The following is a 70528-nucleotide window of genomic DNA, read 5'->3' as shown; positions in this document are numbered from 1 at the left end:
AGCATAGTTTCACGTCTTTTGTGCTAAAAATTGTTATTAAAAATGAAGACTATAAAATAGTTAACATTATTTCTCTTTTACTTGGGATTTAGTTGTATGAATATTATTCTTGAACAGAAATAATACACCCAAGACATAGAATTGTTCCTGTGATGTGCTTTTCTTTTTATCAGACTTGATTCTGGCTTGTTTACATGACTTCCAAATTATGATAGTTCTCTGGCCTGTTAAAAGTACTGCCTATTAGCTTATATAGAGTTTTGTTGGTCTAGATAAACGCTCAGTTCTCAAAGTAGTAGTCACGATTGCATCTGCACTTTTTATCTGCATGAACTAGGGCATTGTGAATCAACCAAGCTTATGTGGTGTCTGCTCAAGGGTGTTCATAATTTGCTCTCTACCACAGAACTTTTGTTTGCTTATATACTAGACAGAGTTGTGTTTTTTAATTTTTATAAGTAAGCTTCACTAAAGGGACTGAATCTGAATTTTTCTTCTTACCAACTTGATAGGTTCTAGGTCTGAAATTAGTGTGAATAATGTGGTTGAATCTTTATTAATCTTCAACAAGAATGATAAGTATAGTAAAACCTAAGCTATTCGAGTCAGTTTGGAAATTCCACAGACAGTATTTTCACTTTCTTACACTTTCTTACACTTTCATTGTAATTTTTGTTAAAACTTTTCTGGTTTGCTGCCTCTAGGAGAAGAGGCGAGATACTTGGTGTGCGGGTAACCTCTCTCGGGAGACTCTTGAAGAGGTAATATTTTCTTCTTTTTCTAGCATGTGCGAAAGTTATATATCGCTGGTCATTTGTAATTCTGCAGATTATATTTCCTTGATAATTTCATAATAGAATTGTCTCTGTCTATGGGTTATAAACTATCCAAAGATTTTGTTTTTAATAATCTATACCATTGCTGGTCAGAGAACAAGTGTAATTATCAAGCTATCTTTTCAGATTAGGGAGATCAGATTCAGAGTGAGTTAAATGTGGTTTTTGCTGCCTTGAGCTTTTTGAGATGGTGTTCAAGTATTTGTTATCAAATGTTGTTGTTTCTATTATTATTTTTCTTTTTCGTATGAATGTATGTTTTCTATGTACACATGTATCACCTAGTTGATTTGGTTAGCAATCTGACATGAATTAAGTACATTAGGTTTTATTTGATGAGAGCTCATATGTTCTGCTCTATCGAAATATGTGGAATTCTGGAAGAAGATTAAATTAATTGCTAAATCAAGTTTTCCTTTTTTAATGTATAATATTGCTGACTAATAACAATATGAAGTTTATCTTTGGTGTGTTTAACATGATTAGATCTGGCCTACTTCTCTCGAGGTCATGAATGTGTTATTCGGGAGTAAAGCCAGCAAATTTTCATAGCTTGAGCACCAAAAATTTTCTACATATATGAATAAAAATTTCAATTAATTGCTAAAAAGTTCAATTGAAGCTTTCAATACTTCTTAAACAAGTAATAGGGAAAAACAGAAGGATATTAAATAGGAATACAAAATGTCTCCTGTGTAGTATAATCTTTAAGGCCATAAAAGTAAGGTTCTTAATACATGTATTTTGAATTCAGGTGTATTCTACCATGCAATCAGAGGCTTCTGATATAAAACCCATGAAAAAGAAGCGTGATACTGGACCACTTCTTCCGTTTGAGGCACTTATGGACAGCATCCCTGAGGATGATTCCTCCACACAAGATGAAGATAGTAAAAGTAATGCATCTGAGGAGTATAAGCTTCCTGATCCTTGTGTTTTATTGCATATAACAAACAGGAGAAAAGTGCCCGTCAGAAAGAAAGACCAACACTTGGTAGGTAACATTTGCCTTTTCTTACAGTTTTGTGTTTATAGCGCTGACATTTCCTCTTGTGTATGTGTGGTTTGTAAGATTTCCTTTTTCTCTTTTACACCCATCTTTGTATCTCATTCTTGGCAGGACAATGAAGTAGCAGATGTCCAAGCAGAATATGAAGATCTGTTTATTAAATTTGAAAGTCAGGTTGTTATCTCTTCTTGTTCCCGTGTTGTATGCAAATTTTAATCTTGGTTCTTATGCTTATTTATGTATTTTTTATGCAGAGAACTGAAAGTGAGATTCAAATTGATTTCTTGACAAGAAAGCTTGCTGAGGTTGATATAGTTTCTGGTGTTAAGGACTGTATAACCAATAATGCTACTGAAGGTACAATTACTGGGGATAGGAATTTGGATTCAAATGAGTCAGAGACTATTCTTGTGATTAAAAGGCTTCAAGAAAAGGTTTTTGTCTCTTTTTTCATTTTTTTATTATTTCTCTTTTCAGTCTCTCCCTCATTTTTTTTTTAATTTCAGTGACTGTTCTTTTGATAACAATCGTTCTTTTTCTTTTCTTTTTTTTTTTTCCTTTTTGTCGGGGGTTGGGATTTTACCAATATGAAAAAACTAAATCTGTTTGAAACTTTTTGCTTGTCCTTTTTATATACATTTTCCATCTATGTCTGTCTGTCATCTTTCAGATTAACAAGTTGGAAATGGAGAAGAATTCAAGCCAGGTAAACCTGGCAAGCATTGTGGAGCTTGCAACAGAGCAGAACATTTGTGCTCGCGAGAAGTTTGATGAGGTAATTAAAGAAATGACTGGAGAAAATTTCTGAATAGTAAACAATACATTATATTGGGACTGTACATAATATTCTACATAAAAGGTAGAAAATAAATTCTTCTAATTTTGAAGGAATTAAATACAGAAGAGTAACTGTGACCAAATCGTGTGATTTATTTCACAACTTTTATCAAATCACGTGGTTTGATTTCCTATTTGTCAACACTCTCCCTCAAGCTTGATTGTAGATGTTGATGAGTCCAAGCTTGTTCATAAGAAAATTAAATACTCGTTCAAACAATCATTTTGTCAGTATATCAGGGAGTTGTTGATTAGTAGCGCATATTTGATGTTGATAACTCTTCTATCAATCCTTTCTTTTATAAAGTGGCGATCCACTTCTACATGCTTTGTTTTGTAATGATGTATGGGGTTATGTGCTATGCTGATAGTGTACTTGTTGACGCAGAACTCTTAATTCTTCCAGTACTTGTTTTATCCAAATAGCTTCACATACTCCATGGGCCATAGCTTTGTATTTAGCTTTGCTCCTTGCAACAAATGTTTGTTTCATACTCTACCATGTTACCAAATTACCTTAAAGTAGGGTACAACAACCAGATGTAGATTTTCTGCATTTATTGATCCAGCCCAGTTAGCGTTTGTAAATACTTTTACTTTTCGTTCATCATTGTTTTTCTTGAAAAATAGACTTTTTTATTGAGTTTGCTTCAGATATCTCAAGATTCTGTAAACAACATTGAGATGACCTTGACAAGGATCATGCATATATTGGCTCACTAGACTCACAGGGCAATGTTTGGTTTAGTGTGTGAGAGATAGATAACCTTCCCTACTAATTGCAGCTATCTTCCTTTGTTGGCTGGTTTTCCTTCAAATAGTTTTTTCTTGTTCCCAAGCTCAATTGGGGATTTCCTAGGTTAGCAATGGGTGAGTAAATAGGAAAGGGAAAAGTGGAGAATGAAATTGTAACAGAGCAGTAGCTCTTGGCTTTGAGAGAGCACTAGGCCTCTCGAATACCCAGATATCATTATCAGTATAACTCTATTACTTTTTTGTTCTATGTTCCTGCTATTCTAGCCAATTTGATAGGAAATTCCTCTCAAGTGGTATTAGAGTACGATCTTGTGGACTCTGTCATGGCATTGGTGTTGCCATTCTTCAATGGAGAGGACCTGTATGGTTGGGTTCTTCGCATAGAAGAGTATTTCTAGGTTCATTGGACCCCAAAAAGAAAGAAGGTATCAGCTGCTCAAGGATGTTTAGTGGGTGTTGCTGGGTGGTTTCAAGCGGCAGAGGAACGAGATCCAATTAGAAATTGATTGGAGTTTCGAATCACGATGTTCAATTGTTGTAGTTCAATCGAAGATTATCCATACGATAAGTTGATGATGCTTCGATACGAAAGATCAGTGACATATTTCATACTCAGTTCGAGACCGACGAATCAATTTCCTGAGATTTCAGCAACTTTTCTTCAAGATTTATTCTTTGGTGATTTGCATGCTGAGATTGTAATTGAGGTGCGCGAATATAGACTGAAAACACTCTTGGATGTCATTGCCAAGGTGCTGATGGTGGAAGAGCAAATGAAGATGGCAAGAAAACTCATTAATGGTGGAGTTAACCAATCTTGATTCTCGACTGAGGCTGTGTAGACCGTAGAAGAATCATTACGACGTTCAAGTTTGAATGTGAAGTCACTACCCTTGAGGAGCTTGCCATCAACTGTGAAGGGGAGGCGTTGGAGAAGAAATAAACGTTAGCGTTGCTGTTGGAGAAGAAAGAACCGTGAACGACGACAGGCACGGTTGAGAACTACCTGCTGCTATCGTCAACGATGCACCTGGCAACTCTTCCAACCGCGCTCACTGGCGCTACGACTGATCTGCTGACGAAGGTGGCCGCTCCTACCAGTACTTTGAACGACGAGAGTTGTAGAGGAAAACTGGTTCGACGATAACCAGTTGAGAAGTAACCTATAAGCTGGAACTACCGGAAACAGCTCACATACATCCTTTTTTTCATGTTCTCAGCTAAAGAAAGCCGTGTGGGCTGACGTACTGGTGCCACCATTACCTCCGCAACCGTCTATGGAATTGGAGCTAGTAGTTCAGCCTGAGAAGCTTCTTGGGGTACGATCAGCCGGCAAAAGCAACATCTCAGCCTGGGAAGTTGAAGTCCTAATCAAGTGGCAAGGGTTACAATATTTTGAACCCACTTGGGAGTCTTTTGAGACCATAAAGCATCAGTTTTTAGATTTCAACCTTGAGGACAAGGTTTAAAATTGGGAGAAGAGTATTGATAGACCTCACATAGGGTTAACTTATGTGAGACGCAATATAAAGAATAACTAAGCTAAGTTTTTTTTACTTAGCTGAGTTTGTATTAGTGGATTGTTATGTTCTGTTTTGAGCAGTAGTTAGTGAGTAGTATAAATAAGTGGATGACGGTTGTAATAAGGGGTTTTAGACTCATGGGAGATTAGCTATCTCAAATTAGCTGTGATTCTTTGTATTCTTGAGAAATTAAAGAGCGTTTTCTGGTGTTGGTGTGAGCGTTATTGGCTGACATTTTGAGTCTTACCAGTGTGGAAGGTGGATTAATTTGCCCAAAAATCTAATATCTTTCCTTGTCAACTGGAATACGTTCTTCAGTTTTGTTTAGCCTTTTGTGGGGATCCATGGGTGTGTCAACCTAATATATATATATATACACAGTAGGTGGCTGGCACACCAATCCACAAGAAGATGAAAAGATAGAAACCCTAGGAATTCCACTAAATATATGAAAACGGAAAAACAATAGTGAAGAATAGAAATCTGTTCAGCTAAAGACAAAAAATAACTTCATAGTTTTCTACATATTGTTAATGATCAAATCGTTGATATGTGTTTGAGATTTTATTGTGTGAAGATAGTCTGACTATAATTTTTGATCAGAAGACCAACAAACAATATTCCCTATATACTTCACTATCTTATACAATGGTTAAGCTTTCTTCCATACTTGTGCGTAGTCTGAATACATTATCTATTTCAGCTCTATGAAAAGCTTTCGAATGCACGGGAGGAGGTTCGGGTCGCTCATGAACAACTTACTACTAATGAATCTGTAAGAAACAAGATTATTTATCTGTCTACTTTTATTTCCTTAGCTGTAATCATTATTTTTGGTTTCGATGTACATTTCTCTGCAGATTTTGTGTGTTCAGATGGGATTTAATTGTTAATTTGTAAGCCTCTTCAACTAACATATGAAAGCTTCTTCCAGGAGGAATATTCTGCTTTTATGGAAAAGCTTTTAACTGAAGTCCAAGATATAATTTCAGAAGTTCAGGACTCAAAAATGGTTACTGATGGTATCTCTTCATTTGTGGATGATGTCTCTGAGACTTTTGCTGCTGTGATTAATATGTTCCTTGTGAGTATTCTTGGAACATATGATAAGGCTTTTCCTTATAGCTATTTTTAGAGTGCCTTATGTTGTTAACTCGTCTTTCTTTTATTCAATATTTTGAAGTTCATATCTTTGTTGATTCTCTCATTGCCTAAAAGGTTAAACACTATCTACTGTAAACACAGGATTTCAAGACTTTGATTAGCCAGAGTTCTCTTCAAGAAAGATCAATTATAAGTAACCATGAGAATTTGAATTCTTGCTTGATGCAGAAAGTTTATAAACTTGAGAATGAGAAGGTATGATGATGTACGATGTGATTTACGAGTTTAAAATTTTTTAAGATCACTATTTTATCATATTGAAAAGAATCCTGTGTGTATATTTTGGGTTGCAGGGTCATTTGCATGATCAATTTGTTGATCTCCAGAACCAGATTGAAGAAATTAAACTAGAGGCTCATAACTCAGAGCAGTCTTTGAGAGTAAGTAATACACATGAACCAAGTATTATAGATAAACATACAATATAAATGCATGTAAACTGTATTTTCTTTTATCTGCAACATAATTACAATCGTACTTTGCTCTTTGTTCTCAGACACTTTTGGAACAGCAAGAGTTAGAAAAGGAAGAGTATATGTCTTATATTCAAATTCTTGAAAAGGAAATTTCAAGTATTTCGTCTTGTTCCTCTGCCAAGGAAAAAGAAACTTTGAGAAAAGATCTTGAAAAAACAAAAGTGAAACTGAAAGATGCAGAGTTCAAACTTAAGAACGCAATGCAGGAGAAAACCAAAATTGAGGTATATTGTGTATTTAGACATCATTATGTTATTCAATTTTAATAACCAACATTAACTAATTATCTGCACATCATTAGGGTGCAAAAGCATTTGCAGAACGAGAAATAAAACGTTTGCAGGGTCAGAACTCTCTCCTTGAACGTGATATTAACAAACGTGAGTCACTTGCTGGACGAAGGCATGATTCATTTGTAGATAAGAATTCAAAGATGTCTGATCCAAAAAAGTCGAAAGGTCTAACAGTGCCTTTTGATCAGACACTACAGGTAAATAAAGTGATTTTCAACACTTATGCTAGAACTGACTAGTGACTACGGTGTCATTGAGCAATAGTTCCCCCCCCCCCCCCCCCCTTGCTTTTTTGCTAAAATTAATGTTTTGTATAAAGGCGAAGCTAACCTATTTTGATGATTATCTTCCATTCTTTTAAAAATTCAAGGTAATTTACCTGGCCCAAAGCACAAAAGTTAGTATTGACTTGGTAGTGTGAGCTTATATAGCTTGTGGCCATGTTCTCTCTCTCTCTCTCTCTCTCTCTCTCTCTCTATACTTATTTATGTTTACTTCAATGCAAAGGAGGAGTACAAAAAGATGGAAGTTTATGCATTTGAAATGGAAACAAAGATTTCTTCTCTGAAAGAGGAATTATCAGTTATATGTGCGGAGAAGGAAGAGACATTATCCAGAAATGAAGATCTGACTTCTGAATTAGAAGCTTTGGCTGAGAAGTTAAATGATTCCAACACAGAAATGAATCTGTTACAGGAAGAAGTTTTGGTGCTTGTAAGGCTTTTTCTTTCTAGTCTGTCATCTTCTATTTCTTTTCAATGAAACTATTCGTGGTTTGTACACTTTACAATATCGAGACTTGTACTTCTCTTTCAGAAGCAAAAGTTGGAAGAAAACCAGTTTGAACAGCGACAAATGGAGAGCTCCATAAAAATACTGGTAGAAGAGAAGGAAGAATTGGCAATGGTAGTCTAATTTAGGGTTGCATAATCACAATAGATCAATTGAAATTTGAGTCTGCGTCTTCTATTTTTATTATTATTTTTAAAGCTGTTCATCTGTTTGATGCTCTGTTTTGCAGCAACTTTCACATTCACTGTTGGAAATGGAGGAAGAAAAGGCAATATGGTTTGCTAAAGAGAAAGCTACTGTTGAAGTCATAGATGAAAAAACAAGGTTATATAACACGGAGATTATGTCATTAACGAAAGAATTGTCAGAGGTGAGATGACTTAATCTTGATATATTAGTCAGCTTTCTGTCTATTCTGATTATAACTTATGATCTTAAAATGTTAGGTAAGAAACAAACTGGAGTCTAGCAGACAAGAAAGTGAGATTCTGAGGGAAAGAATGACATGCTTTGGGGAAGATTTGGCAAGGGAGAAAAACAGGTTTACTTAGCTTTTGATACGATACATAAACTCTATGAAAATAGTTATAGAATCAAGACCACAGCCAGAAGACATTAGTACAAAATATTAAGATTAAGGTGTAAGCCTCTCTTCTCCTCAACAAGGCACATGCCTTGGTGCACTCTTTAAAGGCGTGGCTCAAAAACACCTTTTTAAACATTGATTGTAATGGGGTATTGGTATTATATATATGATTTAGGGAAGGAAAAAATGGTGAATGAATTTGTACTTAGCAGTAGCTCGTGGCTTTAGGAGAGCACTGGGTCTCTCGAATATCCAGATTGCTCCTTGTTTCCTTCATTTTATCTTTTAATATTCAATTTAACATCACTTAGCTCTATTTTTCTTCTCTATCTGCTACTGTCCTTACCATATTGATAACAACTTCCTATAAGATGTCCCCTAGTTGTTCTTCAGTCTTCACATATCCTGTGGAGATCAAGGCTTGTTGAATTCTATGCAAGTGTGATTACTCTTCTGCTCCAAATTATGTTGAGATACAAGTTTATAGTACATTGATCCTAGGACTTTATAAATAAAAGTATATATATATATATCTTAAATGTTAGAATTGTTTTATTTGCTACTATAATCTTTATGTTTGAGCTGTAATTTTGGAATGCAGCATGAAGATTTTTATGGGAGCTAATCAACCAAGGAATGATGTAAATCAAAGTGCTATTGGGAATAAACAAGATCAAGAGGTGAGTTGCGTGCTTTGCTCACAAAAAATTGAATGGTTATAAGGGATGGTATGCATAGTCAAGTCTAATTTATATTTTCAACCTTTTTAATGTTGAACCGAACTTAGGCTTAGTATGGTCGACATTTATTTTGTTATTACGGTCAGCTATTAGCAATTCAATATCATCAGTCTAGAAAGTATGGTATTTCATTGGAGCAATCATTTTTTGTTTTTTGCTGACAGTGTGAGTGTCTCAAAAACGAACTTCATATTATGACGGAGGAAAGGGATTTATTAACAATTGAGATCCAAAAGCAGCAAACTCATGCAGCTGAAATGGAAATTCTGAATACAAGGTGTAACAGCATGGTAAGTCATGTCATACTCTTATTGGACACTGTTTTTAAAATGATCTAAATAAGTTTACTTTCAGTTGATGGAGGCAAAAGTTCAAGTGGACGAGCTGACTAGGAGAAATTCCAGCATGGAACTCAAGATGCACAATGTACGTACATTGCTTAGACTTTCTCAGCTATAAAAGAGTACTTTATTAAAAATTGAGACTCTGAACAGTCTTAATTTGATAGTGCTATGTTAATATCTTAGTCTGTTGAAGTAAATAAGAAGCATAGTGAAATTGAAGGCCACAACATAGAGAAAAAATTAAAAAGGGAAAGGATAGTTGTTAAATCAAAGTAGAATGGTAGTTTGTTACATGGTTTAGAAAGTTAAGATGAAACCATCATTATACAAGTTACATGTGTTCAAATTTTGACTAATTTATTCAAGTTTTATAATACAACCATTGTTTATTTATTTGGGTTGCACAAGCAGGATCAAGTTAACAACAACAAACAAGTGTCAAAACTGAAAATGAGGCTTAAATGGACGCAAGCAAAGCTAGATGCATTTCGAGATAGATTCAGGGAGATTGTAAATGAGACTGATCATATGAACAGGACATATGAGACAGCTGCAATGAAGCTGAAGGAACGATTGGCTTCCAAAGGAACTGAGGTCCTTAACCTCAAGAAGCAACTTCTTACTGTGAAGGAGCAATGAGCAAATTATACCCTCCATGGTAGCTCTGTTAAATATTTATTCAGGCTAGTTAGTTAGCATTTTTATGATGGTAAAATCTTTTGCTGTAATTTGGTTATATGCTCACTTTTGTAAATTTGAACTCGTAGGCTTTAATGAGACTTTTAAGGCTGCAAATATCTAGGGAACTCCATAAAATAATTAGATTAGGCTCGTTTGGTACGCTGCATTGTATTATGTTTTACAAAGTATGGTATTGTTTATAGCTGCTGTTAATAAATGTATTTATCTTTGTACAAGAACTATGATAGTAGGAACTTTTTTTTTTTTGTCAGGACACTAGAAAACTTGTTTGCCTTTTAATTTTATTAGTTTATTTATTTTTATTTTGTCTTGTAGAAAAAGAGATTAGTAGACTATCATTACTCATTTATATATGTAAAATACAAAATAATTATAAAACTATCTATGGTGTATCTCATCCAAATCACAATAGAAAGTTTTCTGTTACTAATATCTTGAGCCAACTAAGTTGACTAACATTCTGTTAAGTTATGAGCTTAATTTGGTTAAAAAAATGAGTTTGTGCTATATTTAGTCTATTATTTATAATAGTGTTCAAATGCACAATATGTAAAGTAAGTAAAATAATGATTAGTCATTTTTGATGTTTTATTAAAAAAATATTATTATTTTTTATTATTTTATTGTTTAAATAATAGTAATATGATAAATAAATTAAAGAATATAAAGTTTAGTAAAAATTAATGAATTGGAGAACTTACAAATACACTTTAAAATGGGAAAAAATTTATAAAAATACTAAGATACAATTTTTTATAAAAATATTGTGTTATAAGTTCTAAAATTAGAAAAATATTATGTTTTAGTAAAATAAATAAAAAACAACTCAAAACAATTTTAGAATAATTTAACAAACAATTATAAAATAACAAAAATATAACTACAAAACAACAGAAAAATAACAAAATATTGACCTTGTTGACCGAGATTTTCGGCAACTATTAAAATATGATTATAATATTAAGCTGTAAGAAAGCGAGATAAGGATTTTTACGTGGTTGGGGCGTTAATGAGCCTTAGTCCACGAGTCTTTGTTATTGATGGATGTATTTAATACAGATTCCACACTTGGGGGAATGTTACCCTTATAAATACAGAGAATGTTCTTGGTGAGTATTTACTCTTCTTGCTCATATGCAACCCAAGATTCTCGATCCCATTAAATGAGCTTTGAGGGGGTATTTATAGTGTTTTGGTGGGGTAATCCCTAGAATTGTTCTTACAAACGTATCTGTAAGTATCCATAAAGTTGGGTATTCCCAATGAATATACCATGGGTAATGCATGGTCAAATCTCTAGGTGCTGTAGGATTTTTATGAGGAATGTCCTTTTTGCCTTGTGATTATGTGACTCTTCGCAGAGTAGCCGTCGCTAGACTTAAATGATCATTACTGTGGCGCTGATGTTTGGAGGTTGTGCCGTCAGACTTTATTGCGTGTTGCAGTCCCAACACGCTTCCTCCCATGCAGCATTAAATGCGACTTGATTGCTCAGGAGAAGCCTGACACTTCGCGGAGAGGCTTTATGCTATGCGAGCTTCCGGGAGCACCTTGTACTCCGGGTGCCTCCTCCGGGACTTATGCCCAGGGTGCTTCCTTGTGGCATTCAAAGACTTAGCAAATATTTACAAGTTATCTGATCCACGTGTCCCTGCTTGATTGGTCCACGTATATTGGGCGAAATCAGGGGCAACATTTACCCCCCAAGCCTTGTTTACTTGAAAAATAAACCAAGGCTTGCTTAGGTGCCTCCGGTCGACTCCTCGGTTCCCTGGCTCAAGCTTAGAGCGCGTGGGGGCATATTTAATGATGACATTAAATGCAGCGATTCGCTTTTTGCAGAGGTGTCTCCGGCCGACTCCTCGGTTTCCCAGCACGAGCTTGGGGCGCGTGAGGGTGCATCTAATGATGGCATTAAATGCAGCGATTCGCTTTTTTGCAGAGGTCGATTCGTTTCACGCACCTTGATTGATGCGGCGCATTAATGGTGTCAGACGGATACTCAAACGTTTCCACCGCCTTTATGGCAACTCAATCTGACCCGTTGATCTTTGGGTATTTGAGTCGTGCATTTCCCCCACCGTACGATTGGTAGGTGGTGACGCCTGTTCCTCATGCATTTTACGAACCTTCTGAACACTTTGCCATTTTTTCCCAGTTCTTCCTTGCTTGCTGCTATCAGTCCTTCTCGTCTTTACTCGACTAAACTCAGGACCCCCAGTTCAACACTTCACTGTAAGTTTCTTGCATCCTTTGGTAATGACATGCTTTTACTTGCTTTGTTTGTTTTTTCTGGGTTCGAATTTTGAGATTTCTGGGCATGCAAGTGTTTAGGTTCTTCATGTATTCTGTTTTGTGTTTACTGCTTTAGTTGTAGGATCGCCATTATTATGCCTCTGTTATTATCGTGCATTTTCGTTGAAGAGAACCATATGTTCTTCGTTCAACGGTTGCTTAGGGCATAGAATGGGGTCTTTTTCTTTCTGTTTCCCTTACTGTGTAAAACCACCTTCTGCGATTTTACTGCACCCGACACTTGTTCAGGGAATCTTTCTAGGGTTTCCTATGTGACACGTGTCCGGAGGGGGCCTCTTTCCAGCGGTTAGGGGACCCCCATTCCCTTTTTCTTGACTTAGGATTTGGTATGGGACCTAACTGCTGGAATTTTCTCTTTCTTTTTTGTTTTTCACAGAGTAGAAAATGTCTGCCTCTGATTCGAAGTCTTCGAAGAAGAGCGGGAAACGCATGGCCACTCTGGAGGAGGTTTCCCTGGGACCCGTTGCCCAGGAGGGGTATAAGTCCCGAGCAACCGGGTGGGAAGCGGCTGAGCTTCATTCCACCTTAACCTGTCCCCATCAACTGGAGAATATTATGGACGTTGCCGGGATCAAACCTTCCACTTCGGGGACCTATCACCGGCCACCTCGCGACTCGGAGACGCCTAACCACAATTACGGCGGCTTCGGAGCCTGGAGCCAGACACACCTGATGGCCGGTGCCATGCTCCCACTTCAGGACTATTTTGTTAATTTCCTTGTTTTTGTCGGCCTTGCGCCATACCAACTCATTCCTCAAGCTTATCGCCTGCTTTCAGGCTTATTTATTTTCTATGCCGCCCGCGGATGGGGATCTCCCCGCCCGACGAAAATTTTGTATTTTTATGAACTTGTATCCGTCCCCAAGAAAGGGGACAAACTTAAGGACGGTTTCTATGGGTTCCGGATCCATCCCGCTAACGAGGGGGTGGTTCCGTATAATAGGCAGACTCACGTCAAGGAGTATCGCCATCGCTTTTTCTTTTCCTCCGGGTTCAGGGCAGTGGATCACCCGGAGCTCCTTACTGAGTGGGTGAGGATCCCGCCCTATCAGCGGACGGCCCCTACTCAGACCTTCCTCCTCCGGAGGGCCCAAGCCTTTGCCTCCTACGACCGCGCCGATCTCGATGTCGGGGGTTTGGTCACCACGGAAAACTGTAGGAAGGCCAAACTTATCCTTCCGCATCAATCCGTGGAGGACTCTAACCTCTCACGGGTCATCTGTCCCAATGTAAGGGCGCCGGTCGCGGAGAAGGCCTTCCGGGATGAGCTTATCGCCACGGCAGAGAAAAAATACCAAGACTATCTCTACCGGAAGGCCCAGGAGAAGGCATACTCTCAGGCCCAGGCTGCCTCTGGGAGGGGACTTCGCTTGGGGAGCCCGGTGGTGCGAAGGAGCCAGGCGATTGCCGGGAAGTCCGAGGCTAAATTTTTTGACAAGATTCTTCAAGAAGAGATTGGGGATCGTCCTGCCAGGAGGCCCCTTCGTATTGAGGATTCTTCGGAGAGGAAAACCCCCCGGCCACAGCATTCGGTCCCAGAGCCAAACTCGGGGGCTCCTGGTGCTAGCACCTCCGGTGCCGGCGGTAAGTCTCCTTTGATAATTCGTTATGTTCCTTCCGTTGGTGAATACGCCAGTCATAGGCCTGTAGGGTTCGACGAGCGTCTTCATAGGTTTAGGATGCCATCGACCCGGTGGGGGGATCGTTTGAAGGAATTTTATTTTTCAAACTTAGGCGATTTTCTAGGTCGGTCCCGGATGGGCTCTGGCCCTCCGGAACCTATTCCCTTAGGTCCTTCAGCTTACATTACGTCCAGCTGGTTCCGGCCTTCGGACAGCTATCTCGGAGATGATGCTGCCAGCATTAAAGTTCAGGACTTTGCTAGGGCCGAATTAGGAAGTTCGGGTAGGAGTAGCTTATTTGCTGTATCTTGTATAAGTGGTTCCCCACGTATATCTAACACTTGCTTATTTTTGTGAAACAGGTGTCTCCATGGATGCCATCTTGGAACAGCTTGCCGGAGTTCATACTCCCGTGGCTCCTCCGGCCTTTACCTCTTCCCCCATAGCCCCTTCCCTGAAGGTCTCTTCCAGCGCTCCCCCTGACACTATTGATTTAGTGGACGACGAGGAGGTGCTTCCGGGAGAAGGCCAAGGAAAGCAGTGGGATTTCTCTGAGGAAGTCGCCGAGGGTGTGGGAGAGCTCCGAGCCCTTCTAGAGGAGGCTGAAGAAGGCGAAGAGGAGCCTGAGGTGGCTCTGATTCGTAAGCGCAAGGGCAAGATGATTGCCCAGGACGAGCCCAAGAAGCCTCGGAGAGCCGACACTCCTGCCCATGGTCTTGACGGCGGGGTTTCCCCCATGGAAGAAAATCCTGCTCCTCCCAACATCGTGCTTACTCCGGTCCCAGGGGATGAGGTGAGGCAAGAGCTTCGGATAGCCAAGCATAACTATGCCATGGACGAGTACTCCCGGGAGTATGCCGAGGTGGAAGCCCTTAGGAGGGTTTTGCGGGTTGAGGTAGAGGCAAGTATCAACAACCCGGAGTACCAGGATCCGTGGGACCTTAACCTGGACCCCCTATCGGACTGGTTCTGTCGCTTCCTTGGGCCCACCTTGGCTCCCTTTGCCGCGGAGATGACCGGCGAGTTCGCTTCTCAGCTTACCCGATGCGCGCCTAAGCGGTTTGCCACTTGTGCCTCCCTGAACTCCATCTTCCAGGTCCAGGACCTCAGCCATTCCCTCACCGTGGTAAGTACTTCACAATTTTGCTTTTCCCTTTATTTTTCTTCTTGGGAAATTTTTCCTTCTTACACTTGTGTTATTGTTCAGCTTGCTGCTGAGGCTGGCCGCCTCTCCAAGAACATCATAAACCATGGCTTCGTTCTGTCCGACTTTGGGGACATGAACGATGTCAGGAAGGTCCTTCAGGACCTTACAGCGGAGAGGCAGATCTACCAGGAGGCTGCCGAGCGCCAGGAGGCGGCTGCCAAGGCCAAGGAGGAGGAGGCCAAACGGAGGGAGGCTCAGGCGGAAGCCATGATCCGGGACGAGGCCCAGCGGAGGGACAGGTTGGAGGCCCAACACCAGGAGGAGCTGAGGGCTCAAAGCGAGGCTGCTGATAAGGCCAGGCGAGACCTCCGGGAGGCCAGGGAGGCTTTGGACGAGATGGTTGCCAAGGTGAGATCCTTATAGGAAACTCACCAGGCGGACATAGAGTCGAAGGCCGCTCTAGCTGCGGAGCTGAAGGAGCTCAGGGACTACAAGGAGCAATCCATCAAGAAAGCAAAAAGAGCCGAGCTCCTTTCTCCTGTTTCTTGTGCCCGGTGTCCGAAGCGCTTCGATGATGGGGTCTACATGGCTTGGTCCACCAACGACCAAAATATCAAGCTTACTTTTTATCCCAAACCCGAGGACATGATTGCCAAATTCCGGGAAAAGAAGAAGAAGCTTGATGTAATATCCCGATAAGCCTAATGGTAAATAATTAGGGTTTATATTTATATTATGAATTAATCAGGTAATAAGTGGGATTATGATCCTACTAATTTATTTCAGCATAAAATTTAAATTTTGCTATAAGTGAGTAAATAATCGTAATTTGTTAATTACGGAGATTTATATAGCATGTGTGAATGTAATATGAGCTATACGTGGAATAAAAATATTTTCAGGTTGGGCGACCCTGGAGACTCAATAAGTGGATACATAAGCGTAATTTGTTAATTACGGGGATTTACTTGAAATACGTGGATATAATATGAGTTATTTGTGAAATAAAAATATTTTCAAGTTTGGCGACCCTGGAGACCCGATTGGAGGCCAAAAATGTCACAACAGTTTTAGTTAGAAATATTGATGAGATTATTGGGATAAGTTGATTTTTGAAATATCGGGGTATTTTAGAGTACTCGAAGTTGACCAAATACCCTAGAAATAGAGATTTCTTAGTGGCTAAGAAATAATAAGATAATTATTAATAATAAATTTTTTTATTAATATTATTATATTATTATATTATTATATTATTATTATTATTATAATATATATATAAAAACGAAACAGAAGTTTCGTTTTATTTAAATATATATATATATATATATATTAAGTTTTAAGTTATAACAGTACAGAACAGAACAGAACGAACGAAACCCTCGTTCTCCCTCCTTCGATAAAACTTTCTCCCCTTATATCCATTTTCTTAAATTTTCAATCCAAAACTTAGCGATCTAAGCTCTGGTAGTAGCAGGATAGCAAATCCTTGAAAAAGGAAAGCTTAAGGGCCGAGATCATCGGGGATAGTTCTCCACTTGGGTTGGTCGAAATATATGAATCTGGATTAAAGGTAAGAAAAGTATATTGTACTGAATAGTACGCTGTATATAATACAATTAGTATTGTTATGAATTGATCAATATTGAGATATAGTTAATATTGTTATATATAGAAAAGTATATTGTACTGCATAGTACGTTGTATGTAATACAATTAGTATTGTTATGAATTGATCAATATTGAGATATAGTTAATATTGTTATATATTGAAAAGATTGATTGGTTGAGTATTGATAATGTGATAATATTATGCATGTGATATGTGGGCTCACTTTGATTAGGTGATGCAATTTTTACGGTAACGTGCTTGGGCGTAAGTACGGGCGTTGGTGATATATGATGAGTACCGAGTGTAGGTACGGGCTCACGATTAGGTGATGCGATTTTCCTGGCGACGTGCGGGGCGTAAGTACGGGCGTCGGTGACATGATAAGTACCGGGCGTAGGTACGAGCTCGTCTAATTAGACGATGCGATATATTGGTGCCAGATTGTGGCACGGGCTCACCTGATTAGGTGATGCAATTATATGATATATGGTGCAGGTTTTTAGGCATAGGCTCACCTGATTAGGTGATGCAGTTATGCGACATATGGGTGCCAGGCTATGGCACGGGCTTGCCTGATTAGGCGATACAATATAAGATCATCAGATTTAAGCATCGACTTGCCTGATTAGGCAGCATGATGTCATGAAGATGGTTGCTTTATAAGGTAACATATATATTATTTATATGATTAAATGAATATGAATTCCATTATTGGTATAATGGTTTTGTATTACCAAATATCTGTATACTAATGTTTATTCGTGACAGATGCCAGTAATGATTTGGATTTCATCTTATGAACAAAGTGTGATGGTTTGATTCTTATTGTGTATAAATGACAATATTCAAATAATAAACTATATGATTGTTATTATTACTTTTCTTGCTGAGTCCTTGTGACTCACGGGTGCTATGTGGTGCAGGTAAAGGCAAAGAAAAGCTAGATCAACCATGAGGTGACAGTCTTCTCCAGCAATGTACATATTGACCTCAACGGCACTGTGCCGAGTTGCCAGGAGTTGTTTTGGACTGGTTGTATCTGCTGTGTATTTTGATTTTTTTTATATTAAAATGGTTGTCGTATATATTTTTTTTAGCAAAACTTTTTATAACAGGGATTCCCGGAACACACTTTTTATGCCGTTATAATGTCCGTTTTTAGTGTTTTATTTTAGTCAAGTTTTTAATATTATCACAGTTTTTAATAATTAATTATTCTATTAGTATTAAACTAGTTTATAAAATCACACACGTGGCGTCCCTATAGATTAGGGCGTTACACTTGATGCCATGGTAGAGGCATGTATCGGACCTCGCCTTCCTCCGCGCATTGACTGAGCTGCTGTATGATTGACCCAGTATAACCAAGATTCCACCCGCTTCTTTTATTATTCTCTTTTTTTTTTCTTTTGTACATATTTGCTGCTGCCTTGGAACAATATATATAGGTAGCAGTTTTTATTCGAAGGGGAGACAATATTTTTTAAGGCCTATCCCCAGGCCATTTATATGTATATGACCTGCCCTTTGGGCCAGGATAATTTATATGTGATCTTTCTTTTGCCACATATTTATGTTTTTTAACCTGTCCTTTGGATCAGGATTTTTATGCTTATGCTTTTTATTTTTGTGCATACTTTTTGACCTGCCCTTTGGGTCAGGATATTTTACTTAGTTTGTTTTTCTGTTTGTTTGTGCGGTATACCCTAGTACCCCCTTGAGTGGCATAGAAACTTTCTTTTTAAGGCACTCAGTTTTATTTAACATGTAGAGGAGGTATACATTTGGACGGTACAAACCCTTTGAACAAAGTCTAAGTTTTATTTCGCTACTGGTAATATCTTCTGAGGTGATCGGCATTCCAGGCTCTTGGCACGGTGGTTCCGTCCATTCTTTTTAGTTTGTAAGTGTCGGAACCGATCTCGTCCTCGATCTCATATGGTCCTTCCCAATTTGGCCCAAGTACCCCCACTCCGGGTTCTTGGGTGGCTGGGAAAACCCTTCTTAGGACCATATCCCCAATAGCGAATTTTCTGTTTTTAACCTTAGAGTTAAAATACTTGGTCACCTTCTTTTGATAAGCAGCCATCCGTATTTGAGACTCATCCCGGAGTTCTTCGACTTGATCCAAAGCTTCTTGGAGCAGTGCCTGATTCGTGGCAGGATCGTAAGTCGTCCTCCTGTGGGATGGGAATAATGTTTCTACCGGGACCATTGCTTCACAACCGTACGCCATTGAAAAAGGCGAGTGACCGTTTGTGGTTCTGGGGGTCGTCCGGTAGGCCCATAATACCCTTGGAAATTCTTCAGGCCAGTTGTTTTTGCAGGCCAGCAGCTTCTTCTTCAAGGTGACCTTTAGGATTTTATTGACCGCTTCCGCCTGGCCGTTTGTTTGAGGCTTGGCTACCGCGGAGAAGCTCTTCACTACTCTGTGTTGGTTGCAGAAGTCAGTAAATTCCTCGCAATCAAATTGCTTTCCATTGTCGGAGACTATTTTGTGAGGCAAGCCGTATCGACACACTATGTTTTTGATAACAAAGTCCAATGCCTTCTTGGCAGTTATTGCCTTCATAGGCTCAGCCTCTGTCCATTTGGTGAAGTAGTCTACTGCTACTATTGCATACTTTACCCCTCCTTTTCCTGTTGGCAGAGACCCGATGAGATCTATTCCCCAGACCGCGAAGGGCCAGGGACTGGTCATCAGGGTGATCTCGTTTGGAGGGGCTCTCGGTATGTTCGCGTACCTTTGGCACGAGTCACACTTTTGGACATAGTCTATACAATCTTTTTTCATTGTTGGCCAGAAGTACCCTTGCCTCAATATTTTCTTTGAGAGACTGGGTCCTCCCGTATGATCTCCACAGAACCCTTCGTGGACCTCTAGCATGATTTGTCTAGCTTCGGGGTCCGATACACACCTTAAATAAGGCATGCTGAGTCCTCTCCGGTAGAGAATTTGGTCCATCATTACATAACGATGAGCCTGATACTGAATCTTTCGAGACAGTGCCCTCTCTTGGGGCAACTCACCTGTTGTTATGTATTTTATGATGGGGACCATCCAGCTGGGTTCTTGCCCAACCGTTAGTGTGGTCTCTTTTATTTTGATGCTTGGTTCTGCCAAGCGTTCTACTGGTACTACCCCCAGCTCTTCGATTTCGCTGTCCGAGGCTAACTTAGCCAGACAGTCCGCATGAGCGTTCTTTTCTCGGGGGATTCTTTCTATTTTACAGTCCGCGAACTCGTGGAGCAGTTCTCGGACTATTGTTACGTACGCGGCCATCCGCTCGCCGCGAGTTTGGTATTCTCCGGATACCTGGTTTACGACCAGTTCAGAGTCACTGTAGACTTCCACTCTTTTGGCTCCTACAGCTTTTGCCAACTTCAGCCCTACTATCAGGGCTTCATATTCGGCCTCGTTATTTGAAACTGTAAAGTCAAATCGGAGGGCCGCCTGGAGCCGCAGTCCAGTTGGTGATATCATAGCCACTCCGGCTCCTGAACCGTTCTCGTTAGAAGCTCCGTCTACAAATACCCTCCAGGTGGGGATCGGTGGTACCGGCGTATTTGCTGTTGCCTCGGCTTCGTTGCATTCGGCAATGAAGTCAGCCAAGGCTAGGCCTTTTATGGAAATCCGGGGGACGTAGTGCAAGTCGAATTGACTTAGCTCCATCGCCCACTTGAGGAGTCTTCCGGACGCTTCAGGCTTCTGGAGAACTTGTCGGAGCGGATGATTGGTTAGGATCTTGATCAGATGGGCTTGGAAGTATGGCCTTAACTTCCTTGATGCCATCAGGAGGCAAAATACTAATTTTTCAATGACCGGGTACCTTGTCTCGGCCCCTATCATGCGCTTACTGACATAGTACGTGGGATGCTGAGTTTTCTCTTCCTCCCGGACCAGGGTAGCGCTGATCGCGTGCTCGGAGACGGCCAAGTAAAGAAACAAGTCTTCTCCAAGGACGGGTTTCGATAGGATAGGAGGCTTGGCCATGTGATCTTTTAGCCTTTTGAATGCCTCCTCGCATTCGTCCGACCATTCGAACTTTTGGCATTTCTTTAGCACGTTGAAGAAAGGTATGCACTTGTCCGTGGATCGTGAGATAAAACGACTTAATGCGGCTACCTTTCCGGTCAGGCTCTGCACGTCTTTATGCTTCTTGGGGGATGGCATATCCAGGAGAGCCTGGATTTTTTCTGGGTTTGCTTCAATCCCCCTTTGGCTGACTATGAAACCCAGGAATTTTCCTAATTTGACCCCCAAGGTGCACTTCTTTGGGTTGAGTTTCATACCGTATCTCCGGACAACTTCGAAACATTCTTCTAAGTCGCTTGCATGGCTGTTGCATGCTTTGGATTTGACGAGCATGTCGTCCACGTACACCTCCATGTTTCGTCCCAGGAGGCCTTTAAACATCCGGTTAACCATTCTTTGATAGGTTGTTCCGGCGTTTTTCAGTCCGAAAGGCATGACTAGGTAGCAGTATACCCCCTTATCGGTCCTGAAGCTAGTGCATTCCTGGTCTGCCGTATGCATTTTTATTTGATTGTACCCAGCATAGGCATCCATGAAAGATAACAGTTTATATCCGGAAGTGGCGTCTACCATTTGGTCGATCCTGGGCAGCGGGAAGCAGTCCTTTGGACAAGCTTTGTTTAGATCAGTGAAGTCTATACAAACTCGCCAAGTCCCGTTCGGCTTGGGCACCAGGACCGGATTGGCCAGCCATTCCGGATAGTACACGTCGCGGATCATGCCGCTGGTTAAAAGTTTGTCCACCTCTTTCTCTAGAGCCTCGGCTTTCACCGAGTCGAGCGGGCGTCTCTTTTGCTGTACAGGAGGCATGTCCGGGTTGACATTGAGTACATGGGTGATGACGTGAAGGCTTATGCCGGTCATGTCTTCTTGGCGCCATGCAAAGATGTCGATGGCGCCCTTCAACGTTTTTATTATTTTGTCCTTTTCCTCCGGGTCCAGGTTCTTCCCTATCCGGAGTACTTTGGTGGAGTCGACGTCGCACACTGGTATTTCTTCGACGTCCTCCATTGGTTCCACGACCCTTTCGGATCTTACACGAGGATCCAACTCATCCTCTTCAGCTTTCTCTATCTCAGGGGACTCCCGGACCATAAGTACGGGTAGGTGGGTGGCAACATTATAACATTGCCTTGCTTCCCCCTGATTTCCCCTCACAGTTCCGACTCCGGCTTCCTGGGTAGGGAATTTTAGGCACAGATGTCGGATCGAAGTGATTGCACCAAAGTCCACTAGGGCCGGCCGGCCGAGGATCGCGTTGTAGGCTGTCGGACAGTCTACCACCATGAAGGTGCAATATTTAAATGTGCTTTGGGGAGTATCCGGGCACAGAGTAACCGGGAGCCTTACTTTTCCCATCGGGATAAGCGTCGCCCCGTTAAACCCCGTGAGCTGCGACCCACTAGGCGAGAGGTCATGGTCGGTCAACCCTATCGCGGTGAAGGCTTCTTTGAAGAGCAGGTTCACGGAACTTCCATTGTCAATTAAGACTCTGGCCACCACTTTATTCGCGATGGGGGCCTCTATGACCAACGGGTCGTGATGAGGGAAACGCACCGTCTTGGTGTCTTCTTCCGTGAACGTGATGGGTTGGTCCATCAGCCGAGGCCTTTGAGCTGGGAGTTGAGTAACTTCCCATATCTCATTGTGTTTCGCGGCCTCGGCGTATCGCTTTCGCTCCTTGCGAGTGTTCCCTCCGATATGGGGACCTCCGGAGATCATGGCCACTCGCCCGTTAGGCCGGGGCGGTAGCCCGGGAATATGCTGGGCGTCACCTGCGGGAGCAGCTGGAGCCAATACTCCTGCTGTACCCCCTGGTGTTCCCGGAGGCATACCCCCGACCACTGTCCGGATTAAGGTGGGACAACCTATTCTTGATCCACTCATAGAGGTGGCCCAAACGGATTAGATTTTTGATCTCGTCCTTGAGATTCTTACACTCATTGGTGCTATGACCAATGTCGTTGTGGTACTCGCATCTTTTGCTCGGATCTCTCCGGGAGCTGTCTTTGTACAACGGCTGTGGTCTCCGGTAGTGCGTATTTTGCCTAGTGGCGAAGTACACACGTTCCTGAGAGTCCGATAGCTCCGTGTATTGAGTATATTGGGGGGTGTACCCCCTTTTCTGGCGCTTCTCTCCCGTTCGGGTGCTGCCTTTGGAGGACCTTTTACTCCTCGATCCCTGGGTAGGGCCTGTTAGGCTAGCAGTCGGGGCAGCCTGTGAAGGAGCTTGCCCATTTACCCCAGACGGGTTGCCAAAATGAGAAGATGCTGGCGCCAAAGCTTGGCCCTGGCTATACCCGGGGGTAGCAGAGAACTGTATGCCACTCACCTGCGGAGTTGCAGTCGGGCGATGCAGGGTGATATTCGGGCATGTACCACCTTATCCGGTGGGATAATAGCCTCCATAGGCCACGATTTGGGCTTCTTCGAGGTTGATATACTTTTGGACTCTTTTCTGGAAGTCCTGGAGGCTAGCAGCCCCTTCTTGCTGCAACTCATTCCAGAAGGGAGTCCCAGTACGGATTCCCGCTTGGAGAAGTGCAAGCTGTTGTCCGTCATCAACCTTCTTGGTCTTCGAGGCTTCCTCTCGGAACCTCTTGATGTAATTCTTCAAGGTCTCAGTGGGCAGTTGCTTGATATTGGTTAAGGCACTAACCTCCAAGTTGACATTTCTGGCGGCGACAAACTGTCTCCGGAAGTTGGTCTGGAGCTTGTTCCAACAGCCCACGGATCCTGGTTCCAGCTTTTTGAACCATTCCTCCGCGGACCCACTCAGAGTGAGTGGGAAGCACATACATTTGGCATCATTGCTGACCCGCATGACCGTCATGACACGGTTGAACCGCGACAGGTGGTCACTGGGATCGGAGTTCCCAGTATATGCTGCCATTTCGGGCATCTTGAAGTTCTTAGGGAGCTCCGCCTCCAGGATGTGCTTGGCACACGGCTCCCGATCCTTGCTGTCTGAATCGGAGTCGTCTCCCTTCTGCCTCCGGGAGACTCGAGCAATGTCTTTTCGGAGTATGGCAAGTTCCGCCATAATTCCTTCATTTAACGTACCCGAGGAAACCACGGGCCCGTATCTTTTTTGGTCAAGGTGATCCCGGAGGTCACCTTGATTCCCATTGATTTGATTTCTCAGATCAATGGGAGGACATCCTTGTCCTCTTCTCCCTCTACCCCTTGGTTCCTGGTGCACAGAAACGCTTTTTCGGTCCCCTCGATCCTGAGGGCCAAGACTCCCTTTTTGGGGCTTGCCCCTCTGCCGACCTTTCCCTTTAGGGAAATCTGAGCGGACCCTTCGCGGATCCTGCACCTTTTTCTTTCGCCCAGGGGTAGAAGTAGGGTTTTTTGTCTGATTTCCCTCAGCAGGATATCTTATAGGGCTAGGTTCCCTAGATTTCTGCTGCTGGGAATTAGGCGAAGATGTCGCTGGCTCCCTGTTGAGTCCAGCGGTCATTGCCTTGGGGTGCACGTGAATGCCAGCTACTTCCATGGCTTTCTGCATGGCTAGCATCACTTCCTGCATTTTCTGGTTTTGCGCTTTCTGAGCTTCGATCTCGGCTTCGTGATCAATAGCTTTTTGTCTGAGAAGCACCAACTCTGAGTAACTTCCTTCGTCGTAGGCATACTCGTCGAGGTTCCCCTCGTAGTCCTCGTCGGGGACTATTTCTTCTTCCTCGGACTCCTCTGCTGCTCTTGAGGCTACATCTTCCTCATTCGGGTCTTGTGCATCTTCCAGAGGGCGAGGCTGACGTGTACTTCTTGTCTCCACCATCTTTGTGAAGCCAAATGCTTGTTGTGTAACAGCTTTCTTCAGCTCTCAATGAAAGCACCAAAATGTTGACCGAGATTTTCGGCAACTATTAAAATATGATTATAATATTAAGCTGTAAGAAAGCGAGATAAGGATTTTTACGTGGTTGGGGCGTTAATGAGCCTTAGTCCACGAGTCTTTGTTATTGATGGATGTATTTAATACAGATTCCACACTTGGGGGAATGTTACCCTTATAAATACAGAGAATGTTCTTGGTGAGTATTTACTCTTCTTGCTCATATGCAACCCAAGATTCTCGATCCCATTAAATGAGCTTTGAGGGGGTATTTATAGTGTTTTGGTGGGGTAATCCCTAGAATTGTTCTTACAAACGTATCTGTAAGTATCCATAAAGTTGGGTATTCCCAATGAATATACCATGGGTAATGCATGGTCAAATCCCTGGGTGCTGTAGGGTTTTTATGAGGAATGTCCTTTTTGCCTTGTGATTGATGTGACTCTTCGCAGAGTAGCCGTCGCTAGACTTAAATGATCATTCGTAGGCCATTTCTTTGTTTGGAGGTTGTCTTGAGTCGGACTTTATTGCGTGTTGCAGTCCCAACACGCTTCCTCCCATGCAGCATTAAATGCGACTTGATTGCTCAGGAGAAGCCTGACACTTCGCGGAGAGGCTTTATGCTATGCGAGCTTCCGGGAGCACCTTGTACTCCGAGTGCCTCCTCCGGGACTTATGCCCAGGGTGCTTCCTTGTGGCATTCAAAGACTTAGCAAATATTTACAAGTTATCTGATCCACGTGTCCCTGCTTGATTGGTCCACGTATATTGGGCGAAATCAGGGGCAACAGACCTAATTACAATTAGCAAAATAATTACAACTTGTAAATATATTTTTGTATTACGATTTTTTTTTTTGTAGTTTTGATAACTTTATTAATCTTTTTTGTACTATTACATTATTTTTTTTATGGAATTTGTTGTTACAACTTTATCTTTTTGTTTCTCTTTTCCTTTTTGAGTTAGTGATAGTTAAAAAACAACTATAGACTAAAAAATAACTAAAAAACAACAAAATAAATATACATATATACAACAAAAAATATTATCTTGAATAAACTAAAAATATACCCGATAAAAAATACACATAAACTAGACAACAACAGTACAAAAAAACACAAAAACAACATAAAAATAACTATAAAACAATTATAGAACACCTAAAATATAAAATATTAACAACTATAAAATTACTATAAAATAACAAAAAGATAATTATAAATCAATAGAAAAATAACATGACATCAATCTTGTTAAAATATGCAAATCATTCATAAATTAACTCTGAATAAACTAAAAAATATCCAAAAAAAATATACTACTTTTATTAATCATGTAAAAAATTAAAAAAAAAAATTAGGAAGAGTGCTCTTAATCTTTTTGTAAGAGAGAGAAAGAGTGTTTAAAAAGTAAGATATAAAAATGTACACTTATTATATATTTATATATACATACAAAAATAAAAAAAATTAAGAGAGAGAGAGAGAGAGAGAGAGAGAGAGAGAGAGAGAGAGAGAGAGAGAGAGAGAGAGAGAGAGAGAGAGAGAGAGAGAGAGAGAGAGAGAGAGAGAGAGAGAGAGAGAGTCAGCAACTAACTTATAAAAAAAAGTGAGTTAGAGTAGAGAAAGCATAAATGTTAAAATTTCTTTGTCAAAGTATAAATGTAAAGTTTGAAAAAAAAGTTAGTATTTGGTGTAAATTTCCCTTATAAGGTAATTGGTGGCATTATAGTAAATAAAAAAGTGACATTTATTATAAGCCATATTTCACACAATGCTATATCTTTTTTTTTTTTTTTTGAAATTCAAAGCTTTATTCAAAACGAATCTTCCAAAACTAAGGAAGAATAACAAGCAGGTAAAGAAACTCCACTAAGAACACGATCAACCTCCAAAAGAGAAGCTCTCGCAAAAGCATGCGCAAGCTTATTCGCAGATCGTTTAACAAAACAACATTCAACTGAAATTAAAGAGGTTAACAAACTAATACAATCTTTTAGCACTAAACCATAAGGAGAAACTAAAGACTTAGCATTCTTAGTATCATTGACAAGTGTAAAGCAATCGGACTCCACTATGACATGATGCCAACCTTTCCTCTTGATCCAACTCAGAGCGTCCTTTAGTCCCATGCTTCCACCATTAGAGGACCCCAAGAACCCGAACGACACGTTTGAACTGCCTCCAACACAACGCCAGTGCTATCCCTAGCCACCATCCCGAAACCAAAACGACTTTCTTCGGAGAAAATAACGCCATCAACATTAACTTTGATATAAGATAACTCCGGTTTAGTCCAATGCTCACCATATCGCTCATGACCCAAGTCATTAGGAGAAGTAGAGAACTTTTTTTGAGCATCACTCCAAGAGACAAAGTTAAGAGAAGCTGTTGACACCACCTCCTCAATCGAAGAGTGCTTTGAGTCCCAAACAACTTTATTTCAGTTATTCCATAAAGCCCAGCACAACATGGCAGCCCTATGTAGATCATCTTTTCGCCACACCTTAATTCCATCATCAAACCAACCTGCAAAATTAGAAGCAATCGAAGGGAAGCTCGGAATTGCAGCAGCCCGCCAGCAATTCTGAGAAAAAGGGCACTCCACAAGTATATGCAGGATAGTTTCAACCGCTCCCTGACAGAGAGGACAAGTAACATCAACATGCACATGTTTCAAAGACAGTTGAAAACAAGTAGGTAAGCAATTGGAACACGCACGCCATAACATGTTTTTCACCTTCGGAGGTACCTTCAACTGCCAAAGAGAACGCCAAAACCCAGAGTTATCAGCTTGGCCCCGATAACCTTTATTTTCCTGAATTAGATTATAAGCCGACCTCACAGTAAACATACCCGAACTATCCTTAAACCAAAACCAAAAATCATCATCAACCGACTGACTAAGAGGAATAGCTTTGACTAACCTATAATCACGGTCACAAAGAACATCCAACAACACCTCGTCATCCCACTCTCTACAAGTAGTCTTCATTAACGCTGACACATGTTGATTAACCAACGCCGGATTAGAAGACATAATGAAAGACTGATGCTCATCATTGAGCCAAGGATCCTTCAAAATACTAGTAGTAGAACCCGAAGTAATGCACTTACGGACACTCATTTTGATAACAAATTGCGCTTCAAGAATGCTCCTCCAAATGTAGCTGGGATTACTACCAATCTCAGCTGTAAGATAAATTTAACATAATTTTTAGCATGTGCTAAATTTAGCACACTTTTTAAAACTATTGAAATAATATTTTTTTTTAATTAATTGTGCTAAAATATAGCAATACACCACTTTTTTAGCACTTTATTAGAGATGTTCATATTGTCTATATATTATGTGGTGCTCAAGTCCACAATTGATTAGAAATAGAATCAGGAGAGAAATTCATTTAAAAAAAAGAGAAAGCTAGATTTTCTTTAGGGGAGTTTTGTATTGAGTTCACTCAACTGTTTGAATAAGTTTGAAAGTCGGTGTTTTACAAAAAAATAATTTATTTCTATAATAATAATTATTGAATCGTTGCCGATAATTTTCAGTAACAGCTTGGTTACTTGCGAACACAGAATCAGTACTTGCAACAGTTAATAATTGCAGAAAATAAAAGATTATAAGTTGTATCAGTATTTCAAATACTACTAATCTACGGGATCATACTCAGAGAGTAAAATCAATTAGTAAAGTATCAAAGATTACAAATTCAATTGAATTATACAAAATTTGAATCCCTCCAAACTTTTGTCGCAACCTTTTGTAATCCACTTTGCTAATCTTTATTTCTGAAACACACCAAGTAGTGAAATCTCTTCAGCACTTGATGTGAGCTCACTTTCTTCCAAAATGAGTCTTAGAAAAATATTCTCCCGAAGATATGTGTTCATTTCCTCGTGAAATGAGACTTAGAAAAGTTTGCACTCAAACACCATGTTTGTTCAAAGCTTCTCTTGAATCTATTCTATGAACAACAAGATAACAAATAACAAAGACACAAAAACTTAGTAGAAAACTTCAGGTTTTTACAAAAGAAGCACTCTTCTCACAAAACTTAAGATATGAAAATAAGATACTAGGAGAGATAAGAGAAAAAAGGTGCTCTAGGTTCTATTTATACATTATAGAAACCCTAGAGATAACTTGTACACGTTTATACAACAGTATAAAAACTTTTCTAAAATAAAATATTCTTTGACTTAAATGTTAATTGATCCGAAACAACAAATTCACCATTTGATGTTGCAACTCAATCAGTATCCTCCCATGATTCCATCTAAGTTCATGCACACAAGAATGAGTGTGTATACAACCGAAACTGAATCAAGTAACAAGGAGAAATTAATGTCAAATTAACCATAATTTATATCCTTTAATCTAAAAAAGGAATATTTCCTTTCTATGAGAATAATACAATAAATTAAGATTAGCCATATAAAATTAAATCAAGTCATTTAAACATTTACAATAAATATTCAAATTAAATTAAAATATATTGTGACAACTATTTTGTTAAAAAGGTCTAACAAAGTTGAACTCAGGAATTATAAGTGTGAAACATTTGTGATTGAGTGTTGTTTCTCTTAGACTTGCTCGGAGTGTGATATTGTACTTGAAGATTGTTTGAACGAAGAAAGAGAAGGAAATTGTGGTTCTAAAATTGGAGTAGGAGCACGGCTGACACAACTTTGTGTTTGTTTTGATTTCTTGCATTCAATTTATCTTCATTATGTTGAGTTTTTATGCCCTAAATAAAACTTAATTTTATGTTTATCTTAATTTTTTTTATCAATAAGAGAATATAAATTATTTAATTACTATTTCGTGTATTAGTTGGTTCATATATTACTTTCATGATCATTATATATAAATTATATTAACTCCCTATCACATTATTATTATTCATGATTATAATGTTGTCTATACAATGGAAAGTAGTTATGACTCTATAATATAAACCATATTAGTTCCGTGATTAATCAGTGCACTGGATTTACACTGACATGATAATCAGCTATGTAATTTACTTACACTTTTAATAAAATATCACCCTAAGTGAATTACCTGTCTACAAATCTTATCTAGAAGGCAAAATGACCAAACATTCTTTTTCTACAAAGGGAGAACGTGCCTTAGAGATGGTTCATTTAGATGTCTATGGACCTCTAAATGTATGAGCCTGGGGTGGATACGAGTATTTGAAAACTTTCATTGATGATTTCTCTAGATATGGTATTGTTTACCTAATGCATAAAAATAAAAAACATTTGAAAAGATTCGAGAATTCTAGTGTTGACTCAAAACCAATTAGGTAAAACTTTAAAGATCTTGCGAACTTGTAGGGGTGGAGAATAATTGGATATGCAGTTCAAAGATCAATTAATTCAGCTTGGAATTAAATCTCAACTTACTGCCCCATCTACTTCACAACAAAATGGTGTTGCGAAGTGTCAAAATCGCACACTTATGGAAATAGTGAGGTCTATGCTCAGTTATTCAACTCTGCCAGTATCTTTCTGGAGATATTCTTTAACAATGGCGAACGATATTCTAATTGAAGTCCCATCAAAATCTGTTCCCAATACACCTGTATAATTATGGAGTGGTCGCATGCCTAGCTTGGGCCATTACAGAATCTGTGGGTGCACCGCTCATGTCTTACGAAATGAAGAAGGGAAGCTAGAAAGACGAACTAAATTTTGCAAATTTTTTGGTAACTGTAATGAGACTAGGGGTGGATACTATTATAGTCATAAAGATAATAAAGTGTTTGTTTTCACAAATGCCATATTTCTACAAAATGACTATATCAAGGACATCAAGCCTCACATCAAGGTAGTACTAGAGGAAATGCTTTCATAATTAACTCCAACCAATATTCTTTCATCTTCCACACCTGTAGAAGATGATCACACTCCCATGGTTGAACCAATACAAATTGAGATAACCGAGAAAACTTTCACTGAGGTTCCTATTCAGAGAGTCACGATACCATATCGTAGTGAGATGGTTTCTAGGAACCCAATTCTCTATGGCTTGGATGGTAAAATCAAACTAAAACTATTATAAATTCAATAAATAATTTAAATAAATTAAGATTTTTTCAAGAAAAAATCAAACTTATTTATATTTATAAATTCACATCTTAAAAAATAAAGAAAAATAATTAAAGATTTAATAAAAATATAAAATTATTTTGAAAAAAGTTAGAAATTAAACTAGAAAAAAGTTATGTTTACTTAAAAAATTTAGATTTTTAGAGGAAAAAAAAATAGACTCAAGCTTGTTCCCGTAAAATTTAGTTTTTACAAAAATTAAAATTTTAATATTGTTTTATATCTAAATGAATTTTTTAATAACTTAGTTAGTTTTAAAATTGTAATTTTGTGTTTAATAACTTAGCCACCATGGTTTGAGCAACATCGTGGCTTTGATCTTTCCTAAGCTCTCAATGAAAGCACCAAAACATTTATTGAGATTTTCATAAACTAATTAATAAAGAAATTAAGAAATAATAAATACAATAAGTAAAATAGATGGAGAGTTTTACGTGGTTCAGGTGTTAATAAGCCTTAGTCCACGAGTCAGTATATTGGCCTAAAAAAGGCTTGTAAAGTGGTGTTTACAAGAAAACCCTAGCTCTGCTCTCTTAGTTTCTCTTGAAGAAGAAGAAAGCTTAGAATAATTTTAGCAGAGCTCAGGCTATCTTTTTTTTTTATCCCCCCCTCTATGTGAAAATAAAGAGGTATTTATAAGTTAAAGTACGGGTATGGGTGTAACCATGACCCGTTTAGAGTTTCTGCAAAAGAGCCCACTATTATGGTGATATACATATAAAATAGTGACTATTGGGCTCCCAAGAAAGTTCTTTCTGGTGCGATGAGGCAGTTGTACAATGGGACCATTGTGGTAGGACACGTGTCACCAAAAGGTTGCACCTTGAAAATAAGACGCCTAGGCAAGCCGTCAAGCAAAAAAGGTGTATTCAAAGGCGAGGTGTGCACACTACCATGGTCTAACGTAGAGAACAAGATCTGATCCTGTATCAAAAAAGTATAACCATTGCTTGGGCTATCTGACTCTTGCTTCATGATAGGCCTTCAGTTTCCTATGTTCAAATGGCGTTCTTGTTAGATTTCTCAAGTGGCTTCCAAGTGTCTCCTGAAAGTATAATGAACTTGGTCTTCTCTAGGTCCCAGACCCGTATTGCTTTTCATCCTCTGCCACGTGTCCCTTGTCTGAATAACAATTTGTGTTTTTTATATTCCTTTTTTTTATTTCTTCCTCTTCCACAAGGTAAAAAATTCAGAGTTATGTTTTCTTTTAAACCAATTTATGAAACAGAAAGCCCCATTCGAATTCCTCCATATTAAAACAGAAGAAGCCACGATTGTATACTTCTCAGGGATATTGGTGGCAACACATTTAGTTACACTTAAACTCCACAAATATGAAAGGAAAATTTGACATTTTATGCTTAAAAATGACTAATGGTGTTTAATTATACCATCATCCTAAGAATTTTGTAACTATGCTAATCTTTTAATGGTAACCCCAAAATGCCCTCTCCTCAAACCCAAAAAAATCAGCCTCTCCTTTCTCTCTCTTTCCCTCTCGTTTGATCTCTCTCTCTTCTTGCACTCTCTCTCCTTCACTTTGTCTCTCTTTCTCATTTTCTCTCTCTATCACCGCCGCTGCCGTCGACTGCCGCCGCCTGCCACCTCCACCATCTCCACGTCTTGGCCGACTGCCACCTTCAACATTCTCACCCTCAAAGTCCACCACACTCAACAAAGCAATGGGTAAGTATTTTTCTTAGTAAATAGTGTTGTTTTTTGTTGTATTGTATGGATCTGAACGTTGTTAGTTGTAATTTGTGGCTTTTGTGTCCTTGAAATGGAGGTAGAGTTTGTTCCGAACAGTCTGTGTTTTTCTGGGTTTTTACGTTTTTTTGCGATTTTATGCGACTTTGTGCGATTATTTGTGCGATCTCATGAGGAAACTGAGGTTAGGGGTGACATGATTAATTTTGGCGACATTGTACGATAGTTATGTGATTTAGTGTGCAATTATGATGTTATGCGATTTGTGTGCGACATTTGTGCAGCATTATGCGATTTTGTCATGTATGTTTTCTTGCGCGACCTTATGCGATTTTGTGTGCAATTATTGTGCGACATGATACTCCAGCATATTATTGTTGTATTAGGCGACATTGTGCGACTTCCGTAGTACCTTGTGCGATGTATGTGCGATATTGTATGCTGATTTTTTCTGTTTATTTGTTTGTATTTCTTTGGGACAGATTCATCTGTATTTGTGCCTGTACTGTATGATGGCGTTTGGACTTTGGAGGGTTTCAACTGGGTATTTGATTCCTCTAAAAGTAAGACATTGATATTGGACATTGACTGTACACTGAAAAAGTTGCGTGAAGTTTTGCATGAGGAGTTGGAGGTGGACCCCTTGGTGTATGAATTGAAGTTAGAAGTTCTTTACATGTACATGAAAGACACTAAGTTTCCACCTGAGGTTTTAGTGAAAGATAGTCAACTACGAGTGTTCTTGAGCATGAAGGCAAAAATGAGTGTGGACAACTTGTTGCCACTATTTGTGACTAAGGTGAAGAAGAATGTGAATTTGGAGCAGACTCCCCGAAATGTAACCCCTAGAAGTGTTGTTGGGACCTTTGTCCTATAAACTGATCTGGGGGTTGGTTTGGACGAGCAAGTTGGCACTAATGTAGATGATGAGAGAGTGAGTATTGAATTTCATCATTCAGATGAGTTCGATGCTCCCTTTTACAACAATGATCCTGTGGTTGATTTTGGTGTGGATGATGATGTGGCTACAGATGTACTTCCATTGAGGATGGAACTAACTCCAAGCAACCAAGTAAAGCGACAAAGAAGACCCCCCCCCCCCCCTCCCGTAGTGAGAATCGCCTAACAGGTCCTTCTGATAGTGCTCCTGTATCTGAATTTGAAGTTTCTACTAAATTCAAACCTCTTGTGTGGACAAGGGAAGACATAGAGGAAAATAATGTGTATACAACATCTCTTAGTGGTACGCCTTCAGGGGAGATATATCTTGGCAAGTTGTACAAAAACAAGGAAGAATTGAAGAATGTAGTGGGAAGGTATGCACTGAAAAATAATTTTGAGTGGATGGTAAGTAAGTCTGGCACTGATGTGTTTTACGTTACTTGTAAGGATGAAAATTGTAAATGGAGATTAAGGGAGAAGAAAAAGGCACTTTGTGACATGTTTGAGGTTACTGTGTTTCACAACGAACACACATGTAGCTTGGATTCTAGACATTCTGATCACCAGCAAGCAGCACCGTGGGTCATTGGTCACATTATTAAGAACAAGTACACATCAGATGGATCTAACTACAAGGCAAAAGACATACAGAGGGATATGTTTGATGAATATGGCATCAAGATGAGTAATGAGAAAGCTTGGAGATGCAGAGAGAAGGCAGTTATGTACAAGAGGGGTACTCCAGCAGAATCTTATACGAAATTATATGGTTACTTCTACATGCTGGAACAGAAGAATCCAGGCACTATTACTGACATTGTCAGCGAGGATAACCGGTTTAAGTACTGTTTCTGGTCACTCGATGCTTGTAGGAAGGGATTTAAGTTTTGTCGTCCTGTGATTAGTATCGACGGAACATTCTTGAAGACGAAGTATGGAGGAACACTGTTAGTTGCTGTTGCGTACGATGCAAACAACCAATTGTTTCCGGTAGCCTTTGCAATTGTTGACAGTGAGAATCATTATGACTCTTGGAAGTATTTCTTGCGAAAGTTGAAGGAAGCCATTGGTGAGGTTGAAAATCTTATGTTCATATCGGATAGGCATCAAAGCATTGAACATGCTGTTGATGTTGTTTTCCCAGAAGCATGCCATTGTGCATGCTTCAAGCATATTACTATGAATGTCGTTGACAAGTTTAAGACTGATGTATGCAACCAACAAATATGGCTTGCAGCTTACGCATGGAACAAGACGGAATGTGATAGGCATTTTGAGGTGCTGAAACAGATGGACCCTGCCATTGCTACATACGTCGAGCAAATAGGGTTTGAAAAGTGGGCTCGTCCTTATTGTCCAGGCGATCAGTACAACATAATGACAAGCAACGCTGCCGAAAGCTTCAACAAGGTGATAGAAGAATTCAGAAAATATCTAGTAACTATTTTTATTGACTTCATCAGGTTCACACTTCGAAATTGGTTTGCTTCTCGTCTCGAAAAGGCTAGTAAGTGCGCTACTCCTTTGGCTACTACTTTTGAAAATGATTTAAAGGATCAACACAAAGATGGTATGTTCAGGAGTGTCCTTCGTAATGGTGCCCAATTGTTCAACGTTGGTACGAGTCCTCAAGGTGAGAGAGGTGGTGATGTGAACTTAGTGGAGAGAACATGCACTTGTAGACTTTTCCAAACGCTCAAAATCCCTTGTCCCCATGCATGTGCCGCAGCAGTTAGTCAGAATGTGAGCGTGTACACACTTTGCTCTCCATATTACACTAAAGAAACGTGGAAGAAGATCTACGATGCCACAATTAATATTGTTGGCGAGGAGGATGAGTGGGTACTACCGGAACATATCAAGAACATAAGAATCGGGGTACCAGTGGAGAAAAAACCAGTAGGTCGGCCTAGGAAGAGCAATGCAGGTAGAAGACCGACGAAGCGTCGACCGTCTAGTGGTCAGGTGGTAGTGGAACCTCGTCATTGTTCGCTATGTCACGGTTCAGGGCACAACAGAGCTACATGCAAAGCTCGAGTTTGAACCATTTCTCTAATATTTAAATGAATATGTGTTGTATTGCTGGTTGTTGGATATTGTGCGATTTTCTCCTAGATTAATACTTTTTTGGTTTGTTTACCGACTTTTAGGCGACATTATGCGATTACTGTGCGATTTAGTGCGATTTTAACTGGCAGGATCTTGATTTTTTAGTTTGTTTTGTTCTGTATTTTTTGGCAATATTATGCGATTATTGTGCGATTTTAGTGCGATGTTAGCTGACAGGATCTTGATTTTTCAGTTTGCTTGGTTCTGTATTTTTGGCGATATTATGCGATTACTGTGCGATTATAGTGCGATGTTAACTGACAGGATCTTGATTTTTTAGTTTGTTTGGTTCTGTATTTTTTGGCGATATTATGCGATTAATGTGCGATTTTTATGCGATTGTTATCAGAATCATTTTTCAAGATGTCATCATTTCCCATAGTTACCGTTATAAGACAGGTATTTCTCAAAAATTAAAAAAATAAAGAAATTGATACAAGCAACAATTTAAATAGCTTTAAATTTACTTGTTATATATAAGTTTGGTGAGATTATAATACAATTACAAAAGGGGAGTTTATGTGTATAAGAACCTACAAAAAACTACCATGTTAAGTTCTGGTAAAATAAGTCCACACACCACCTATGTCTAAAAATGAGCATGTTACCATCATGAACATGCTCTAACGACCGGTCCAGCATCAAGTGCTCGATATGCTCCATGGCATACATTCCACAATTGCCACTACAAAAAAAAAAATTACTAAATATTAGCAACAATTAAGTTAAGTAATTCATAATGGAGTGCAAAATTAAATAAATTACTCAAAATATACAAAAAAAAGAGATTCACCTGCTCTTCGTTTGTGGTGCGACCTCAGAGGTAACTCGTCTATAATATAGGGGTAGGAGCTGACTGAGATCCCCCAACTCCACCGGATGTACATAATTGTTGTATGGGAAATAACCGTTAGCTCGAATTAGATTCGCAAATAGCTCGCTGTAAGGTTTCAAATATGACTCCATGGCTGCCTCAACGGTGCCACCGATATCAAAATCATATACAATGATCTCCCAGTTGTCAATATCCACCTCAACTGCCACCCAGTGACGCTCTTTGGGAAGGTGCAACACAAAGTATATGTAATCCTGGTTCTCCCAACATGGCAAGTATCTGTGCGGTATCCCCTGCACGTAATTCATAACACCCTCATCCCATTTCATCTTGCTCTTGTCACCCTCATAGAAATTCCAATACATGGCAAAGATCTGTGGAGCAGATGTGTCCAAAACTACACATTTTCGAGTGTAGACTTCTGGGTACAGGGTCCGTATTCTTCTCAATAAGTGCACCATGGCATCAAGTTGCTGTGTTCCAAAAGAAAACAGTAAGACAACAATCGCATAAAAGTCGCACAAATATCGCAGGAAATCGCACAAAGAAATTACCAAAATTGTTTCAAAAATCGCACAAACATCGCAATTTTATCGCACATAAGTCGCAAAAAATACCTAAATCAGTGAATAATAGCACACACATCGCATATAAATCGCATAAAAGTCGCATAAACAGATCAAACATAAAGTGCAAACATCGCATATAAGTCGCACAAACATTTAAAAACACAATAAATTAATTCTGTTAAGAAATAACTTACAGCATCGTCGAGCCATTCGTTCAGCACCATCAATTTCACGAACCAGGATCTAGTGACTTCGCCAGTGTGAACATCCCTAGGACGGCCGTTGTCCCTAGCATAAGTGATCCACTTTCGGAAAAATTTTAACAGCCGGGGGTCCGCCGGTTTCAGTGTGTCTACTACCACGGGCCCATGTCGTTGTTTCTTCTTCCCAGCTGTGTAGTCATTCAAGAAAACCGGCTTCCGCTTTTGCCTAACCCTACAAAAGTCCACCCCAGCTGGCGGCCCCTGCAACTCTTCCACATCCTGAGATTCTGTATCACCTAGCGAAATGACAATGGCGTTTGTAGGAGTAGAAGGAATGTCACATATGTCAGGTTGCCAATCTTCTGGGTAGACATCATCATCATCATCATATGTCGGCGGTGATGGATGTACCGTCTGTAATGGCTCTACCGTGTCTGATGGATGTGTGGGGTCTGATTGATGTGCCGGCCTTGATGGTTGTGTCGGCTCCGAAGGCTGCTTCTGTAACAAACTTATCACGGTCGCAATTTGATCCACGATAAGATTCTTCATCTCTTTCTGACTTCTCTTGAAGTCAGCCTTCATCTCAGTCTGGGTAGTGAGAATCGCAAGTTGTTGCGCTTCTACCTTCTCCAATCTCTTAGCCAACAAGAGGTAGTCGGAGTCATTGGCTGGAGCAGAGCTTGGGGGCACAGTGGCAGGCGTTGGGGGCACAGTGGCAGATGTGGAGGCGTCTGGTGTTTCTTTGGGTGGGGATGGTGGAATAATTTTGGACCTTTTGACATAATCCGCCACCCGTTCGGCTTGGGTCTGGAATGCGGTCGAATCTTGCGCCCCGACTTGCGTTTCTTCGACCTCATCCAACCCCATTTCCATCGTGGGGACCTCACCCTCACAATTGCTCTTCCAATAGTCCACCTCCCAATTCCGAGGATACAAAATTTGAAGAACAACCATCTGAAAAAAAAAAACGAAAAAAATATTAATTATCGCACAAACATCGCATACACGTCGCATAAAATCGCATAAAATATCAGGTTGGTATACAGCATAGTAAAGTCGCACAAATATCGCATATATGTTGCATAAAATCGCAGAAAATAGCAGAGCCGTATTCAGCATAGTCAAATCGCACAAAAATCGCACGAAAATCGCATAAACTCGCAAAATAAAACAGTGGCAAATGAAAAAATGTCTAAATCGCACAAAAATCGCATTGAAATCGCATAAACTCGCAAAATGTAACAGAGACAAATGAAAAAACATGTTTAAATCGCACAAAAATCGCATTGAAATCGCATAAAATTGTTGAAAATCACAGTTTAGCAAAACAAATACCAAAACAACAAAGAAAGTCAGATTGACATACCCTTTTCTCAAATAGTGTAGCGACATCAGGTTGCTTCGCATCATGTTTCGTAACCGTGTTGGGGGTGCTCCAATTCAACATTCGAGGGAATCTAGTCCCTCTGCACTGCCCGTACTTCTTCCCCAAATCTTGCATCACCTCAAAGGCCCAGTATTGTAGTGCCGGTGCATATCCGTAGACATTGTACTTCGCCTTTGGTTGAGTAATTTTTTTCTCCTTCTTCCCTTTCTTCTTATCCTTAGTAGATTTATCAAGGTAGTTCTTCCTCAGGTCAGTCATACTTTTGGCTGTGGATGACAACAACTTCTGATATGAAAGAAGGCCCCACGGATATTCGAAGAACTTCTCCTCGTTTTCTACTAACTTCAGCATATTCGACCATATATAAACACCCTCAGCCCTTGATAGTAGCACACCTTCAACAAATGCACACAACCCCAGCTTGTACACGTCGTCGGCCACATCGCACGCCTCAAAAGCTAGCCAAAGGGTTTTGAAAGTGACCCGTTTGGCATTATTGAGGTAGTCCTGCAATATCCGATCAGACTCACATAGTGTAGTCAATTCTTCAGTCGAGGGGCCACCGCTCATCTTCAGGCCAGTGATCAATCCAAACTCAGACCTTCCAAATCTGGCCTCGGTTTTACCCACGTAAAACCACACTTAATCATTCTTTACCTCAGTCACTTTCATTTTCCTCAACAGTAGTTGATGCACAATCACCCCAGAGAATTTCAGATCATTCGCATTCCAAAAAACTCCAAAAGGAGTTTCCTTCACCCTCTCAGTCAGGTTAAAGGCTTCAAACTTTGCTTTAATTGAAGCAAAGTACCCATTTCCTCGGTAAGTGATACGCCCAGGAAAATGCTCAGCCAAGGGGAGAATGAGTTCTGGAGCCATCTGCAAATACAAACAGAAAGATTATAAATCGCATATATAGAAATCGCACATAAATCACATAACAACCACTGAATAACATACTATATCGCACAAACTCGCACATAAATCGCACATTAATCGCACTACCAGAAATAATTTAATTCTGTTTGCTGGTTGGCAACATATTTGAATATAAATCGCACAAAATCGCACAAGACATCGACCAAAATCGCACAAATTTAACAATTGCAGACACAGTAGTCATAAATCGCACAAACTCGCACAAGACATCAAGCAAAATCGCACAAATTCAACAATTGCAGATACAGTAGTCATTTATCGCACATAATCGCACAGAAATCGCACACACAATCCCACAACGAAACAGACCTTAAATTGTATCACTAATCGCACACATATCGCATACACATCGCATAATGTCACACAAAATCAAAAAACCCCCCAAAATCTATCACCCTAAACTCAGTTTCTTCCCCAAACTCTAAAATTCATAAATCCAAACAAATACATTTCAGGTTTTTCGCAGATTGTGAATTTAAAGTTAAAAAAAAATAAAGAACAAACCTGGGTATTGGGTTCGACGTCTGTGTAGGTTTTTCCAGTCGTGGGTGGGTTCGCGGGTCTCCTCGGTCGCCGTGGGTTCGACTGGTCGTCTGGGTCGTGCGGGTGACTGTGGGTTTGAGGGGTCGTCTAGGTTAGACTGTGTATGGCCGTGGGTTCGACGTTTGGTTCGTGGGTGGCGCCGATTGGTTGGGGCGTTCGTTTGGGTGGCCGTGGGTTCGAACGGTGGTTTGGGTTCGTGGGTTTTGGTGGAGCTTTGGTGGTCTGCGTCCGTCCGTTCGTGAGTTTGGGTGTGGGTTCGTGAGTTTGGGAGAGGGAAAGAAGAGAGAGAATGTAGTTAGAGGGAATGTGGAAAATTTGAAATGAGAAGGATATTTTTGAAAGAAAATAGAAAGATTGGTATATTTTTTCTATGTGTTATAATTAGGTATAATTAAACACCATGTTCCCTTTTTTAGCATGGAATGTCAAATTTCCCATCTAATTTTCAGTGGTAAAACCCTCCCTCCCTCTCTCTAAATATTACATAAACCACTACCAAAATGGCACTTAAGTGAGGTATTTAGACGGTGGGAAAATGAGCAAAACAAAAGTAAATTTCAAAATAACTTACTACAAAAAAATTAGATTTGTAGAATTAAGTGTAACTAAATAAATGTGTAGTTTGGGTTAGTATTGCTGTCAAGTTCTTAATAAAGAAGTAAAACATAAAACACTCAGGTTTATCTCTAACAAAACTTGGAATTGAATGACATATAAAACAAGTCTTACAGTTGCCATCTTCTAATGTCTTGCAAATAAGCTTCATTTCTTTTTACTTTTATACAAACAAACTATATTGCCAATAATAATAAAATACTCAATACTACGTTTCTTGGACAAGGACAAAAATGGCTATTTATCTTTCTACACCGAAAAGAAGAAGAACCATATTTCAAGAACAAATAAACTACTTGAAATTAAATCAAATGATTGGAAGGACACAGATTACAGTATATTCCACTTTTTCTCCAATGCCTGGCAAATCATTGTAGTACAATATGCAGCACTCAGAGGAAACCCAGAAACTGCAAAAATAAATAAACCTATAAAATTAGTACATAAAGGTCAGTGTTAAAATTTGTAAAGATACATGGTCAAATCAAAGAATGTAGTTTCAACCTTTCTAGTAATATATTTGCCTGATCAATAAACTCTGTTGATAAACAATAAAAAGGAGGAATTTTCATACAACAATCAACTACTTTTTGAAATACTTATTCAAGGTAGTAATGTGGCCCCTGCTACTCTTGTTCACAGTAACAATATCAAGTTCTTTACAATGCAATTAGCGTAGATTCATTATTATATGTAAGTTTCTCTCGAGTAGTATTCCTAATCGCCAATTGTAGACCTTACACGTTCTGATGCTTTAAACAGCCACAAGGGGAAGAGTTATTTCTTTCTTTTTTTTACAGTTGACAGATTACTTAAAAATGGCACAAACACAAGATATACCCACAACACCCATATCTATAAGTCATTAATAACATATTTCATATCAACAAATTAAAGGGCTAATGTTTGTTTTACCGGCTACGTGGTCTTCAACATAGTCTGGTTCAACCTTCCCGTGAGCCATCGCACCAACCTGAAATTTAAATTTATTAAGAAATGAAAGTTCATCTACAAAAACAAATATACATAGAACTTGCCTACTTTCTTACATACCACGAAAACAAGGTTCGCATCATCGCTAAGTGTAGTGACATAGTCTTGCATTCTCACCAATTTCTTTGAACTGTATGATAGGCCTGCAATCCAAACATATTACTGTAACTACTAAGAATAAAAGAAAAAACAAGCAAACATTCAAACAATTGGAAAGTATGTCTGAGTTTAAAACTCACCTATTTTGCGAGAATCGACAGGCAAATATTGGGTGACAGGATTCTTGATCACCCTTAAAAGTTTTTCGCGCTTACCACCAGCAGTTATGCTAAGTTTCTGTAAGAGTTGCACTGCAAGTTTTTGACAAGAATTGACAAACATCTAAGAGGGTGACACAAAATGAGGGCACAAACAAATACAAGTAAAACCCAATTTCGGCTAAGAGAAACTTACACATGACACCACTGAACCTTTTAAAAGTTCTTGGTAACCGAACATATGGTTTAACTTCAATAAGAACACCTTTCTCTGTTCTCACATACACTGCTCGCAATCTCCCAGCTTTATTAAGTGGACTATCTAAAATCATTAGTAGAGCCTACAGGTTTCAAAGTTGGAGATTATTATTAAAAGGAAGAAAATAAAAATTCTAACTACAAGACACTGCAAATATTGCTAATTTCAGTTGTAATAGAAAGAGTATTTATAAATTGGTAACAGATGAAACTATTTATGATAAGATAAAATCACAAATACCCAGAAAATCAGAAAACATCATACTCATAAACCCCCCAATATTACTATATCTCATAAATAAAGGAGAAATTTTTAGGCAAACCTGATGAGTAATATCAGGTCTGTAATCTCCAGGATTTTTTTTATTCTTCATTAAGAAATGGGAATGCTCGTCAGAGCTCAGAAGCTGGTAAGTCTGGAAAAAAAAATTAACAGTTAAGGATGAGAATAAATAGCATAAAAACATGATACATCTAAACCGATTGACACAGACATATTAGACTCAAGAAAACAATAACCTTTCCCACTTTTGCAACTTCCAATGAAGCTTTCTCAAGAATAAAGATAAGCCCAGGCTGGTCCTTTGGCTTTTGGGTAGATGGGGCTAATGGGATTCCCTCAAGTTCAACTGAGTCACCATGTTCTTCTTCTTCTTCTTCTTTTTGTGCTTCCGGTTCTTGTTGTTCATCTTCTAACTCTAGCGCATCGTCTTCTTCTTCTTCTTTGTCATATTTCTCTACTGTCTTCTTTCTCTTCTTCCCCTTCACTGCATATGGCCGCACCATTGTTAAGAACTAGTAGAGAGATAAACCGTGTGTTCGTATTGGGCTAGGTCACAACTCAGCTCAAATTTAACTGCTCGCACTTTTAAGGTTTATATATATTGTATTTTCATAAAAAAAAAAAGAATAAATTATAGGGTGATTCTAGTAGAAACCCTGACCTGACTCTTTTCCTCTTTGAAGCTTCGTTGCATACTATTTGTATTTGCACATCGGTCCTTCACTTGCTTACTATTTCTAAACATGTTGATTGCGTTTGATTTTCTTTTCTTAAAAGCCCTGACCTCTTAAACCCTTCCTCTTTGCAGCTTCGTTGCCGCCATTCCTAAACCTTTGCCCAAAGGGCTTTCATCTCTTTCTCTCGCTTTCTCCATACTCACCATTAAAGGCATCTCTCCATACAATCTGTCTTCCTCCTTGTTGACTACTCACGACAAAATTCCTAATCTTTGTTCGCAAATCGTTCCCTCACTCAACTACATAACCAAGCGACAATGGTTAATATACTGAAAGGACAGCGTGGGGGTGTCAAGGGTGAGCACCTCAAGCATGCTTCCATTAATGGGGTCGATATATACACCATAACTTCTCAGCAACGTTCCATCCCCAGCTGGATTGGTGATAAGAATCAAAAAGTTCCACGCAGAGTTAAACAAAGTAATTCTCCTAAACTTTGCTCATGGCGTCCTCTTTTTCTTTTTCGATAATTTTAATTTCGTTAATCACTGCTAATTTTGGAGACTTTGAACGGAATTTCATTGAAAATGTTGAAAGAGCAAACGATAATATTGTATTGCTTAAATCCTAAACCCTAAACTTTACTGGAATGGGAAAACTGTGACTTTGAGCTGATTGGTAGTAATATATGTATCTTTCTTCCTTTGGTTTGTTAGAGGATCATGATAAGGTGTCCTTGCTTCAGGACTTGTGGTTCGAAACTGCAACAACAAAGATTAAGGCAACCCCTGATGGAGATTATTTGATGGCTTCAGGTGCTTACATGTTATTGTTTTTCTTCTATATCTGATATTTTGTGATAATGTCGTTATAGTGAGTGAATAAGTACATAAATAATCTAACATGTAATAATTCTATATAGGTATCTATCCTCCACAGGTGAAGGTATATGAGTTAAGCCAGCTTTCAATGAAGTTCGAAAGACACTTGGATTCAGAGATAATTGATTTTCAGGTTCTTTATTTACATAGGCGAAAACTGTCTAATTTAGTAATCTTGTTCTTTTTAACTTACCATCCATATGTGAATGTCATACTATAATCTCATCCTACAAATTCCTCTCATGTTATTAACTTTTTCTTTTGCTCTTTACAATGTGCAGATTCTTAGCGATGATTATTCGAAGATTGCATTTCTATGCACTGATCGTACTGTATACTTTCATGCAAAGTATGGAAAGCATTGCACTATGCGGATTCCAAGGTTTGTTTTCTTTTTTCTTCTTGATTTTCTCACACGGGCTTGTACTCTGTGTTGTGCCTGGTTCTTTTAAAAGTGAAAGTCATAGTAAAATTATCGGTTGTGTGTGTGTTTTCGCCCCATATTGTAATAAGGCATGATAGCGATGTGTGAATTACATTTATTTATTTTTTTCTTCACAAAGATGTCCCGTGATTAGAAAATAAAGAGATAATATGTTAGTCAAAAGCATCTGGTTTATATATCATTTCACTTTTTCCTTTTTTTTTCTTTTCTTTCAATACATCAATGAGATGATTGGCTTCTCATGCTTCACAACTAATCCTTGTCTAAGATACTTAGACAAGGCTACTAATGGGTGCTTTTTTTTAGCCTTTGAAACAAGTATGACCAAACTGTGGTGGACTGGTACATCCCAGAAGTTTATGCACCATTTTCAGACCCTTAAGGTCTCATGAGTCTAGGGATATGTCAATCAACATTCTTTTTCATAAGGGTATGTCAATCAACTTTTAAAACTAGTTTTCTTATAGGAATTTCCCAATCAAAGATGAATGTTGAATAGAATCTGAAATCCCTTCTCTTATTGCTTATGAAAAATTTGAGATACAAATAAAGTTCCAAACTTTCGAGAGGTTTGGATCTCTCCCAGCTAGAGCTTTTGATCTCCCAAAATCTAAACAAATTTTGACTAAGTTAGAGCCTTACTCCACTATTTATAAATTAATTACAATTCATAAAATGACAAATTACCCTTATACGGAGATTCCTAGTTATTGCTTAAATAAGGAAGCCTATTTATTGTAAGTCCCTCCTCTTATTCCTATCTTTTCGAGCATTAGTATATTTTAGTACGGGTCTATCATTTCCTCTCCTCCAAACTTCATCTTGTCCTCATGGTGTATCGAAGGAAATTGGTGTTTTATTATTTAAGGCTCTTTCCAAATGGCCTCAAAAGCTTGTAGATTTCTCCATTTGATGAGTACTTCTTGTTCTCCCTTTGCTATTTGACATCTAAGATAGCTTCAGGCTCTACAAGCATTTCCAACTCGGATACCAATTGAGTTGGTATAGTTGATCCAAGTGCTGCAATTGGGGAACTATGAGGGTGGCTCGTTCTACATTCTCATGAATTCTTGATAAGGCATCTCTTGCTTTATTGCTAGCTCTTGTGCGATATTAAATGTCGAATTCAAATTCCTTCAACTTTGAAATCCATCTTTGGTAATTGGCTCCTATTACTCTTTTGTCCAACAATTACTTTAGGCTTTGCTGATCTATTTAGCAACAAACCGTTTGCCTAGTAAATAAGATCTCCATTTTTGAACTGCAAAGACAATGATTATCAATTCCTTCCCGTATACTGATTTTTGTCTTGCTCGAGTAACCAATGTGTGGCTGTAGTTGGTAGCTAGTCTCTGTTCTAGCAATATAGTTCCTAAAACATAGCCAAAAGCATCAAGCATCAACTTCTTCTATAGTACATGGCTTGAAAAATCTAGACTGCAAGGATAGATGCTTGCATCATGACCTATTTTAGCTCTACAAATGCTAATTCAACTTTAGGATTCCAACCAAACTTTTCATTTTTGAGTTTTTGAGTGAATGGCAGAGCAATCTTTGAGTAACCTGCTACAAATTCATGATAATAGCTAGCCAGCCAAGAAATCCCCGCAATCTTTAAGTGTTTTAGAGTTGGTCAAGCCTTCATTGCATCAATCTTACTAGGATCAACAACAACCCCTCCTGCTCTAAAAATTATTTGGCCTAAATAAGTGATGGTACCAAAGTCACACTTTTTATAATTAATATATATGGGGAATGTCTCCTTAGTGTTTCTAAGATAGCCATCAAATGATGCTTATGTTTGTCCACATTAGAACTATATGCTAGAACATCAAAAAACGCTGAGACAAACTTCTTTAAAAATGAACGAAATATGGCATTTACGAGAGATTGAAAAGTAGAGGGAGCATAAGTGAGACCGAAGGGCATCACAAGAAATTCATAGTGGCCATCATGCTTTCGAAAAGTAGTTTGTTTGTGGATGTGTTTTGGTTTCACTCGAATTTGATGGTATCTCGCTTCCAGTTTAGTAAAGATGGTGGCTTCATTTAGCTCGTCCAATAACTCGGCTATCACTTCACTGGAATTGGGTAATTCTCCGAGATGGTGGCTTTATTTAGAGCACGATAATTGACACAAAATCTCCAATTGCCATCTTTTTTTTTTTTCACCAATTATACCGTACTTGAATTCTTTTTCAAAAAAAAATTATACTGTACTTGAACAAGGGCTACAGTTTGGCTCTATGACCCCATTCTCTATCATCTCTAGTTGTTTTTTCAAGGGGAGGGGCTACAATATATAACCTCAATAAATTAATAGTCTTGGTTTAGTTATAGTTGCTCAGCCTGAGAGAAAAGGTCTAATTTAACACTCAATTAATTAAAAACCTCGATTAAATTGTACTTTTGTTTGGTGTAATGTTATCAATTTATAAAGATTTTACTAACATGTTGGAGGATGAGGCTGTTCTATGGGATTGCTAATTATTGCTCAACATTTCTACCCATAAAGAGTAAAATATGTTCAATTGTTGGAGCATATGACTCTACCATGTGTATTTGTTTTTTTTTATTTATTTATTTCATCTTTTTTTCATTCTTATTTTTGGAAGCATTGTGTTCTCTTGTATAGTCTTATTGTTTCTTTTATATGTTTGATTCTTATCAGAAAAAATGGGTAGAGTACTTCTGATTTATTTTAAGCTTTAATCTTACATATGTGTTATTCAAATATAGAAAAGGTGGAATTATTTGGTGTTGTTTGTGTCTGCGTTGGTCTTCTTCTCCTCCTTTTAATTTTTATTTTTCATTTTTCTGATGACCTTTTTTTCCCCTTATTGCCTTTGACGACGAAAGTTTTCTTGTTTCTTACTACAAACCAGTGGAAAGAGTTGTGTCCTTTTTTTGTCACTAACAAAATGTATTTTTCTTTCATTCTTGGTTGGTTCTTATTTGAAATTTGTTTATTTACTTATTTGCATTTTTTGCAGAATGGGAAGGGACATTGCATATGATTACTGGTCTTGTGATTTGTTTTGTGCTGCATCCTCTCCAGATTTATACAGAATTAACTTGGAACAGGTTTGTTAAACTTTAACTAGCTTCCTTGAGTAGTTCCTTAGTCCTTTCAGCATTAGCTAGTGTCCTTGTGCGTGCTTTGTATATGTTGTAGATTTGGACCCAAATTTAATTACTTCTATGTTTAAAGTCTCTTGTCATTTTTCTGTTCACTGTTTCCTAATTAGTTTAGGCCAGTGGTCATCCTAAATGAAAATTGTTGAACGGTGATGAGATGTTTTTGGATTTTGGGTTTTATTTAGTTGTTTTGCCACCTCTAACAATTATTTATTTTACAGGGACGTTTTCTCTCTTCTCTTACCACTCAATCTCCTGCTCTAAATGTAGTTTCCCGAAGGTTGTGGGTGATTTGCAGTGTTTTTTTTTCCTTCATGCTCCTAGCATTTCCTTTGTTCACTACTCTTGGGTATTGATATGTTGTTCTACAATTGCAGCAAGGTCCATGGACTAGTTGCTTGCGGCGGTGAGGATGGTTCTGTGGAGTGTTTTGACATGAGAATGAGGTCTTCTGTTGGTAGAATTAATGCTGTTTCACCTGCTAGTGGTGCTTATGAGGTAACAATATATTGCTTTGTCTTAAATAATGTGCAGTTTTTGATCCAATTACTATGACAATGAAAGGTTCAAGGTCATATATACTATTGATCTCTCTCTCTCTCTCTCTCTCTCTCTGTCTCTCTCTCACACACACACACACACATGTGGACCTCTATGCAATAACTGATTTTAAAACATGCATGTTACATCCCTGGTTTGGATGAAGAAATTGCCAGTTCTTTTGTTCTCATGATTAGATTTATTGCTTTTCTGATTATTTCTATATCATGCACTCTCTAAGGGATCATTTTCATAATATGTGATGTCTGTTCCTTTCTTATGCGTTTATAAATGGATTTAAGTTTCATTTGCTCTTAATTATCCACAAAATTTGTGTGTAGGATTTACACAGTTGAGTATATTTCTTTCTTTCTTGTTTAGTTAGTCATTTCCTGTCTTTAAATTCATTATTTCCATGTGTTTACACTCTTTCTCTCTCTCATTTGTATGTGTGTATATTTGGATGGTAACATGAATGTCCTGCCGCATTTTCTTATTTATAGGAGGTCACTGCATTAGAGTTTGATGGAGACGCGGATTTCCAAATGGCGGTTGGAAGTAGCGGTGGAAAGGTATGGTGTGCATAATAAACATTGTAGACTTTAGATGTCCAAATATATATCAAAATAAAGTGAATAGTAAAAACAAAATTGTGGAGGGATTTGTTTTTACATAGTCTAGCATTCCCTTCTCTGGAGTCTGGATTACACTACATAACAACTCCTACTTTAGAGTATGCATGTGTTATGAACGTTATGATTTTTTTTTTTATTATTATTAGAAAATAGAGTACAGCATACACCCAATTTCTTTTTCCCATAATAGAGAGAAAGTCGCAACGAAAAGAAAGCTGAAACATCCCAAAGTCTGACCTACTTGAAATATTCCCAAGCCAAACTGCCTTTTTTTTCTGTAGTAAAGATGGTTTAAAAAATCAAAATATTAAAAATATGCTCGTAGATAAGGTATTTTATTTATTTATTCATTTATTTTATATTTAATGGTGTGCTCAAAGCTTAGAGTTAAGGTAATTGCTCTTGGCACGTTATCTATTTTGAATGAATAGGGAGGAAGATATGTCAAACTACTCTGTATAAGATTATTAAAAAATAATATAAAAAAGGTGAAGATGAGTCACAAACTCAAAACTGCTTGTATTATGATGTATTTAGAGAAGAGTCCTGCTGCCTTGGTAGTAGTTAGAATGGAAATAGAATTAAAAAAAAAAAAAAGGGAAAGAGTAAATATCAAAGGCATAGCTTATGTTTCATTATGGATTTAAGGTGAAATTTGATGTAACATTGGTTCAGGAGTTCTTTGGACAAGATTATAGATTTATACTTGGGAAAGATTGTAACAATGAACAAAAATGTATTTAAGCTGTTGCAAGAATGAAATAAGTGATATGATTCAATTGGAATTGTTGAGTTCTGTGAGTAGTGACTGTTCCGTGATCAGTGCTTTCCACTTTCTTTCCCACTTGTTGTAGAGTCTATTCTTGTTGCAAACGCTGCTTGAAACTTTTCCCTTCTACCTTTGTTTCCCCTTCAAATGCTTGAAACAATGATTTAAAATGAATTACAGTAATTTAATCCACGTCTTTTTGCTATATCTTTCATTTGTTTATTTACTCTTTTCGATAGATGCTATTATACTATGAGTTTAAGTTTGCTATGCATTAATATGGCAGGTTCTGATCTATGATTTGCGTTCATCACAGCCGGTACATGTGAAGGATCACATGTAAGTCTATTTCCTAACTTATAGAAGTCTTTTCTTTCTCTCTCACACAGAGTAAAAGTCCATGACTGACCACTTGTCAGCTGTCATTGTTATGCAGGTATGACAGCCCAATATTGAGTATTCAGTGGCATCAAGTTCTTGGTTCTGAACAACCAAAGCTAATCACCACTGATAGTCATATCGTCAAAATATGGGACTCTAAAACGGTATTTTAATTTGAAATTATAATATTTCTAAGACAGTTTGGCACTTTAGCGATAACTTAATTAGATTAGAACAATGAACTTTATTATTTTCTCATTTCTTTGGCATGAAGAAACACTATTGATATATCTCATACAGGGTTAGAGATGATTGGCTAACTTTACTATTGAGTATTGAAACTGTGAATTATTGACTAAGATTCTATTTTTTGGTGTATCGCTAGAACCTGATTTGGACTATATAGTATTGCAGTGAAGAAAATCCATTTTATGGTAAAATGTGTATTAACACATTTTATATCTTTAATTACAAAAAGAAAATATTTACGAAAACTAAATTTTAATATTTGAGCACTAAATTAAAAAAAAATAATAATAATATGAAAGGTAGTTTTTATCTTTTTCTTTTTACCCCATGTAATAGGAGGTTTTGTATTCCTCTTAGATGGGCTGAAAGGGAAAAGCTGATAATCTGGATAAACTAGTCCATGTTTTAGTTGGGTACATGCCCACCTCAAAGACCAGATTAGGATTATTTAGTCCTATACTGTCTGTAGTCTGACTCTAACTGGCAAAGAAAGCTTCAAGATGCTTTTGAAGAACATGCTTCTACTACGTCAAGTTATATTGAAGTAGATTAATAGAACTAACAATCTTCATTCATTTATTTAGTTTTCCTGGCTCTTTGTTTTCCTTTTATGTTTCTCTACTTTGGCTGATATTTTCTTCTGTTTCCAGGGAGATGGTATGACAAGCATTGAACCGGCTGCTGGGAAAATAAATGATATATGTGTATTTAAGGACACTGGGTTAATATTGCTTGCTTTAGACAGCAGTCAGATACCAGCTTACTTTCTGCCTGTACTGGGACCCGCTCCCAAGTGGAGTCCTAGACTGCAACAGTGGGTAAGTTTTTGAGGTGTTATTTGTTGGATTCAAATATTCTGTATGTATTATTCCCGAAGATTGTAATGATCTTTAAACACATCTTTGATATATCTTTTGACCTTCAATTTGCAGGAAGAGCTAGAGCTGGAGGGCAATAAAGAATCATTCATATATGATAAAACTAAATTTTTGACTAAAGAAGATCTTGACAAATTGAATTTGACCAATCTTATTGGTACGGATCTAGTCAGAGCCTCCTTGCACGGATACTTTGTTGATTATTCGGTCTATTCGAAGGTAAGAGCAGCTTGTATATTATTTTATGAAGGGTATAAGCCTCCAGGCCAAAATTGTATTATTTTCTTCTGTAAAATTGCTTTGCCACGATGCTGAGCGGGTTTAAGAAGAGCTTGGCAACATCTTTGATGGGACCTTGTACTTCGATTTTTGATCAGTTAATTTAAGTTCTCCACAAAATCTTGCACAAATGTATATCTTAACATTATTCTTCATGCTGGACTATGATTGTTATGGTAATCTTCCATGGAGTCCTGGACATTTGGAGTTGCTTATTTGTTTATTTTGTTTATGTACTGTGCAGGCTAAAGCATTAGCAGATCCTTCTTCATATGATAAATACATTGAACAGAGAAAACAAGATAAGCTGGATAAAGAATTAGCCAATAGAATTACAGTAAGTTGCATTTGATTTGACAACTTTTGCTGCTCTCTTTTTTATTTTTTTGGTTAACTATTCCTTATTCTGTTATAATCATCTGGGAGATAGATTATAGTCATTTCTTGCATCTACATTAAATAGAGGTGTGTGTGTGTGTGTGGAAATTGGTGTGTTTACACTCACCTTCTAGAGAATTGCTTGTTTTACTCACTATTGGTTCTCCCACAAGGTTTGGGGTTCAATTGTTCAATTCTTAATGGGAAGTTATCTAGCTTGCAATATGCTAGAGTTTCATCTCTTGAAAATTAGATGGCTTAGCAGGCGGACCTAAATAAATTTAGGAGGAAGAAGTTAGAGAATTATTTGTCTAGTTTAAATTCACTCCAGCTCATTGCCTTTACACTTCTGCTGACTTTATTATATTTATTTTCTGGTGCATCAGACCAAGAGGAAACTACCCAAAGTTAACCGGAATCTGGCTAAACAAATTGCTGAAAACGAAGAGGCAGAGAATGAGAAGAAAGATGATGACGACAAGGACATCCAAAAACCATCCAGGAAAAAGAAGGCACTTGGCAGTGAAATTTTTAAAGATGACCGATTTACGAAAATGTTTGAAAGCAAGGTAAACCAATCTGATTAATTTGACATGGGCTGATGGTACCAAGTGCCAATTACGTGGGGCTTATCCTTTTTATTACTTTTTTTTTTCTCTTGGCTAATTCCTTGTATATTTTTGGTGTTAAAACTATTGAATGTTTCCCAACTGTGAAACTTCTATGTACCAATGGTCTAATAATTGCTTCATTGCTTTGTTGTTTGACCGAAAGAAATAACTGCTAACCTCTTCAAATCTTGTGTTTAGGACTTCGAAATTGATGAGTTCTCACAAGAGTATCGGGCCCTACATCCTGTTGCTTCTACTAAGAAGCAACCATCATTGGTGGAGGAACATTTTGAATCTGTTTCAGAGGGTGAAGAAGCTTCTGATATATCCAACTCATCAGAAGATGAGCTCAACAATGATGAGAGTAAAAAGAGAAAGAAAGGACCAGTTCCAAGGTAAGATTTAACATTATTTTCTCTGCAGTGTTTTGTTCCTTTTGTTTCTCTTTGAGCAGATAATTGTGAGTTATAATTCACGTTGCTTTAAATCCTTCACTGATTCTAAACTTGTGAAATGCATATTTCTGTTAATGTTTTATTCTTCTTGGCTCTTGAGTTTGTTATCAAAGGACGAAGACTAAAAATTATATTTCATGGCTATAGAATAAAAATCATTGATATTTAAAGTTAGTAAAGTTCTTTCATGGAATTCTGTATATAGATTGCTTGAAGTCAAGGATGAAAGGCACGCAGAAGCATTCTTCAATCGCACATCACTTGCAAATGAGGACTCCCTTCCACTTGGGGAGAGACTGGCATCTCTAAATAATAACCCACGGACTTCTAATATCCCGGATGGTGTCAAGTTAGGGCCTGGTGGATCACGAGAGATATCATTTTCAGCAAGAAGCTCATCAAAGTATGTAGAGGATATGGAAGGGAGTGGAAGGCGAGGTGAAGATAGGAGGGGAGTTGGATCGTTGGGGCTGAAATCAGCATTTAGAGGCCGAGGGAGAGGAGGGAGAGGAGGGCATCGTGGGAGAGGAGGGAGAGGAGGAGGGCGAGGGGGGCGTGGGAGAGGCCGTCGGTGAATAGAGCGATTGTATCTTTTTCTCTCTCTCACTTTTTTTTATTTGTTTACAATCTTCTCTTTGAATAGTAGTCATTCTTTTTGTTATTCCCGGCTTCTTCTACATTTAACTATTTTATTGGGTGAATCTCTATCCAAAGATGGGACCATGTGGATAAACTTTTAAGTTAACTAGAGGAATGAATTATGTATCCTATTTATTCTTTATTTGAAATAGAAAAGGTTAGGAATTCATGATCCCAATCCTATGGATGAAATTAGGAAATTTTGTATCGGACATACCAAAATATAGCATAAGATTTGGAAGTATTAAATATATTTTTCTTTCACTTTATCACCAATAGCGTTTCAATATTTTGTGTGGAGTTATTATGTTGCATATTGTGTACACGGTACAATTTATTCTCATGTCCAGCTCCGCATCACTGTACTTTTGGCTCTTCTAACAGTTACGTAACTCTTATTCTACAATGTTGAGTATTTAATCATCCAAATTAACCTTAAGGCTAATTAGTAATTTTCTCCCCCGAACTTTGACATGTACTAAATCGTACCTCCTGAATTTTTTTTAGCCGTTAAAAATTTTCGACTTTTGTCTAATTTTAGTAAAAATTTTTTAACATAAATGAAAGTTGGCATGATTTAGTACATATCAAAGTTTGAGGGGCATGATTTGATAGATATCAAAGTCTGGGGAGCATGTTTTAGTACATAAACAATCACTGAAATAGTAAAATTAAATGAAATTAGACAAAAGTCCTTAAATTTAGCAATCTCAATAGTTCGAGGGGAATTTTTAGCGGCAAAAAAAGTCTAGGGGACACGATTTAGTACATATCAAAGTTCGGGGGGAAAAATTACTAATTAACCTAAACTTAATAGTATTTTAAGTACAATACTTTTTATCTTGTAAATGAATGCCTAATTGTAAAGAATAAAGAAAATAATACACCATCTCGAAAAAAAAAAAAAAAAGATAAAATAATATATTCTTGCAATTTTAAAATTTTGTCGCTATTTATATATATTTAAAATTTTTTAGTTATGGTATTTTTGGACATGGCACAGAATTATGCAATCAAATCTTGGCAATGCCATTCAAACCAACACTAATTGCTGATTCTTTCGAGCAACTTGATGTTACGTCGCTCGACAAATGGGTAAGGCAAACTACTAAAACATCAATATATTTATATATATATATATAAATACTAGTAAAAAGTTATGTGCGATGCACGTATACTAAATTTTATGCTAGTTTTTTTCTACGTTATTAAAAAGTGATACAATCAAAAATTAAAAAAAAATATTATTAGTTATTAGGTTAAACATCATTACCTGTGTTCATTTTTAAAGAAAAAAATATTTATGAAATAATAATTTATTGCAACGCGAGTACAGGCAAAATTCAGAAAATATAGCATTTATTAGTAGAGTATTGACAATTTCAATAATAAATTAACTGATTGTATACTTTTTTGTCTGCTAACATGCGCTTTTGATATTTGAGTGGTGAACTCTTATTTGTCCGCTTTTCAAATTTTTCTAACACTCTCATTTTATTCTTCCAACTTTCTGTAGTTGGAGTGGTGTCCTTAATTGCTGTATATAGTGTAGTCATTTATTCACATGTTTTCAAATAAAACAATAGATATACAAAATAAAATAAAATATAACTAAGCTCATATTAAAATCAATCTCACCTTTGAATATAGTAAAAGGTTTTTAAATTGATTCATTCTCACTTAATAATAATTGTGACAGAAATAACGAATAATAATATTATGTTACCTAATAACAAAATAGGAATCCACCAAACAACATTATGAAAATTTATTCCAGGTATAATTATATAAATCTATTGCTCATTGAAGTCTATAAGAAACTCTCTAAAAAGCTCACAATACGAAATTTCACATCAAAAATCTAAAAATGATCAACTATGTAGCAGGAATAATAATACAATAACCAAAATTGCCTAGTCATATACAGTCTTAAAACTTAAAATAGTGGCATTATTCATTCAAGTTTCGACTAAGTGTTTCTGAGTTTGAGTTATAATATTGTGTCATGTGTTTATGTCCAAATATTATGTGTCTCTGGCTAATCTAGTGAAGAAGATTGAAGTTTTGATTCTCAATAAATAGAATGAATATAAGTGTATACTTTGTAGTAGGTCATTATTGTGTCATTTTTAAGTTAATGTGTCAACTTGAAAATAATTCATTTAATAAACAGAATGGAGTCAATCTAAAAATATTTTTCTACCTTAATAAGTAGAGCTATAGAAAACAAACTCAGTAACTTTTTGAGTGTTAAAAAATTGTAAATGGTTATAAATTCAGAGTAAGTAAGTTGTGTGAGGCAGCTGGTTAAAGAAGCCAAAATTAAGGTTTATGGTTAGAAAGTAGAAGCACCGCTAGAACTTTCCTTTGTTTGAAGTAATAGTATAATAACTAATATTTTTTATTACATATTAATAATTAATTCAAGATGAACTTTTCAAAGTATTTTTGAAACATCGTGGGATATATAAATGCAATACTTTTGCATCTTTAGCAATATATATATAATATATAAATAGTAGTAAATTCTTATTTAATTTTTAATTGTATCATGGCATAAAATTTAATATATAGCTTTTTATTACTTACCATGCATGGTCGACACCTCAATTGAATAGAGTCCTATTCAATTAGTTTCTGTTTTTCGTGTCTTGATTTCAGATTATAAGAAATTATTATTTTTCTTTGGACCTTGACCACTTAATCTATGATCGTATAGTTTTAGAATAAAATTCTTATATGATCGTAGATGTATATTTATGGTATTGTTTATTAATAATTAAGATATCAAATTAAATATTTTAAACCATGAATTTCTCATAAACCATTTTATTTTTATTAATAAATCATTTTATTTTTAATATAAATATACATCTACGATCATAAACTATATTCGGTTCCCTACTCATCCTTTCAACCTCAATTATCTCTTTGTGATTTACAACCAATTTTGTCATTTTTTTCACCTACAAAATTAAATTTATTTAAAAATCCACCCCATATATATCTATTATCAAACTGTACATATATACAAAGGCTTGATTAGTTTAAAATTCAAAAAAGTTTTATGTTTCTGAAAATTTAAAAGATGAGTCCACACAAAATTTTTTGATTGGTTGGTAGTTTTAAAAAATCTGTTTGGTTTGGTTTTGTTTTTACTTTTTAATTTTTAAAATTGTATTTTTAAAATTAATAAACCATTTTATTTTTATTAATAAATCATTATTTTTTAATATAAATAAAAAATCACTCATGAATTTTTCATAAATCAAGAATTATGTTATATAGGCACACTTTATATAGAATATAAATAATTATATAATATTCTTCGCTTTTATTTATTTATATATATCACAATTGTTATTCTTTTTTTTTCCTCTCTCAATGCGATTCTTTGAGTGTGTTTACTGAGAATATTTAATGCTTAATAATCTCTTCTCATTCTTTCTTAGTTTACTATGATTTTGAACTACATTTGTGTTTTTGCCACTTTTTCTGTTTATTGTGATCTTGAACCACAATGAATTATTTTAAATAATATAAATAAAATGGACGATTATTTTATATGTATATATATTTTTAATTTCTAGAGTTATAGTTGTGATTATATATAGAGTTGAAATATACTAAATATCAATTCAAATATTAATAGGATTTATTTTTTTATTATTTTATTATATATAAATAATATTTTATTATTTTATTAAATAAAAATAAAAAGTCACCCATAAATTTCTCATAAACCAAGAATTTTAGTTATATAGACACACTTTATATAGAATAGATATAGAGCATTGCTATTAGTCATCATAATATTATTTTTTATAGGTGACGACTCACGATTGGTTATCGATATTTCCAAAAAGTTATTTTTTTTAAATTATATGGTACCTAATATTTAATTACACTAATAACAGTATGACACCGAGGATGGTGTTAAGCACAGTAGTACCTTTTAGTAATTCTCTACATTATATGGGAGAATGGAGCACTGCTCGTTCAATACTGCAACCAGTGAACGTGTTGCTGATCACTGAATACTGTGGCCAACAACATATTGGCAATGCTGTGGGAACTCGTGCCTAGAGAACCCAAAAGCAACTTTAATGATTTTTGAAGCTTGATAGTTTTCGAATAATTAATATGCCACATATTTATGCAAATATTTTATTATTCTAAGTATTTCATTTAAATCATCTTTAATTGTGTATCCATTCAAAATAATAATAATAATAAAATTAGGGTTTCTCGTCCTAAATTTATAGCTATAGGATATTGTCTTTTTTTTTTACCAGGCCCACCGGCCTTCCCTGGGCATAGGTGCAGCTTGGTCGGAGTTGTGTTTTGCTATTGCGATTCGATTTTTGCTACTGATATTAGTCTTGTCTGTGTGACATGGTTTTGTTTTATTTTGTTTTGTTGTTAGTTCTTCAATGGCTCTCAAATTGCTGTTAGTGGTTGGGAATAACAAGTTCTCTGCGACTGAAGGAGTTGTTAGTAGTGCAGTTACTTACCTTGCACAATAGCTAAGTGCTCAAGTTATGAGATTGAATGAACCTACAACAATAATTCTACTATTGTGTCTTCTGAGTGGTAGATGAAATTGAACACAAGTGCTCTTAAGGTTAACTGTGATGTTGCAATCTTTTTCATCTTATTTTATTTTTTTTTTATTTTTTATCAAACGATCTAAGAATTAGGCAAGTGATACCTGACTTATTTTTCTAATTCTAATCCTGGTCGTGTCTCTAACGGGAGAGATGTCCCGATTAAATTGTATGCTATTAATATAATTGCATGATTTATTAAAAAAAATCATATTTAATCGGAATTAAAAAAAGGGACTCCCTAACCATGTCTAGGTCGATGCTTTTATGACCCAATATGTAATCTTATGAATATGACACTGGTATTCCTTTACTGTGAAGGATGTGGCTGAAGCTCTCAATCTGCCTATGGGAATTGAGACAACTGATGTGGAGTTTGATCATCAAAAGGTGTTCAGGTATCTCACTGGTGATAATGATGTGGAACTGTCTGACACCATGCATATGTCTCAACTCACCTATCAACATGCTGCTCTCATGAGGTTTGCCGTATTCAATTGGTTTTCTTGCTCCAATTCGGTAAATGTTTCAAACGAACTTGGCTTCTTTTTATATAAAGTTTCAATTGGTACTAAAATTGATTTGGTTGACATGATTTGGGAGTAAATTGTTTCTCTTAGAAAGGGCAAGAAACCTAGGCTCAATCTTATCTTTCCTCATTTAATCTATAAGATTTTATCTGATCAAGAGGAATTTATTCTTGAGAATGAATCAATTGAGATGCCTGCTGTTGGAACCACTTTCAAAATTCCTGAGAAGCCTCCTCAAGGAAAAACTGCTCAGAGAAAGGCTCGGTTTGCTTCCCCTGCTGCTGCATCTGCTTCCACTTCTGCTCTTATAGAAATGGCTGAATTCAACTTGCGTTTGGGAAGAATGGAGACAAGTCAAGCCTTGCTTCTCTGGAGGATGGACAACATCATGAAATACTTCCGATCCAATGATGATGAATAAGTGGTCCATTTTTTTTTTCTTTTTTGCTTTTTATTTATGTATGCTTAAACTATTATGACTTTGTTCATGTTTTTTGTTATCTTTGGCTCCTTGATAGACAAAAAAGGGGAGTAGTAGTTATTTTTTGGATTATGTGTTACAACTCTGGACCCTTGTTTTTAGGGGGAGTTGGTTTGTTTCGGTTTGTAAGCTTTTCTGTCCAAAAAAAAGTTCTTTGTTTTATGTGTTAGAGTGCTTTAATCCAAGGGGGGTATTCTATATACTCTTTTATCTTTAAAAAGCTATTTGCTTTGGTTTCTAACACTTGGTGCAGGTTTTCTCATAATAAAATGTTTTGTTAATCAAAGTGCCAAAGGGGGAGATTGTTAATTCCATTTTTGACATATTTAATTGACAAAAATATTTTATTATTTCTTATTAATTTCGGCGGGTTTGTTTAATTTGGTTACCATATTTTGTGTATCTAAATTTGGAAGGAAAGTTGTCTAGCTTTCCTATTTATGGAAATTGAGGTAAAAATGGTAAGTTTGATTACACAATTAATTCTTATCTAACCAGCTGTATATTCTGATCTTGTGTGAGTTTCCCATTTTCTTATATCAGATTTCTTGAAGAGAAAATTGGAGCTAAACTTTCCTTTTCTATAAAAGGAAAGTTGTACTTACTGTTGGGTTTTATGCCCTAAATAAAACTCTTTACAATCTGATTAGTAATCAATATAAGAAATTTGAAGTGATTAATGTTTGCATGAATTTTACATGCTAATGGTTTAATATGTTTATTACATTTACACACAAAATCAGTTAAATCCAGATCATATGTTTATTCACAATTACAGTATCGTCAACACAGTGGAATGTGTGATCATATGAATCAAAAGACTAAGTCACTGTTTCATCAGTGTTTTGGATTTACACTAATGTGATAATCAGCGATGATGTGTACTTACACTTGGAGTAAGTGTTATGTTCTTTCTAGGACATTAGTAAAGTATACTAGTTTCGAATGTATGGAGTATACATTGGACTGGACCGATATTGCAACTTAGTTAAGATATTATAAACTTACCGTTATATCTTTCCAAGTCAATATCAGTAGTTGATCTTAAGATTAAAAGAATCTAAATCCTGATATGCTTAGGCTCAACTCAGGAGTACTATTCATGTTCTTTGATTTATTAGTTAAGCCTACTTTTGGGTCAGGGTGATACGTATATTTTGGGAACATGATAGTATGATTGAGTGGGAGTGCTAAACATAAATATGGAATCTATAGCTTCTACTGGTGTATAGAAGTCAAGTGATGATTCCCTTCGAGCTTAGCAAATAGAAGTAAGTGGATGAGCTCTTGTTTAAGTGACTAATTCTTAGATCCTGAAACACCATTTAAAGGTAGCTAAGTGTTTTAAGGGGCAAAATACATTGAGGGGTGAGAACGGTAAAATTATCCCATCTCGATGTAAATCATCTATATAGAGGATCTTTGATCACAATAAGATTATAACAATGGTTAAATGAGATAGCATATCTATATCGTGGAACATATAATATGCTCTATATAAGTTTGAGAGTGCAATTCTAAGTTCTAAGAGTGGATTCAACGAAGAATTAATAAGTAGGAATTTACTTGGTAAATTCGGTTCACTTATTGGAAGCTCAGCATATAGATCCATGGTCCCCATTCTAGTTGAGAACATACTGCTTGTAAGACTCAATAATTGATTCGTGATTAGTCAATTATAATTCTAAAGTTAGACTATGTCTAATTTGTGAATTTTCACTGAGCAGGGACGAAATTGTAAAGAAAAGAGATTCTAGGTTTATTTATTTATTAATGGACTTTATATGTCTAGTAATAATTAAATTAAATGACAATATTATTTAATAATCTATTTTTTGTTATTAAATAATTAATTTTGGCATTTAAATGGTTAGAATTGGAAAATTGGCGTTTTTGAGAAAATAGAAATAAAATTTGTTAAAACTACAAAATCAAGTGGGCCCATTAAATACACCTTGGCTGGCCACTTGTTTAATTTTTTCAAATTGATATTTTCATTATTTTAATGCCAAATAATTCCTAACCTAAACCTAGTAGTTGCCTATAAATAGAAAGTGATGGCTCAGTCAAATAATATGCTTTCACAACATCTTCTGACAGAAATTTCTCTCTTCAGAAAAACTGAGCCTTCCCTTTTCTATACCCTGGCCGAAACCCCTCTCTCTCTTTTCTCTTTAAAAATTTCGACCCTAGTGATAGAGTAAGTGCCCACACACACTACTACAAAAATGGGTTTTCGCGACGCTTTTAAACAGTCGTTTAAAGTATTGTCGTCGGTTTCTATAACCGTCGCCTATTCGGCCGTCGTAAATTGGGCAAAATAGGCGACGGTTCAAAACCGTCGCTAATCTGAGATTCCCGACGGTTTAAAACCGTCGCCTATAACTGGGTATAGGCGGCGGTTTTAAACCGTGCCTAATACTATAGGCGACGGTTTTAAACCGTCGCCTATAGTATTAGGCACGGTTTAAAACCGTCGCCTATACCCGATTATAGGCGACGGTTTTAAAACGTGCCTTATATGCTGGTTTCGTTTTTGAATTTTTTTAGCGACGGTTTTTTTCGGTCGGTACATTTGAAAAATAGGAAAAAAAAACAAATTTTCTGTAATTTTTTTCCCTGCATTAATTTTTAAATTTTGTAAAAATCTGCATAGTGACAACAATTAAACTAACGTCTAAATATATTTAAAATTTTGTATAGTCACAATAATTGAACTAACGCTAATTAATATCATCTAAATATGTATATGTATACACACTATCTAACACGGTAACTGTTGTCGCTCCGCTTCCGCTTTCACATAATGAATCCACCGATCACGCATAATATTTATCTCATCATTAGTGTACGGAGTGGAGAACCTATCTTGTCGGGTCAACAATTGTATTGGATCTTCTACGACCATGAAACTTTCAATGAATTTCATGACGTAGTATCCACACTGTTTGTCATCGGGTTGTTGAGGACAAATAGGAGTCATCCACTGGGTAGGTCGATCAGGTCGTCATACCATTCGGTTATACATTGTGAACGATCTACACAAAAAGTAAATTTAATTAGCATATATAAATTTATAAATAAAGAACACGCTAACATATTGGGATGTTTGATATAGAACTTACGTGGATATAATAAAGTTCAAATCATCCGGGATGTCGTCGTTGCCTGAATCCAAGTAATATACAGTTATAATGTGCTAGCTTATCCTTTGTATCAATTCTTTTTTGTACAGTTATAATTCACTATATAAATAAATAGAAATATATAATTAGTTCATTGTAACTGTTCTAATTAGTTCACTATATAAAAACATTCTTCTTGATCTTAATATTGGCTGAAATTAATAAAATTGGGGGAAATAATATTTTATATGTATTAAAATTAAAAAACAAAATAATGGGGTATACCCGACGGTTTAAAACCGTCAGGTATAGTATAGCCGACGGTTTTAAACCGTCGGCTATACTATACCCGACGGTTTTAAACCGTCGGCTATACCCCATTATTTTTTTTTCGTATATTTATTATTTTAATAATAACCGTCGCCTATTATTGTTGCTACTGTTCAAAACCGTCGGGAATGCTTATTTTTCCCGACGGTTTTGAACAGTTACTTAATTTTTTTAGCGACGGTCCCAAAAAAAATTCGTTTTTAAAACCGTCGCGAAAACGAATATTTGTAGTAGTGACACAGCAAGTAGTCACTCAATCATAGATTGGAAGACTGTGAAGGATCAAACTCAAAGAGAAGGACATTCGGGCTCAAATCTTGATTATACTCTGCGACAGAAAGGATACAAGGGTTAGAGATCTGAGTGGAAGGAGACATTAATTCCGCTGCATCAATGTAAGGTTTTCTTAACTTTATATGTGTTTATTTTATCGTTTTAGAAAGTTCATATTTAGGGTGTTAAACAACATACTTGTGAGTAGATCTAAGATCCTGGTAAAATAATTTCCAACACTTACTGTCCACGATTCTGTAGGTACAGAAATGAAAATTCCTAGGCTGATTGAAAAATTATTTTAGGGAAGTTTCTAGTGGGTTGGGGTCTTGTTCAGACCGTGTGGAAGCTGTCAATAAGGTGTATATTGATTATAAATACACCTTATAGCAGCTAGGTTTTGTATCTCTTTCACACACTTAAAATTGTATACATATCTTAAGGAAAGAGCGTCTTTGTTTTGTACAGAAGAGCTGTTCGACTCTTACTTTGTTTATTTGTAGTTTGTATTGTATTGGGTCTGTATTCAAGTCTACAACGAAGAAGAACATCAGTGCAAACCTTCGGGAGAAGGTTTTTCAAAGCTTTTGGGAGATTGCTTTTTAAGTCTTGCATCGGGAGGATTCAAGCATTCAACCTTCGGGAGAAGGTTTACAAAGCTTTCGATAGATTGCTTTTCAAGTCTTGCATCGGGAGGATTCAAGCATTCAACCTTCGGGAGAAGGTTTACAAAGCTTTCAGGAGATTGCTTTTTAAGTCTTGAATTGGGAGGATTCAAGCACTCTTCAAGGTGATCAAAGGGATTTTGAGCTCTTGGAGTTTTATCAAGATTCAGTTAGTAGGTGGAATACATCAAGCTTGCGGCGTACAATAAGAGGGAGTCTATTTATGCATAAGTCAATTACTTTGTATTTTTGATACCTATCTAATGAATCTTATCTCTGGGCGTGGCCCTGTGGACTAGTAACAATTAATCTGAAAAGATTGTTAAAACCACGTACAAAAACCTTGTGTGTTTTTAATTTTATGCACTGTTTGTTTTTCTGGTTTCTTCTGGAGTTACAGAGTTGTATTCTGTAACTACAGAAAAACTGTTTTCAGTACCAGTTTCATTATTCCGCATTTAATTAAATAATTAAACTGGGAATATTAAAATACGAAATTTCAAATGATATTTTGTCTACCATTGTAGAGTATGCTTCGACCTTGTTCGTAGAAGAAACCAAAATAGTTGGGTTGGACGCCTCCTTCGGTTGATTGGCTGAAGATAAACTGTGATGTTGCTATTAGTTCTAATGCTATGATGGTTGCTACAAAGTCGACCCTGGAAATGGGCCTAAGACCATTTAAAAAATATTGAAAAAAGAGCGTCATGGGACTTAAACCCATACTATTTTATAATGTGCCATATACCGAATCAATCGAGCTGGAAATATTTGTTGTTTATGATACACTTAGTTTTATTTAAATAAAAGCCTAATGAGGATTTTTATTTTTTATTTTAGACCCCAAAAAGTGTGGCCCTGAATTGCTACTGTGGCTAGAATCATAGCCCAGAAATTTTTTGGGATAGTAACTAATAGGATGTTGTTTAGAGATCTCCTTATTGAAGAAGCTGTAGCTTATAAGTTGGCTCTTAAAATTGCTTTACTTAAGGCTCATCAATTTATGATTGTTGAAAGAGATTGTGATCAAGACCCTAAACAAAAAGCATTCATTGGTGAGAGATCTACAACTTTGTGGCAGATTGTTTTTATCTAACTAAACGTTTTGTTATTGTAATTTCTCTAAAATTTTTAGAGCCTTAAAAGGCACTAATATTTCCATCAATACTACCAGACCTCATCAAGTGAGATTTAACTAAACCGGAGTTTAATAATAAATTATAACAAACAATTAACCCCTGACATTGTTAAATAATTTTTGTGGTTAGTTTTTCATCTCCACTAAATTATTGAATTTATATTTCAAGCAGATTCTCCCCGTAGATGGCTAAGTTATATTATTTATAGAACTTCGTTTGACATATAAGATGCGATTAGCATATCACTCCTTATATTTAAAATTATTATTGTTATTAATTGCATAGACCAACTGACATGAGTAACAATAATGTGAAGGCTCATTTATTGTTAAATACTATTAAATTATTGTCAAATAGTATTAAATTGCACCCGTCAACATATTTTTATTATTCAAAAAAGTGTTTGGATTAAATTAAGAAAAGTAGAATACTTGAGAAGACAGATCAATATAACAATACAAGTTGTTATAAAATATGAAAGAACTTTGTGTATTAATAATAAAAAATGATTGGAAACATAAGTATCAAAGAATCTAATAGAAGAATGTTCTGTTTCGCGTGTCCTCAACGAGCTTGGTTCTGTGGCTTTAAGCCTTTTAGGATCAGCCAGCGGTGTGTGCTACCCACATGCTTGACGGACCATGCCACGTGCATCTAAGTGTAGTGCTTACTTAATACTTGTGCACACCACACGAAATTTGCACTTCCATGCTCTTATACTATTATTTATATTCACACATGGCATCACTCTTCCAAATAAATTCCACTTAGGATGATCTATCATCTTTTTAAAACAATATTTGCACTAAGAACCAAATCATATGTGGTGGATTTATTATATTTTAATATGACTAGTACTTTTAATATTATTAGGGATCATAATGTTCCAATTATTAATTATGTTTTATAGTTTATAAGTTAGAAATTGTGTCATATGAGCATATAATTGAAAATACGTAATTATTAGTGACTTCTTACTTATATTTTATTTTCAAATTTATGAAACGTCAACCCAGTTTTATATATATGGAAGAAGTTTTAATGATTACACATTGGTTATATTTTTTTTAAGTTATTGGATTACTATTAAATACTTGTGATTAATTTGGAAATTAAATAAAAATAAATAATAAATAACTTGTAACTTGAAAGTAACCTTATAATTTATTTCCTTATAAAACTTTAATTGAGATTAATTATATTTTAAAAGTAAATTAATTAATTATAATTATTAATAATTTTCTTACAATTTATTACTATATATGATCTTTTAGCAATTTATTTTTTTGCACTTAAATTATTTAAAATTTTATAGCAAAACTTTTTATAATTTAAAATTATAAACATATAATTTCATAATTTAAATTTTATTATACTTGTAATCTTAATTTTAAATTATTACATTTAATTATTTATTTTTTTATTTAAATATTTAAAAAGTGAAATAAGTTGAAGAATTTTTTTAGAAAAAAAAATGGCTACACTTGTTATTGATTGACTAGTTTGAGGCCTCATACTTAGTTCATCTAATTGTAACAAAATAATTAATTATTTAAAAATTTATTATAAGAATAGAATTTTATAATTTGTGTAAAAAGAAGTTTAATTTTTGTAAAAAAATAAATTTTATTGTAAATATTATAATTAAATAGCTTAATTTTTAAAATAATTAGAGTAAGGATTTAAATATAAATAAAAAATAATTTATAAATATTAATTGCTAAAAAAGGTCTTGCTAAATATTAATTAATTATTTTAAGAAAATAGTTAATTATAATTAATTAATTCTAAAAAAAGAATATTTACCTATTAGTAACATGCTATTACAGGTCAAAGAAAAATATAACCATAATGGTTACAATAAAAATGTAACCATTGAATAGTCACCTATATATATATATATTATATTCTCTCTTTTTTTTTTATTAAGTGCTCTAAATACAGGTTATATGTTTTTTGACACCAGATGAAATTGACACAACATGATTAAGTACAAATAATATAAACTTAAGCACAACACGACACTGTATTACGAATTTATTAGAATAATAATTTACGTAGAATATGAAGAAAATAAATAAACATATCAATATATTATTAATTAATTGAAAAACAAACAAACATAACAATATAGATGAATGAAAAAGAAAAGAAGAAAAAGACAAGAGAGCTTTTCAGTAAGTGACTCTTTTTGGTGTCATAAGAATGAAAGGTAAAGCCTTTTTTTATAGGCTTCATATGGGGTGGTATACCAAGTGTGAACACAAAGAAATTAATGCCAAAAATCCTACAAAATTAATAATCAATCAAAAATTTCACAATAATTTTTGATATCAATCATAAAATTCACCATTATTACTGTGAGTACAATATTCTTAGCCAAATCTTCATTTATTAGCAGCTATTAATGGACCACATTTAAGGCATCAATTTCTCATTCACACATTAACCTAAATTGGCTATTTATTATATATTAAAAGATAAATAGTGGCATAAGTACCCAAAATTTTATGTTTGTAAGTGGAATAAATCCAATGTTAATTTTTAGCGGCATAAGTACTCAATGTTTATAAAACTGTAATTTTTCTCTAATTTTGTCAGGTTAGACTCTGATATTGTCTTAAACAGGGCACATATAAACCCTAAATTTTTGATCATCGGGTCTAGATAGAAATATATAGTATCAGTTACTTCCAAATGTTCTTTTAATAAATTCAAAACAGAGTCTGTACTGACCAAATTGGAAGAAAATTACAGTTTTACAAACATTGGGTACTTACGCCGCTAAAAATAAACATTGGGTTTATGCCGCTTACAAACATAAAACTTTGGGTACTTATGTCGCTATTTACCCTATATTAAATATAATTTTTTTAATAAATTGGCACGACACGTAAGCATGAATAGACTAACCCAAAAAATAGAACATACGACAAGCTCAAAAAACAAAACACGACATATTAAAAAACCTTATAATAATAATATATGAATTTATCAATATTTAAAATAATAATAAAGTTTAAATGTAATCCTAAATATCGTAATTATATAATTAAAACTATTAAAATCTGAACAATTAAGGTTACATATTAATTTATTTATAGGGTGTGATGTAAGAATTTGAGTATTTATAAGTAAATATTCAAGTTCTAATAATGTTAATATTTTTTTTATATGATTATGTGTAAAATATTATTTAAAAGTTATATAAATACAACTAAGCTATAATATATATACTTTAGTAATTGTAAAATGATATGAAAAAATAAATTACGAATTTAAGTTCGAATATGAAAACGGGCTGACCTATTTAAGAAATATAAGCCGATACGAGCAAATAACGTAACGAATCCATGTTAGACTTTTATATGTATAAACTGAAACATACATGATTAAGTATAAAGTGCGGAATTAATAAATCATATATGCACTATAATTTAAGGATCGAAATACCTCCAGCCATTGATTCTTGAGCTTCAAACCCACATAAGCTTTGATCTGCAAAGGAAACTGGTTGATGTGGGTAATCGGGCTTCCTCGCTCTCTCAACTCTCTTTAGATGGAATTTGCTGTTATGAACAGAATGAGTGAGGAGCTCGGGGACCGAGACCCTATATTTATAGGTGAGATACTCCATCGATATACGTGCCACATTAATTGTCGAATATTTTGACAATTAATTCAGAAATCAAATCGAGTAATGAATATAGAAATCTGACCATATATAGAATATTACGTAATTGATTCTGTCCAGATTCAATGAATATAAAATATTCATTTATCAGAATCAATAATATTATTTTATTTCCTTAATTAGAAATATTCTAATATTCTCCCACTTGGTCAGCATTTAAACTAAAACATTCAAACCCAAACGTTCCTCATTATATAATAAACATACGAATCATAGCGACATGTCCTCATTATAAGTCGAGTATTATCTTCCATGTATTACGATATATTTATTATATAACAATGTACTTTATGTGGCAATGTACTTAAGCGAATAAACCCTAACCCTTATGTTTATTCAGGTCCTCTTACGATAATTTTCTCAGATGAAATTAAGGTGCACATAAATATAAGAAAATATCGAAATTAGAGTTTCGTTGAATAATTTTTGGTTGTACAAATAAAAACTGCATATGGGTTAACTGAATCCCATATTTACTTTATGATCCTTGAATTTGTGTTGCGGCATGCCTTTAGTCAAGGATATGTGCGATCACCCAATTCAGTTTGCATGATTAATGACCACTTATCACGCCTTTTATGGCTATATACTTAATGTCGATATGCTAGCTTCGACCAGTACTCTTATAGTTATTAGCCATAAATATTGTAGCTGAATTTATCGCAAAATTTTCTTAATGGCCTAATGAAACTGTAATTCTGAACTCTAGGCCTACTATGAAACTCTATAATACATCATACGAGATGTATCCTCAAAATAATAAATGAATGCGACACTATAGTGGAAATAACAATCAGGATTCTCTACAATATAACTTACTGGTAATCTTAAGGACGTAATAAAATATTGATTTACGTGAATAAATACAACCAGTGAAGTATGTTAGAATCTAATTGGTTAACTATATTTCCAGATGGTCAATTCATCTTAAAATATGTATGAATATAATTTTTAGTATCTTAAAGATACCTCATCACTTTGTATGAAAAATAAAGTGGTCTTAACTTTAGTTATTCTGATACTACTTAACGATCCTGAAACAAATGTAATGCAAAGTCTTATTCAGACTCTTAGACATACATTAGGCTTCTAAAATAGAAGCAAATGAATGTTCTTAATTTATTCTCACTCCAGATCATTTTTCGTATCTTTGGTTCGAGTTGAATTTATCACACTTAAAGATAAAAGTTATATCAGATGAATAATACATAATTTTATTTAATCAGAGATGCTGTGGCTACTCTCTAATTAATTAAAAATATATATATTATTTATATTCCTTATCTCAAAATAATAATTTGAGATATGAATTATTTCAACTTATATAGAAAACTTTTATCATCATTTGCAAGTAACATATTGTCTACGTATAAAACAAATATTACTCCCACTAACCTTCTGGTATATAATTATTTCCATAATTCTCTTTTCAAACCTAAAGGAAAAGATGATATAATACCAATTTGTGAGATGCTTGTTTTAATCTATAGGTAGACATCTTAAGCTTGCATATGTTCACCACTATTAGAGAAAAATCTTTATGGCAGTTGTATACCTTCTTCTCTAGTTCACTGTTTGGAATTGATTAATGAATTGAAACAAGCAACAAATGCCAAGGTCTATAATAGAATCTTTTATAAAAACAAGTGAGAATGTAAATCTCATTTGTTATTGATTCTTAGTTCAAAATGAACTTCTTAGCAATGAATATTCTTTTATATCTTTATGTTTCTCAATGTTGCCTAATGAATATTATTGGTGAAAAAACCTATGCTTAATTAATGTTCTCCACCCCATTAGGCAATTTTACTAAAGATAAACTTTATTGCTATTTAAGATATTCATTTCTTCATTCATGGCATATTGTACTACAACTTCAATTCTTTATCATTCTATAATTTAATTTGTGTCTCAAATTAATATTGTAGTTGAACTCTTATTGTACAAAATGTGATCACTAGAATACATTGATCTTACTGTTCTAATAAGTCATCTTAAGGATGGACCAACAAACTCTTAAAAGAGCAAATGGTTCAATAGCATGTTATTTTAGAAATTGTAAGCAATTACTAAATAACATAACTTATTAGAATTTTACCAATGACTTGTATATTATTAATGATTAGTTATGAATTCTCAATAACCAGTAATCTTAATGGTTGTTGTGAATCATAATTAATCTAACACTTGAGGTGGAAGTTTGAGAAAATATGAATGATCTTTCTCGGAAACTAGGTTCCTAGATTGATCACTCCCACTGATCAAGTCAATTCTTAATTCCACGATTCTAGTGTTGTGAGATGGATAATAAAATATGTAACCCTTAAACCTTATAGCT

The 70528-nt window shown here is 36.4% G+C and overlaps 6 protein-coding genes across 7 annotated transcripts in view; 3 read left to right on the top strand and 3 right to left on the bottom strand.

Annotated features, from left to right (window-relative positions):
- Positions 1-10308, top strand: part of LOC115699369 (kinesin-like protein KIN-7O) — a 14008-nt gene extending 3700 nt beyond the window's left edge. The window contains exons 14-32 of the mRNA XM_030626729.2: positions 705-761; positions 1591-1830; positions 1957-2019; positions 2100-2279; positions 2516-2620; positions 5665-5736; positions 5896-6045; positions 6207-6320; positions 6419-6505; positions 6622-6825; positions 6903-7091; positions 7402-7608; positions 7711-7800; positions 7916-8056; positions 8133-8227; positions 8874-8952; positions 9177-9302; positions 9367-9438; positions 9768-10308. Of these exons, the coding sequence (XP_030482589.2) occupies positions 705-761; positions 1591-1830; positions 1957-2019; positions 2100-2279; positions 2516-2620; positions 5665-5736; positions 5896-6045; positions 6207-6320; positions 6419-6505; positions 6622-6825; positions 6903-7091; positions 7402-7608; positions 7711-7800; positions 7916-8056; positions 8133-8227; positions 8874-8952; positions 9177-9302; positions 9367-9438; positions 9768-9995 (2499 nt within the window). The 3' untranslated portion in view covers positions 9996-10308. The remainder of the gene's footprint in view (positions 1-704; positions 762-1590; positions 1831-1956; positions 2020-2099; positions 2280-2515; positions 2621-5664; positions 5737-5895; positions 6046-6206; positions 6321-6418; positions 6506-6621; positions 6826-6902; positions 7092-7401; positions 7609-7710; positions 7801-7915; positions 8057-8132; positions 8228-8873; positions 8953-9176; positions 9303-9366; positions 9439-9767) is intronic.
- Positions 10309-26751: 16443 nt separating this feature from the next.
- On the bottom strand, positions 26752-27756 carry LOC115724998 (uncharacterized). The gene is made up of 3 exons (XM_061103250.1): positions 27370-27756; positions 27136-27267; positions 26752-27048 (listed from the first exon to the last, which is right to left on the bottom strand). The coding sequence occupies exons 1-3, from the start codon at positions 27754-27756 to the stop codon at positions 26752-26754; spliced, it is 816 nt and encodes a 271-aa protein (XP_060959233.1).
- Positions 27757-32431: 4675 nt separating this feature from the next.
- LOC133030492 (uncharacterized) lies at positions 32432-35441 on the top strand. The gene is made up of 4 exons (XM_061103248.1): positions 32432-32435; positions 32939-33255; positions 33361-33520; positions 33622-35441. Exons 1-4 carry the CDS (start codon positions 32432-32434, stop codon positions 35439-35441), a joined length of 2301 nt encoding a protein of 766 aa, XP_060959231.1.
- Positions 35442-35827: 386 nt separating this feature from the next.
- On the bottom strand, positions 35828-40572 carry LOC115701399 (uncharacterized). Its single transcript, XM_061102614.1, has 4 exons — positions 38484-40572; positions 37106-38071; positions 36301-36815; positions 35828-36192 (listed from the first exon to the last, which is right to left on the bottom strand). Exons 1-4 carry the CDS (start codon positions 39072-39074, stop codon positions 36051-36053), a joined length of 2214 nt encoding a protein of 737 aa, XP_060958597.1. The 5' UTR covers positions 39075-40572; the 3' UTR covers positions 35828-36050.
- Positions 40573-40665: 93 nt separating this feature from the next.
- Positions 40666-42907, bottom strand: LOC115701331 (uncharacterized). Its single transcript, XM_030629094.2, has 7 exons — positions 42629-42907; positions 42433-42525; positions 42048-42192; positions 41834-41944; positions 41655-41737; positions 41517-41574; positions 40666-41011 (listed from the first exon to the last, which is right to left on the bottom strand). Exons 1-7 carry the CDS (start codon positions 42893-42895, stop codon positions 40932-40934), a joined length of 837 nt encoding a protein of 278 aa, XP_030484954.1. The 5' UTR covers positions 42896-42907; the 3' UTR covers positions 40666-40931.
- Positions 42908-43204: 297 nt separating this feature from the next.
- LOC115701330 (uncharacterized) lies at positions 43205-53615 on the top strand. 2 transcript variants are annotated; one of them, XM_030629092.2, is made up of 16 exons: positions 43205-43549; positions 43786-43884; positions 43992-44083; positions 44232-44332; positions 47388-47478; positions 47754-47812; positions 47910-48030; positions 48576-48644; positions 49763-49815; positions 49913-50021; positions 50757-50924; positions 51039-51203; positions 51508-51600; positions 52028-52210; positions 52451-52647; positions 52913-53615. In XM_030629092.2, exons 1-16 carry the CDS (start codon positions 43387-43389, stop codon positions 53280-53282), a joined length of 2133 nt encoding a protein of 710 aa, XP_030484952.2. In that variant the 5' UTR covers positions 43205-43386; the 3' UTR covers positions 53283-53615. The 2 variants fall into 2 exon arrangements, with proteins under 2 accessions (XP_030484952.2, XP_030484953.2); XM_030629093.2 differs by having other exon boundaries at positions 43411-43549; positions 43815-43884.
- Positions 53616-70528: the final 16913 nt, after the last annotated feature.

Source organism: Cannabis sativa, chromosome 8 (genome assembly GCF_029168945.1).
Source record: "Cannabis sativa cultivar Pink pepper isolate KNU-18-1 chromosome 8, ASM2916894v1, whole genome shotgun sequence".
Taxonomy (NCBI): Eukaryota; Viridiplantae; Streptophyta; class Magnoliopsida; order Rosales; family Cannabaceae; genus Cannabis; species Cannabis sativa.
The sequence above is the reverse complement of the archived record's forward strand: the minus strand, read 5'-3'. Positions and strand labels throughout refer to the sequence as shown.

Bases quoted from the DNA above. Each gene is read 5' to 3' on its own strand.
- LOC115724998 (XM_061103250.1), bottom strand. From the start codon at position 27,756: ATGAGTGTCCGTAAGTGCATTACTTCGGGTTCTACTACTAGTATTTTG. The intron at 27,268-27,369 runs GTGAAAAACATG...CCTCTCTGTCAG, and splicing joins AGTTGAAGGTACCTCCGAAG to GGAGCGGTTGAAACTATCCT. The intron at 27,049-27,135 runs GTGTGGCGAAAA...TGGGACTCAAAG, and splicing joins GGTTTGATGATGGAATTAAG to CACTCTTCGATTGAGGAGGT.
- LOC133030492 (XM_061103248.1), top strand. The intron at 33,256-33,360 runs GTGAAGAAGAAT...GGTTTGGACGAG, and splicing joins TGCCACTATTTGTGACTAAG to CAAGTTGGCACTAATGTAGA. The intron at 33,521-33,621 runs GCAACCAAGTAA...CTGAATTTGAAG, and splicing joins GAGGATGGAACTAACTCCAA to TTTCTACTAAATTCAAACCT.
- LOC115701399 (XM_061102614.1), bottom strand. From the start codon at position 39,074: ATGAGCGGTGGCCCCTCGACTGAAGAATTGACTACACTATGTGAGTCT. The intron at 38,072-38,483 runs GTATGTCAATCT...TTTTTTTTTCAG, and splicing joins CTACACTATTTGAGAAAAGG to ATGGTTGTTCTTCAAATTTT. The intron at 36,816-37,105 runs GTAAGTTATTTC...TTTGGAACACAG, and splicing joins ACGAATGGCTCGACGATGCT to CAACTTGATGCCATGGTGCA.
- LOC115701331 (XM_030629094.2), bottom strand. From the start codon at position 42,895: ATGGTGCGGCCATATGCAGTGAAGGGGAAGAAGAGAAAGAAGACAGTA. The intron at 42,193-42,432 runs GTTTGCCTAAAA...TGAAACCTGTAG, and splicing joins GACCTGATATTACTCATCAG to GCTCTACTAATGATTTTAGA. The intron at 41,945-42,047 runs GTAAGTTTCTCT...AAAAACTTGCAG, and splicing joins AAGGTTCAGTGGTGTCATGT to TGCAACTCTTACAGAAACTT.
- LOC115701330 (XM_030629092.2), top strand. From the start codon at position 43,387: ATGGTTAATATACTGAAAGGACAGCGTGGGGGTGTCAAGGGTGAGCAC. The intron at 48,645-49,762 runs GTATGGTGTGCA...TTAATATGGCAG, and splicing joins TTGGAAGTAGCGGTGGAAAG to GTTCTGATCTATGATTTGCG. The intron at 52,211-52,450 runs GTAAACCAATCT...TCTTGTGTTTAG, and splicing joins CGAAAATGTTTGAAAGCAAG to GACTTCGAAATTGATGAGTT.